At 42.5% G+C, this 54,964-nt stretch overlaps 1 protein-coding gene across 1 annotated transcript; it reads right to left on the bottom strand.

Moving 5' to 3' along the window:
* Positions 1-5,475: 5,475 nt before the first annotated feature.
* LOC130865138 (E3 ubiquitin-protein ligase HERC2-like) lies at positions 5,476-31,271 on the bottom strand. The gene is given in 24 exon segments (XM_057756013.1): positions 5,476-5,648; positions 5,736-5,817; positions 6,002-6,179; positions 6,449-6,521; positions 6,524-6,538; positions 7,610-7,753; positions 7,851-7,932; positions 11,153-11,264; positions 12,467-12,642; positions 17,038-17,127; positions 17,217-17,261; positions 18,129-18,319; positions 21,176-21,305; positions 21,538-21,636; positions 22,832-22,968; positions 23,061-23,328; positions 23,537-23,679; positions 23,954-24,085; positions 25,306-25,492; positions 26,643-26,873; positions 27,180-27,376; positions 27,449-27,596; positions 28,002-28,183; positions 31,127-31,271. Coding segments are annotated over 24 exon segments (3,360 nt in total).
* Between the last annotated feature and the right edge of the window lie 23,693 nt (positions 31,272-54,964).

The raw sequence follows: 54,964 nt of genomic DNA, 5'->3' as shown, positions 1-54,964 counted from the left end.
GTCACACGCCCATCACAGGGCAAAACCAGAGTTCAGGGAACACTGGAAAATAGAGACGGCAATGTCAGAGACCAGGGCATGTGCTACACGATATTATCGTCATGTGTCTAAAGTATGGTCACCTACACAGCACCAACATGACAACACCACCAGCTGGCACACCAACGTGAATGGGAGAAATCTCACAAGGCCACACAGATCAATGAAGTAAAGCTACAGTCAACTAATGGCTGCCAGGCAAGGCGGGGGGAGAATATGATTCAGTCTTCTCCAGGGACCAGTACCTGATAGGTTATCCAATCATAAATAGGGGCAACACTAAATGGATGCAGTAGTGTGTGTGTGTGTGTGTGTGTGTGTGTGTGTGATAACAACTAAAGAATGAGGAGTCATAAGTGGAGTGGGGGTGGGGACAGTTGAAGAGGGGAGTGAAGTGATGTAAACACAGTAGCCATGTAAATAAGTTAATAAACAGTCCTTTGGGACTTAGTAGCTTAGTAGCTGTGTGTGGCTGCCTGCAGAAGATCTGTCCAAGATCGATACTGGGTCAATATTCTGCCATGGAGTGGAAAAGGGCTCAAGAGCCCCCGTTCCTAAGGGAGGATCTATCGACAGCTGGAGAAGGAGTCAATGTTCCTCTTATAGCCCCACACCCAGAAGTTACGTAGACATAGCACACACTGGAGTCTGTGGATTATTAAACTTTTAAAAAAAAGAAAGTAAGAATGGGAGGAGACAGGGAAAGGGCAATTCTGGAAGGAGTTAAGGGGAGGAACTGAGGGTGAAGAGGAACAGAGAACACAGTAGGAAATGATAGGGGAAAATCAGATTATTCATCTATTGCTAACAAGAATACAAAAGAGTCCAGTTATTATAAAAACAATCTGACAGTTTCACATGGCATGCACTTGGAAAGACATTCTTGGGCATCATACCAAAGAATCAAAACTTGCTTCCACTCACCAAAAAACAAAACAAAACAAAACAAAACAAAACAAAACAAAACATTAATTTGTAACAACCAAAAATCACAAAGAACTTAAATGTCCTTCAATGACTGAATAAAGCACGAAACAGTATTCAGGAACAAAAAGGCATCCACTCTTGACACAAACAGCCATCTAAGTAGACAAAGCAATGTACAGGAAAATCTGCACAAGTAAGACAGGACAGAAGTTGCGCATTCAAGAGATGCAAGGGCCAGCCTGCAGGCCAGCAGAGCACAACCTTTGTCAGCAGGACCACACGCACCTAGGTGGCCATGCAGTCTACAGGAGAACATTACCTAAGTAGGAAGCACCCGGCGGGTCTCTTCCGTCTGGGAGAGGACAGGTTCGTGGACAGAGGGCGTGGCTACACTATGTGAGGACCCACAAGCCACTCGAGTGATCTTCTGGCCCTCCAGGCCCTGCACCAGGGTGGGCTTTCTGTTAACTGTGGTCGTGCCATTGCCCTGTTGGCCATGGTCATTGTCCCCCCAAGCATACACCTGTTAAAGGGGAAAAAATTATATTTTTCAACTTTACATTATTTCTAAAAACACTTGAAAATGCATAAAACATGTCATGGTCCTTGAAAGAACTGCACTCTTAAAGATAAAATGTATTTCACAATATAACAAAAGAGCATGCGTACATTCAGTTCTGAGGGAAAAAAGTCAACCATGAAAATGTTTAACAACTATAAATGCTATTTAATATTATTCTAATTAATTCGTCCTTCTTTGGGTGGAAGACAGAGGATGTACTGCTTTGGCTAAGTACAGTAAATCCACTATACTATAAAGGGTAACGAAAAAGAAAAATACCATGCTCATTTTTCAAGTAATTTGCTCTTAGGTTTTACAGTTATAAAGCATAATTCACTTTGAACTAAACAATGTTAATTTTGTTTTCATAAACCAAACTTAAAATATGGCTCCATGGGCTAGTCATGGCATACTCTTCTTAAAACAACAAAATCAATAATATCTACGAAATCCTGTATTTCCAAAGTAAAGTATGTGTAGCCTCTATCATGTAAGTACAGCCTCTATTACGTAACTACAGTCTCTCTTATTGTAAGGATATAGCAAAAAAAAAAAAAAAAAAAAAAAAAAAAAAAAGAAGAAGAAGAGGAAGAAGAAGCGGGATTAACTGGTTTTTTGGGATGATTGGTATCTGTGAATTACTGTTTATAGAAAATTGTATTGGTACTGTTTCTTGTATATTGATATGTTAAATATTGAATGTGAGTGTTCCTACCTCTATTTTTGTATGAGTATGCTTATAACTTTGTCTATATTGTATTGATACATCTACCATATTACATTGTACATTTCTACCTCTGATACTATGACATTGTTTACAGTTGAAGATCATTGTCTTCATATATTGCACAGTTGTTTATTCTTTTAGTCTTCAAAGTTAGATAGGTATTGAGAATTATATGTTTGTCATATTTATTTTTAAGTTAATCAGGTCTTTTAGTTACATAGAGATTATATTTAGTATAGATAGTATGATCTTCAGCCTCTTCGAAGAGCTGTAAAAAATGGCCTTTAATCTAACCTAAAATTTCTGTGCCAACGAGACACAATTACTCCTGGCAACACCACTCTACTCCTGAGAGAACGTTGAGCACCAAAGACACTCCACTGGGAGCTTGTCTTCTTGGCAGAACTGGTCTTTGGGTTAAGAAAAGCCCATACCTCAACTTCTAACAAAGATACAAAATATCCCTAAGTGGATAAAACAGGATTGTCTTATCTTGCCAAGACAGGGTAGGATAGTCCTAAAAAAGTTCCTTGCCTTTAATAATGGTATGCCAGTTATGTTAGGCCTTAGCCAAAGTTGGTTGACTCAACATTACAAACGAGACTTTGGGTGATTGCCCAGATAGTCAGTTGTCTCTGTCAATTGTTGCACATTTTGGATATCTCTCGATTGTTAAGTAATATTTATTCCCTTCTCAGATCTTTAACGGAGTTAAAGATTATATAATTGTAGTTACTCTCTATGTTATTTAGACTCCCTGAGATAAAATGTTTAACAAAAGTTTTGTTCTCAATATTGTTTGTTATATTTATTATTTGTTATTATTGTATATAGTTGTATTTGGTTTAGTTCTATCTTATTTAGACAAAAGGGGGAGATGTAGGGATATAGCCCCACCCATTGGGGGCGTGTTTGCCTCGGGCTAATGTTTACGGATAAATCTGCCGGGCGTGATCCCAGGAGCCCCTTTCTTTTGCTCCGCTTTTCCTGTGCTCCGTGGGAACCTGTGGTCCTGTAAGTCTATTTCCTTATTAAAGCTGTATATATCTATATAATCTGTCTGCATTCATTTGCGCCGCCACATCTTGTGTAGGTGTAGCCTATCATATAAGCACAGCATCTATTATGTATCTATAGCCTCTATCATATAGGTACAGTCTCTATTATGTAGGTATAGTCTCTATTATGTAAGCACAGTCTTTATCATGTAGCTACAACCTCTATCATATAAGTACAGCCTCTATTATGTAGGTGTAGCCTCAAACATGTAAGTACAGCCTCTCTTATGTAGCTATTGCCTCTATCATAAGTACAGTCTCTATTATGTAGGTATAGCCTCTATCATCTATGTACAGCCTCAGCCTCTCTTATATAGGTATAGCTTCTATCAAGCATCAGGTTCCCCCCCCCAAAATAAAAGCTGCTAATAGCTTAGGGGTGGGAGTATTTTCAATAATTTTTATATTCTAGCATGGACTTCACAATGTAAAGGATGGTTTGCCAAGAACCCCCCCAACCTGTGCTAACACTTAAGCAATACACCAGTAAACAAGATGAACTCTGCTCCACCTTAACAGCTCTCCAATATCAGGTTGGTGCAAAACAGATTACAGTTTTGAAGCATGAATTTTAAATTACTGTAAACAGGTTCAAAACAAGTATTTATTAATCAAAATGGAAACCATTACAGCCAAAAGACACATTTTTGCAAATGAAATGAGTAAGAAAATCACTAAAACTTGGTTTTGTCTAGTATCATTTCAATAGTATAAAATAAATGACAAGTGTAAGTCATCATATATATATATATATATATATATATATATATATATATACATATATGTATATGTGTATGGAGAGAGAGAGAGAGAGAGAGAGAGAGAGAGAGAGAGAGAGAGAGAGAGGTAAAATGATGTATGATAGGGATCGTTGAGATGGCTCAGCATTAAGTCCTTGTGGACAAGACTGACAACCTGAGCTCAATCTCCAATCCTCACATGGTGAGAGAACCAACTCTAGAAAGTTGCCCTCTGACTTATACATGTGTGCACACAGATAGACAGACAGACATAAACACCCACAGATAAAATGATTATAAAAAAGTAAGAATTATGTATAATAAACATAATAAACTTATTTAGAATATATTTCAGTATCAAATGGCAAATTTCAACACAAAAACCATGATTATTTTTGCACTAACCTAATATTAAACTCACCTAAGCATTTCAGGAGTCTAAGGGATATTTGTTTTTTTATTTTCTTGGTGTGGCATGCTGAAAATGTGACCCAGGCTGGCCCACCAGAACTCACTATGTAACGTAGGCTGGCCTGCAACTAGCTATTCTCCGGCTCCAGACTTCCGAAGGCTGGGTGTTAGCGCGTCCTCCAGTGTGGACAAGACAAGCACTAAACCCGCCGAGCACTCCTAGAGCCTTACCACAGGTCACTGAGCCTCACCTGTCCCGAGTCTGTGACCGCCAGGCAGTGCAGGGCTCCGACCGCCACATGCACGATCTTCTTCCCTCTCAGTCCCTCCACCACTTGTGGCTTCCGCACGTGCACATCTGAGCCGTGGCCCAGTCTGGAGTAGTCCCCTTTCCCCCTGGGGACAAAGCAGCAGTTCCGGATCACTACATGGTTACAGTCTGGCAATGCTACAGGAAAACTTTCACGACCGCACACCTTCTAGAGTGGAGTGATAACATCACACAGAATATATACCACATCCAAATTAGCGCAGACTAACTTGGCGGGGAAGACCTCTCGTGCTGTCATGTGTCACATAAGAACTCAGTTACTATGGATTATAAAGAGACGGAATAGAGTATACCGCCAACCCCCCTCCCAAGCGCTATCTGGAATGTCTTTTCAAGTTGCTAATTGCCTGACATGACATAAGGAAGTTAGAAGTCTGTTTCGTTGTCTTATTTCATGTAGCTTCCAGTATAATGTAATTCACAATTTTTTTAAAGCTATATAAACCTCACACAAACTGGGTGAAACTGTCTATAGATTTCTTTACAAGATGAACTGTAAGATATTCCTTTTTCATAATTTTATCAGTAATCTCAATTCAACATAGATTTTTTTTTTCACAAAAAGATGCCAAATGAGTAAGAAAGTAACAGTTTTACTAGCAGCCGAGGCTGGGCACAGGGCAAAGCCAGGGCTCTCCAAACAGTCTGCCTTTGGCAATGACACTGAGGAAGCTTACATACTATGTCCACACCACTCCTGACTTGGTGAGTGCCAAGGAAAAATGAGCTCCGCACTCAATCTGGCACACACCCTGGCCATTTAGTCTCTCGATGTTCTGGGGAATGTTACAGCCTTCACTTCCCCCTTGGCCCAATTTTCCAAAATCACCATCACCCCAGGAAAACACCAAACCTAGGTTTAAAAAGCAAACACCTCAGGTAAATTCTTAGTATTTACATCCCTATCCAGAGGACACTCAGCATCACAACCAGCTCCTACCTTCATCAGTGAGAGCCAGTGTCTGTGCATCTCGGCTTCCACACGCAACCTGGATAACTCTGTGACCAAGAAGGACTTTCACCTACTCGATTACAAACGCAAAAACAGAATGAAGCACGGGAACTGGGAAAGCAATGGGAATTTTTCCACAGACTGAAAGTCAGTATATTGTTCGTGTCTTTAAAAACCCAGACTTGAGGCTTATCTTCACTTGAAAAAAACAAAGTGAAAAAGCTTTTATAAGCAATGAAAATGTGTATAATCACCATTTTGGGCTTCAGCTGTGTGGTATTATCACCGTGTCCCAAGCGGCCATACTCGCCCAGGCCCCAGGTGTACAGCTCCCCGCTGGACGTCAGGGCTGCACTGTGAGAACTGCCCCAGGCTATGTCCCTGATGCGCTTGGTTTTCGGGGCCTCGATCAGCCTTGGCTTGTCACAGTTCCTAGGGCAAGAGTAAAGTACACTTTTTACCAAGCTGTTTTTCAGAGACGGCCCATCTTTGATCAACAAAAAATATACGTCACCCTAATTGTCAAACCTTAAAAAAGAGAGTGGATCAAACTACAGTGTATCCATCTACGGTTTTAAATATTAATATTTATATCAATAAATAACTTCTATCAATAATTTTCTGTAAACAACTGTGAAAATACCCTATTATTACTAGCTAACAGTTTCTTAGGAATGAGCAAGATTGAGGAAGAGTCTTACATTCTACTGAAGTGTCCAAGTTTCCCATCATCACCTTCACCCCGCGAGAACACTTTCCCATCCACTGTAAGGCTGTAGCGTGCCGGCCACCTGCAACATACACAGGGGAAGGTTGTCAACACGTAATGTCTAAAGAGTTTACCGTGTGCTACCTACTCTGCCTGGCATATGGAGGCACGTGCTCGATGTGTATGTGTTAGCTAAATGATTAACAGAACCATCACCACAGTTATCACAGAAAGCTTTCTGGGTGACATATATGTAAAATAAATGAACTTTTATTCCCCGACACTCTCCCATCCCAGCGCTCTGCCTCACGTTACAGGCGTGAGCTCTGGCTGCATAGTCAGGGAAGGATCTACAAACTACTGAGCTCCAAGGCAGAGCAGACGGGGCTCCCGGCAGCAGGGACTCAGCAACAGACAACTCCATATACTATCAGGGGCAACAACAAGTCCAGCTCTAGAGAAGGGCTGCACAGGCTAGAGTATTACAGCCACCTTCCCCAGCAACAGGCCAGAAGGGCCAGTGCTCTTCACAGGCAGATGCCTTACAGATGGGCTCAGACCCTACCAGGAGCTTAACAGAGGAGAAGAGTAAGTCCTTGTTTCGCACATAGGTCCTCTGGAATCCTAAACAGTACAAGTGTGAATTGAGTTTAGTATCCAGAGTCGGCTCCATCCCTCGGAACCTGGCACGGTGTACAGAACATTTCAGTAATGCCAAAGTGGAAGCTGAGGGGCAGCAATGAACTTGCTTGAAAACCACTTTTCTCACACTGAGATTCATTGATGCTCTGGGAAATTTCATGGGAGCCACTGAGTTTTCATAGTAAGATACCCTATTTAAGTGACAGAACTTTACAGTTTCATAGCTAAAAAGTGCAGGGCCTGACAGACACAAGCGCTCCAGGACTGAGCACAAATCCTCTGAGAGGTACAACACACACCTGAAATGCCAACAATGATGGCTTCCAAAAAGCTTTATTAAGTACTAATAACTAATCTTAGATTGAGTCACATCATCTACCTCTTTCTTCAGACTAGTTAACTAAAACTTAAAAAAGGACACAAGGATACTTCAGAGAGTTCCTGAAGGGCTTGAAACACTTGCAAAGCAAGAGGCACATCAGGCCCCTGTGCACTGGTGCTGGGCTCGTACCTGAGTGGACCGCTACCTTTTTGACCACGTAGCTGCTGAGGGCTGTGATCTGCCGAGGAATAGGGACCGTCCTGCTGGACATACCCAGCCCCAGCCGGCCGTTTGTGGCTTCTCCACAGGAGTACACCTTCCCTTCCACAGTCACTGCAAGGAGCAGTCAGAAGTCTCAGCTCTCACAACATAAAGGCCACACTGTTTAATGTGTGTTCAACATAATTTACCAATACTAAAATCATCATACCTGCAAACAAACTCTTAGATCCACCAGCCACCTGAACCACATTCAGAGCAGACAGAGTCTCAGAGAATGAAGGAGCCTTGATCTGAAAGGATTTTTTAAAGCAAAGGAAGAAAAAGAGAATGTTTATACTTTTTCACCCCTAAGTGATCTTAACAGATGATATACAGAATTGCTGTCAGTCTGTGATTACCTTAACCACAAGAGTCCTTAGCTCTTAGAAGTACAAACTAAAGTGTTTTAGAGATGAAAGAATACAATTAGATTTACTTATAGTGGGTCTACAGTACAGAAACACAATTAGATCAGGGGCTGGGGAGAAGACTCAGTCTAGGGTTCGCCATGCAAGGATGAGGATTTGAGTCCAATCCAAAGTTCAATAAAAGAACCAAGTGTGGTGTGATGCGGAATGTCCTTCTGTATGCTGCGAATATATGTTGCCTTTATTGGTTGATGAATAAAGCTGCTTTGGCCTATGGCAGGGAAGAATACAGATAGACGGGATAGCCAAACTGAATAGGCGAGAAGGCAGAGTCTGGAAGAGTAAGATGCCAGAGCATTACCAGTAAGCCATGGGGCACGTGGAGATACACAGATCAATGGAAATGGTTAATATAAATGTAAGAGCTAGCTAGTAAAAGCCTAAGCCATTGGTCGAACTTTTATAATTAATATTAAGCCTTGAACTGGCAGGCAGGAGAGAAACCTCCAGTTGTGGTGCTGTTCAGTGCTTATACTCTCAATGCTGGAAAGAAAGGCAGCTGTCCTGTGCTTACTCATTGTTGGGAAAGAAAGGTAGCTAGATCCTTTGGAGTTTGCTGGTCAGCCAACCTAGCCTAAGCAATGAGTTTGGGACTAATGAAAGCATATGGTGCCTAAGGAACTGCCATATGCATGAAAACATACAAAGAGCAGCCAGTTGTGGACAACACTTGGAGTCTGAAATGAGGACAAGAGAAGTCACAACTCTAAACCTGTCTACCTTGGTACCTGTGAACATTTTTGTACTGAAAGGTCTAAGAAGAAATAAGCATGCCGTGACCTGAGGACAACATGCCCCACCAGTTCATGTGTTTGAACATTTACTCTCCAGTCGTGGTCTATTCTGGAGAACTGGAGACTCTACAACAAGGGGGAGTTAGGTGGAAGAAATGAGATACTTGGGGGTTGTCCTGGAGGGTTACAGCACCACAGACTGCTTGTAGTCTTCTGTTTCCTGATCTGCTCAGATGCAGTAAGTAAGCTGCTGCCACCATGACAGACTGTGTTCCTCTCGAAATGTGGACCGAAGCACACCTGTCTTCATGGGAGTGCTTCTTTGAGGTGTTCTGTCACAGCCTTGCTCACTCTGACTGTGACTCACATACATAAGAAACTGTGCTAACCGGCATGGTGTGGCACATCCTTTATCTCAAAGTCTGGTAAGCAGAGGCAGATGAGGATCTCTGTGAGTATAGAGCAGCCCAGACTGCAGGCTTAGTGCCAGGCCATCCAGGGCGTGAAGGAAGGAAGGAAGGGAGGGAGGGAGGGAGGGAGGGAAGGGAAATAAGGAGAAGGAAGGAAGGAAGGAAGGAAGGAAGGAAGGAAGGAAGGAAGGAAGGAAGGCAGGCAGGCAGGCAGGCAGGAAGGAAGGAAGGAAGGAAGGAAGGAAGGAAGGAAGGAAATTACATGTTTCTGCTTTTTACTGTGATAGATGTGGTTAAAATTAAAAATCCTGCCTAAGAAACCCTGTATTATTATATGGTGATTTGTTTTGCATTATGAATGGACTGGACTATAACCTGGAAGTGTGAGGTAAAAAAGGCTCTGGTCCAGATAAGACCTATACCTAACCATCAACATACCTATACCTGACCTATACCTAACCATCAATATACCTATACCTGACCTATACCTAACCATCAATATACCTATACCTGACCTATACCTAACCATCGACATGCCTATACCTGACCTATACCTAACCATCAATATACCTATACCTGACCTATACATAACCATCAATATACCTATACCTGACCTATACATAACCATCAATATACCTATACCTGACCTATACCTAACCATCAATATACCTATACCTGACCTATACCTAACCATCAATATACCTATACCTATACCTAACCACTGCAAAATAGGGATCTGTGACCTCAGGACATAAATGTCATTTAAGGCTGCCTAAATAACAATATAAATTAGTTCAAGTAAGTGAGTTCCAGCAGTCTCTGCTTCCTAGTAATACCGGTGACAGAGGCACATGACTGATGTTGTCACCACAGAGACTAAAAAGAACAGATCTCATCAGGTGAAGTTGTCCCCCAATACTAAAAATTAGAGTAAGTTGGGTTTTTTGGACCTCATCAAACAAGATACAATGTACAATTAATTCAGTCCTAATTCAGATGCATTGTTTGTTAGAGTTACTCTATTTTTTTATTTGGAAAATGTCACCTTTTTTGTGAGTAAGCACTTCAAAAATTAGCCTTTAACTCAATTATTTGTGAAATCAAGTATAAGCATAGAAGCAAATGTTTGGTTTTTCAAGACACAGAAAACCTTTGGAGCCTGTCCTGGAACTCGCTCTGTAGACCAGGCTGGTCTGGAACTCACGGAGATTCACCTGCCTCCACCTCCTGAGTGCTGGGATTAAAGGCGTGTAGCACCACTGCCCAGTAGTCTCAGGATTAATCAACAGTGAAAGGAAGGACTGGGTGGAGAGGAGTGAGGGGAAACCATGATCAGGATGTAAAAATGAATGAATGAATAAATGAATGAATAAGTGAATGAATGAATGGGTAAAAGGGGGAAGAAGGGGAAACCATGATCAGGATACAAAAATGAATGAGTGAGGGCTGGAGAGATGGCTCAGTGGTTAAGAGCGCTGCTTGCTCTTCCAAAGGTCCTGAGTTCAATTCCCAGCAACCACATGGTGGCTCACAGCCATCTGTAGTGAGATCTGGTGCCCTCTTCTGGCCTGCAGGCATACATGCAGAATACTAAGAATACTGTATACATAATAAATAAATAAATAATTTTTAAAAAAATGAGTGTGTCAATGAGTGGAGGGGGGAGGGGGGCCTCTACCCACAGCCACTCCACAATGACAAGTGTGCACAGATCTACTGTCCCATTTCTCTGTGCTCACAAAGCATTCTCTCCATACAACTGTATATAAAGGAGAGAAGCAGCTCACAAAGTCTGAACTCAGAACTCACATCTAGAAAGAGGGTTAAAGAGCCTGCCTAGCTGAGCCTCAGGCAGAAGCCACAAGCACTGCCATCAGGCACAGGGAACGGGGTAGGTACCTTAGAGCCTTTGAGCCCACACAGCTGGTCCTTGTCATTCAGGCCCCACACAAACACTTTGGTTCTTATTGTAGCTGTTGACTCCAACCCAGCAGTCTTCTTTCTAATGAGACTAGACAGGAAACAAAGGTAGAAACAAAGCATTTAAAACATAAAGAGCTCCTCCAAGTAAGGAGTCCATCTCAAAGACTTGCTTTAGCACATGAAACCACCAGTCTGTATACAAGCAAGTGCTCCAGAGCTGTGGCACAGATGACAAGAGCATGTGTTGAGCAGCAGTACAGACGGAGCTGCTCTCTGTCTCCTTACATCACTGAAAGTCACTTACAGCAAAATGCGTTTGGTCACCTGAGTTGTGTCCACCGCCTATGGAAGGCTCTGGCCCTACTAGGAAGCCAGCACGGCAGGAGCAGTGTTGGAAACACTGAAATGTGTTTTGCACGTTTGTCTGAACAACCCCACACGCACTAACCCATCTACAAAAGCTCAACTGTGAGGAAAGTGATCAGCACAATGTTTCTGTCAGGACTCCAAAGGAAGCCTAAAGTAGTCCTTGTTACACACGACATGGAATAACACATAATGGAAGAATCTTCGTCACCCCGACACACCCTGTCTCATAGCACTGAGCTTTCCTGTCGGGGCAATGTTCCACTGCAGTCCCACACAACCCCTTTCTTCCCAGCTCCAACACCACGCTGATGCAGGGGAGTCTGTCCAGTGTCACCGTCCACCGCAGGACGGACCCACAGAAGCTGCTGCACACACACGTACAGAATGACAGCACAGCAGCAGGCATCCCCACCTACAGAGCCAGGTAAGAAGAAGTCCTAGGATTGCACAGGAATTATACACAAGAGCCTCGAGACAGCCCAGAGTCAGCAGTGTAACAACGTCCATGTCCTTAATGCCACCCAGCTGTAAGCTTAAAACTGCAGAAGTGGAAAATCAGGCTTAGTGTATTTTACCATAATAAAGAAAAGCTAAAACATTTAAGTTAACAGTAAAATAGCTAGCAATAGAATGTGCCGTACCGTGTCTACCGAAAATCATGATCTAGCACAGAAAACAAAAGGAAGCTACAGGGATTTAAACCAAAACAGGAACAGAACGTTTCAGATTAAAAACAAAAGTAAGCTTTTTTTCCCCAATCTTCTCTCTAATGGTCTTTTTTTTTTTTTAATGTGCATTTTTTATGTTTTATTTTCTTGCAAGATATTATTTTTGACAACTCGACTAAGCATCCTAGTAGGCACGATTCACAAACTGGGGATGGGACAGAAGGCAGCCAGTCCCAGAGGAAGAAGCTCTCACCTCCCAGTGCTGCCTTTGTCATCCTCCTCCTCCTCGTTATCTGAAGCCAGAAAAGGAACCGCTGCCAAATCCTCCTCCTCAGCCCGGATGCGTCCCAGCAGGATGAGACCGTGAATTTTGCAATCGATCCCTGAGCTCCTGCACTGCTTTATTGCGATCTCAATGTACCTGTGATACTGGATGAGAAAATGACAAGTTACAGACACCTCAGACTCAGAAGACAGACACTGACATTGACATTCTGGAAAGATTGTAGGTTACAAAATACATCTGTGATTTCACCAGTCTGGGTAGAAGAAGGCCAAGATAAAAGGAGAAATCAAAGAATAAAATGGAGAAATAACATAAAGAACTACAGAAAACAGGAAGAAGACAGAGTGGGATTTCATTTCCTGCCCCCAAAGAAGCCAGTTAGTTCATCTGACCACACCAAGGAGCATGGTCAGGGCTGAATCTTGCCAGCAAGTGCCCTGAAGGGACTCCTAGCTCCCAGGGAAAGCATGAGAGCTGCCAGGACAGACAAGTGTGAGCTGCTGGAAATTCAAACTGGAGTCAGAACATCAAGCTAACTAGACCTCGGGAAATTACACCCTAGAAAGAGGTGGAAGAACCTGAAACTGAACGCTTCCAATACTTAAAATCCTCCTTCCCCACCACTGCCTGGAGAAGTAACAGGTAATCTCACAGCCAGGCAGTGGAGAAGTATAAAGAATGCCAGAGACTGAGCCAAATCTGTGCCTGACCAGAAAAGAAGAGTAGGGATTGTGGATCACACACAAGTGAATCAGACCCAGGGAAGGAGCTGTAAAACCCGGAGCATGGTACAGCATCTGGCCAGAAGGACCAAATGCCAAGCTAGACGGTGTAGAGGGGCAGAAGCACAGGCGCGTGTACAAAGCTAAGATCTGTGACAGCCCCAGCCAGGTCACAGCAAGGAGGAGGTACAGGGGCTCCATGGAGTTGGTGGTAGACCCTGATGCACACAACACAGGGACAGACTCTCCCCTCCCAGGGTCCAGAAGCACTCCTGAGAACACAGTACCTCTTCTCTTTTATCCAGTATGGCTTTTTATCAGTAATCTTTTGATTTTAGCAACCTATTTTATACACATACATCTTTTTTCATTTTAAGAATTTAATTCTTCCATATTCATACTTTTGTACCTTAAGTAGTCGATTAATATGCTGTGGTTTATATCATGTTGGAAAAGGCTCTTAGATCCATGTCTCATTTCTCTAAATCTAATATACATTGTTTTCTACGGCTTTTTTTAAACCTCTAACCCACATACTTTCCTTCTTACTCTATTTTTCTCCACAGTTCCTTCACTGACTACTTAAAATACTGATACTCTTAATCCCTGTGAGTTTGCAACATTCTCCCCAACCAGGAGGCTAGTGTCCCTGTCTCCAAATCTTATAGGGACAAGTAAGGGACACAGAACTCACTCCTGCAGCTAATACTAGTACTACTGTCCAAACATCAGAAATGTTACTGCAGCCAGTTTCCCCCTGAATATAAACCCAAGTGAAGACAACCCTCATGGCTGAATTCATATGAAATAAAAGTGAGAAATCTATCAACCCAAACCCAAACCCACACACACGATGGATAGATAGATAGATAGATAGATAGATAGATAGATAGATAGATAGATGTAGATGATAGGATAGGTGTGATAAAGCACAGAGGGTCACTATATGCTAATAAAGAGAACAATTCAAGAGGACACAATTATTTAATTTTTTTAAGTAAAAATTTATAGGTAAGTATTTAATACCCAGAATTTTGGGCTCCAAATTCTATAAAATACTGAGAAAGTGGATTTAACAGGTATCCTGCCATTCTCTAAAAATTGATGTTACAGGCAGACAGAGAGCAGAAATAATCCCTGAATGCGATGGGAAAAACCCACCCCACAGTGACCCTTAGAAAACACACAAATACTTTAAGACTAAACAATACATTTTAAATGAACAGTGACTCACTGAAGAAATGGGGAAGGAAAATTTCAAGCTCCTACAACAAGTGTACAATGTTCCATCACCCATGGGATAACCTGAAAAAGAAATTACTAAAACAGGCACCAATGAAGCCCACAAGATCATTAGAGAATACTTTGAAAATGTGTGTTCCAAGTTTGAAAATCAAGAGATAAAATTTCTAAGTGCATATGACCTACAGGAATTAAATCTACAGGATGTTAACAATATAAACAAATTCATAACTTTAAAAGAGTGGAAGCAGTACATAAGTAACCCTTCACAATGAAAAGCCCAGAACTGGATGAGTTTACTGATGAATAATAGCAAATATGTAAAGGAAATCTGACACCCATCAGCATTTATGAACATTTCACAAAACAAAAGGGGAAGGTATAGTATCAATTTTATCTTACTAAATCACTATCACCTTGATATCAAACCAAAGGAACCATGATTAATTTATTTATCAACAGATATAAAAACGCCTTTGTAAACTAAAGTCGAAATCACATTAATAAGATTATATGCCTTGATCAAAGTGGTTTCCTTCCAGAGATGAAAGGTTGGTTCAATATATGCAAATCAATCAACATAATATAACATATTAATAGACTTAAAAACAGAAACCACATCGTCATCTCAATAAATACAGAGAAGGCAATTTACAGAGTTGAACTAAAGATAAAAGTCCCTGAAGAAATTAGGAATAAATGGAACAGACCCCAATATAGTAATATTGGCTATTAGATACGGCAAACTTAGAGTCAACACCGTACTAAATGGGGAAAACTGACATCTCCTCTACAATTGGAACAAGACAAGAGAACCTGCTTCCTCCATTCTTATAAAATATGATGTTCATCATCTCAGCTATAGCAACAAGATAGAAATAAAAAGGGATTAAAAACTGGAAATATTAGTGTGCAGATGGCAAGACTCTATACTTAAGACACAGTGAGTCTAATAGGAAACTAGAAGACCTGGTAAATGCAGTATACAAAATGATAACACAAATAGTAATAGCTTTTATTTATACAACAATAGTAAACTTGCTGAGAAAGGAACTCAAAAGAAAAAATCCTGTATACCATATTTTCTTAAAAGAGGGAGAGAATCTAGGAATGAACTCTCAGCAGAAGGTAAGTATACAAACGCTGAAGACAACACTAGGTGACTAAAACACGCCCAGGCTCCTGTCTTGGCAGAGCTAATGTCATAAAGACAGCTCTGTCACCAAGAATAATTAACAGGTTCAATATAAGCTTTTTCAAAACTGCAATGATGTATTAACTGAAGTAGAAATAAATCTTAAACTCATATGGAAATATAAAAACAAACTGGGTAGTCAAAGTAATTCTATGCAGAACGAACACTGCCAGATGCATCATAATATACAACCTCAAATTATTCTACTGAACGCTACAGTGACAAAAGCCACATGGTCCTGGTACAAAAACAAACACGCTGACAAACAGAACAGAATGGAGAACTCAGAAATAAATGCACACCGCTATTTTTCAAGAAATGATGTCAAAAACAAACACCGAAAAAAAAACTTAGTAAACAGAGGATTGACACAGCTATATGCCCACCTGTAGAAGAATGAGATCTTTATCTCTCACCCTACATGCAACTTAAAGTGAACAGGAGAGCAACTGGAAACACTGAAATGGCTAAAGGGAAATGCACAGAAAACACTTGGTATAGCTATACATGAGAACTTTCTACACAGAACACCAACAGTAGAGCTAAGAGCCCCAGAGCTAAGAAGCAGAATGACTAGAAGCTAAAGTCTCACACAGCAAAGAGACCATGTGCAGAGGGCACAACCGTCCTACATGTGTACAGAAAATCTGTCAGACGGACTTTTCAAGAGACACAACAAACCCAGATTCTTTCCGCAAGATATTTTATTATTACTTCACAGGTTCAGCAGTTGAAGCAAAGGCACATCAACAAAGAAGCAATTTCAATATCACAAATATTGTCAGAAAATCTACCTTAAGGAAAAGATATTAGGTGTTGACAAATATGTATGGATGTAAAGAGCAACTTCAGCCAGGGACGGTGGTCACACATGCATTTAATTCCAGCACTCTGGAGGCAGAGGCAGGCAGGTAGATCTCTGTATGTTTGAGGTCAGCCTGGTCTACAGATCCAGTTTTAGGACAACCAGGGCTATACAGAGAACCCTGTCTAGAAAAACCAAAACCATTCCAAAACCAAAAAGAAGAAAAAGAGAGAGAGAGAGAGAGAGAGAGAGAGAGAGAGAGAGAGAGAGAGAGAGAGAGAGAGAAAGAAGGAGGGAGGGAGGGAGGGAGGGGAGAAAGAAAGAAAGAAAGAAAAACTCCAATCAAAGCTTTTTTTAGAGAGCACTAGGAATATGAACATATGCTTATTACCAAAAATAGGGAAAAGTGAAGTTGGTTTTGTTTCTTTCCCAGAGGTAATTGTATAAAATAAGGTATTAAGGAACGTAAATCATTTAAGAAGAAAAAAACTCATCTAAGTGCGAACACATAGCTGCCATCCATGGGCTACACACAATCACACAGAAAGAAACAGGTCACTACAACTCAACTCACCTCGGCACAGTCATTCAGCAGGGGCACGGTGGTGTCAGTTTGGTTGATATTAATAGTCTTTAGTTCAATTAGGTTATAAGGAACTTCCACCTGGGGGGAAAGAAAGGTAAAGAAATCAAACAAGCAATCTTTATTAAACGTTAGGAGAGGCTTCTTTTAGAGGAAACGAATTCAATTACCTGACACCACGACCAGGGATGGCATGTAGCTACTGTCTGCAGGATCTACTATCATTTTTAATCTATGAACAAGAACATCTGGGAAAATCTCCAAACGAATCCAATGCTTTTTTTAAAGGGGGAAGAAAAAAAAAATAGATGCTCAGTTACCGAAATTTAAGTTATATTTAGCTGCTAAAGAGTCTTCACTAGGTGCTAGCATGATGGCTCGGAAGACAAAGGCTCTTGCTGCTAAGCCTGATGATCTGCGTTCAACCCCAAGGAACCTACATGGTAGAAAACCACGAGCTCTGACCTCCACGTGCGTACACACACACACACGCACACACACACACCAATAAACAAAGTAATATAAAACAATATCACTGAAGCCTGAACCTGAGTTTTAAATGTAAAATGTAGTGTGACGATTCACCCCTACTCTGGAAGAAAGAACATCCCTTCCCACCACTTGCTGATTTGAGCAGTCTCACTCCAAGTCACATAAATGGTACATTTACAGACTTCTGACCAGGATCTAGACTGGGTCACAGAAAACGTTTCCCTTCCCATCACATCTGCCCTGCTGGCACACAAGGTACAAACAGTGTTAGTGAAATCCCCAAAACTCATTTGTATGCCAGAAAAAATTGTAACCTGGAGTATAATAGGAATTAACATTTTACATATGAAAATATATAAAATAATTGGTTACTCAACTGGTCACTTAATAAAATCTGTATTCACAGTGTTTAAAAATCTAACAATAATACACAATATACTAGTCTGTATGTTTAAAATTATTTAATGACCTGAAATTTAAAATGAGCGCTGAGAGGGTATTTGCAAAGCTAAAAGTTCTCAGTTCAATGCAAAGGTCTAAAATCCACCTTCTAAATCAGAGTGTTTCCTGACACATCCCACAAACATTACCTTCCCTTGGGATCCAGATGATTGCCAACAGGGCTCACTGCCATCAATGAGACGAGAGGCCTGGTTCACAGAGGACGACACATTCAGACTCTTCACCATCCGCGACCAGCTGTCTAGCAGCATTCCAGGCTGACTGCTGTGACAGAGCTTCAGCTGCTTTCCGGAACGGCCACAGAAGACTGCAGACTGCCCTATTGCATGGTCAGACAGAGGACAGACACTATGGGACTGGACAGAGCCCCCATGTCTGAGAAACCAGAGGACTACACAGCAAAGTGCTTCTAACTATGCTAGTTTCAAATATCTTTAAATTTAAAAAGAGCCATTAGTTAATACCAAAAATGGATTTCAAAAAGCTATCCAATATTACTTTGTATCAATTTGAGAAATGAGGTCTGTATAATGCTGTAATTCATTCCACATAAATCTTCTCAGATAATAACAGGGCAATGTATTTCCAAACAACCTGTGTCAGTTCACAAAAAAATATTATTAGAATGACTTTTAGGATCTGAGAGAGTAGTTCAGTGGGAGAATGTGTGTGTGGTATACAGGATGCCCCAGAATCAGTCTCTTGACTACAAAAATAAGAATAATAATAATACTTTTATAAATGCAGCGCTAAAGATCAACTTTGTATTTACACATCCATTAATGGTGAATTCTGAAATTCAGTTAGCCTTTCCCAACTAAAAGAATAAGACAAAAGCGCCTTTAATCCCAGCACTTGGGAGGCAGAGGCTGGCGGATCTCTGTGAGTTCGAGACCAGCCTGGTCTACAAGAGCTAGTTCCAGGACAGGCTCCAAAACCACAGAGAAACCCTGTCTCGAAAAACCAAAAAAAAAAAAAAAAAAAAAAGAATAAGACAAAAGAAAAAAAAGTAAACAAACCTCTGTTTGAAAGTACCGAAATAATGAAATAGAAAAGAATTAAGGCCAGCAACTAAAGAAGGCTAGGGATAAATGGAAGTGTGCAGAGGAGACGCGGCCTGGATCTGACAGCTCCCTTTATTGCTATCAGAAAGGCCCAAGAGGGTTGTGAGCAGCTCCAGGAGCCGAGCTGCATTTGAAATCCCAGCAGGAAGTACAGACAAGAGTGAACTATGAAGTGACGTCACATTTGGGAGGTGTCTCTGTCCTCTGTTCACTAGATTACAGCTCAACATACACCTATGTCAATGACAGTTGATAAAAGTGAGCTCAAATAGGAATTGATCACTAACATCTGACAAACCAACCCTGCTCATTAAAGGCTCAGTTTACCCCACTGTCTTCAGGGTTCTTCTGTGCTGTAATGTTTCATCAGAATGTGTCTTACACAGTTGATAGTCACAACTTTCCACTGAATATGTATATCAAGTGTTTTTATCTGTGTATTTATTCATGGCCATTTAAGATTTGTTTTCCATGTTGGCTATTGTGAATGATGCAGCCATTAACATGGGTGGGCAAGCATCTGTTTGTGTCTTGGGATGGGAGCAAGCAAACAGACAGCACTCTTCTATGGCCTCTGATTTAGTTTCTGCCTTCAGGTTCCTGCTCAGTTTATAAATCTGTAAACTGCAAAATTAAATAAACCCTTTCTTCCCTAAACTTCTTTGATCATGGTGTTTTATCACAGCCACAGGAAGCCTAGCTAAGGCAGCAGGAATAGGAAAGACAAGATGAGGGAGTTAAATGCTAATGTCTGTTTGGATGGACAGATGGTTTTGGAAATACATAGTAGAGACAGCTAGCACAGGACAGAAACTACCTGAGACAACTTTACAGTCAACATAAACCTAAGCTCAACACTGCAGCTCTGTGGTAAGTGCTGTAGGCATTCCCATTCCTTAAAGAACGCTCCTTAGCAATGAGACGGCACTTAGTCATCAGCCAGCTCCAGCAGAGCAAGAGTGAGTTCTCTGTGGCTGCACCCATGAGAAGGTACAGATGCTCGTATCTTCTATTTGTGCTTATAATCTCCATACTAACGAGTTTTTAATTATAAAGGTCAAAAACTGAACTTAGTCCCTTCATATATTAGGAAATAAACCACATTAACAATGCTAAAACTTTCCATCCTTTAAGAACAATCTTCTGTCAAAACACTGATTTAGCAGCCATAAATGCTTTTTTAAACATATTTTTGTTTTGATACACAAGAATCTTTTAAGCAGCTGGGCAGTGGTGGTGTATGTCTTTAATCCCAACACTTGGGAGGCAGAGGAAGGTGGATTTCTATGAGTTCAAAGCCAGCCTGGTCTACAAGAGCTAGTTCCAGGACAGGCTCCAAAGCTACAGAGAAACCCTGTCTCAAAAAAACAAACAAACAAAACAAAACAACAAAAAAAAACTGATAGGGTTTCTCTGTAGCTTTGGAACCTGTTCTTGTTGACCAGGTTGGCCTCGAACTCACAGAGATCTGCCTGCCTCTGCCTCCCAAGTGCTGGGATTAAAGGTGTGCGCCACCACCGCCTGACTAAATAATCCTTTAAGTAAAGAAAAATACTTATAATAAAAATTAAAATATAAAAGAAGTCATTTGTTCTTGCGCGACCTGGGAAGTTCTAACGATGGCCAAGCCCTGGGAAAGCAACAATATTCCAAAATCCAAGTGCTGAAACATAAAGTAATGGTGGCACTCGTCTGTTTAACCTGGCTATTTTTATGTCTGTTTATTCCTGGCCTTTACTGTATTTCTCAGACACATTAATCAAACTCTTATAGCATGGTAAAAAGAAATGTTAATGCACACAGTAATAAGGGAAACTATAGTCTGTAACAAAGCATTCTGTTGGCTGTTACCTTTCACGAGCCCCACACTTTGATGAGTAACGGATCCCCACTTGTATTTTGGTGTGGTTACGGAAGCTTTGACCCGTATTTATCACCAATCTTGATGTGAGAAGAAGAACTCGGTGGGGGATAACCTAAGGAGTTCATTGGCAAACACACTATGATTAGTGCTAACTTTCTGGGAACCGTGTCTCTAAGAAATAAAATGTGTTAAAAAGGAGTGTGCTCACCTATGAGTTCAACATGAATATAGCTAACCCACTAAGTACCCCCTTTCTGCTGCCAATCACACTGCACATTGAGGTCATGCAATCCATCTCTGTCCAGCTTGATGACTTTGCCCACATCACCTTCACACACTTCTTCATATGCTCGACAGCATCGAACCATCATTCCCACCTGAAATTGAAATGCAAAGTGCAGTAAAGTACACCTAGACAGAAGATACAATGTAAAGATTTTATTTAGGACCCAGAAATAAGCTAAAAATATTGCGCTGGTTAGTTTGTCAACTTGACACAAATTAGAGTCACCAAAGAAGACAGAACGTTGAGGAGCTGCCTCCCTCAGGCTGGCCTGTGCGCCAGCATATGGGCGGTGCTCAAGCAGATGAAAGACGAACAAGGCCCACCTGAACGTTCTCCCTCACATACACAGCGTAGTCATCGTTACTCAGGAAGTCAGCACGCTTCTTGTAAGTCTGGCTCTCAGTCACAACAGCACCAGCAGCCTAAGTGACATAAACACATAAACAAATTGAAAAAGACACATAAGAAAGACTGTCAGCTGGGCATGGTGGCACACACCTTTAATCCCAGGAGGCAGAGACAGATGGATCTCTAGAAATTTGAGGTCATTCTGGCCTACATAGTAAATTCAAGGCCAGTTAGTTACACAATGAGACCCTATTGACAAAAACAAAAACAAACAAAAGTACTGAAATCCATAATATAAACAAATGCAGTAGACAATACTGTACTTTCATTATAAAAATCTTCCTACCTTATTAGCAATAGCACAGTATGTAAAATAAAGTTTTGTAAAAAATTTTAAATATATTATATTAGTGTTTTGGCTGCATAGATGTATGTACACTACAAGCATGCCTGGCATCACAGAGGACAGATGAAGTTACAGATGGTTGTAGGCCATCATGTGGGTGCTGAGAATTGAACACAGGTCTTCTGTAAAAGCAACAAGTGCTTTTAACCTCTTAGCCATAATTCTAGGCAAAATGAATCTTAACAGTTTGCAATAAACAAAACTTTCCAGAGCTTTTAAAAATGAATTTTATAAAACAATTGTTTCAAATAAAAAAATCACTATATCACACAAAATATGATTGCGTATTTAAATGATTGTCTTTACACGGGCTGTCAGTATGCATCCCAGGCTAGTTTCTGACTCCTGATCCTTCTGCCTCAGTTTCCAAAGTAGTATTACAAGCATGCAGCACTATGGCACGTATTTTTGACTTTTAAAAACAGAGTATTGGTATACTTCCAAGGCTAGTCTAAAACCATCCTTGAACTCATGATCCTCTTACTATGGAGGGTTCAGCATATTTATTTGTATTTTAGCCAATGTCTAATGATACTGCCAGGAACAGCTTTGAACTCTCAGCTCAATCAATCCTCCTTCTTTCAGTCTGCAGAGTAACTGTGACCACAACAGACACGGCTGTCCAGTGTCTTCTACCCAACAGCACTCAATTGTTCTCATTGGCTTCTAAAACTAAGAGGAATTTAATAGAGGAAAACCAATCATTATCTCAGCGGCAAAAGACAACTTTGTTCTCTACATAGCAGAGCTGTGGGTAAAGCTTGCACAACTGGCCACAGGGCATGCACTGGCTCTTTTGAGGGATGGAGAAAAGTAACACAGAATCATCGTGTAAGACTGGTAGGATACGTGGAACCACTGACCACAGGGTATGGGGTATCGTCCACATCTTCCACCACCTCCTCGTCTGAATACTCGTCAGATACTGTGTCCGCATCCGAGAACTCTGTAACCTGGACATCAGAGTGGTCTAGTAGCCACCCAACCAAGGCTTCCACACCTAAGAGCAAAAACACTCAGCTACCTTCAAGACCAATAGCACTGTACTTCAAACCCAGAAAACATGCAAGCATATACAGGAAAAAATTATACCAGGCAAACCAGATGCATTCCCAGATGTGCGGGAGAGCGACTTCAGAGCAAACTCTATATTCTTCCTAGGAAATCCCATTTCCATGAGCTGCACCACAATAGGCAGAGCAGGCGCTGGCGACTGCCTGCGCTTTTTCGCCCTGGCAAGATGGATGTGCTGTACAGAGACTGGGGTGGTGGCCTCACTGGAGCTGCAGTCTTCACAGCCTGCACTGGAAGGGGGTGTGGATTCCACAGCCAAGCACGGACAGAGGGCCAAGGCAGCAGCCTAGGCAAACAAGGAAGGTTAGGAGAAGGGCCCTCGACCATCTGAGCATCTTCCATGAGCTGCACTGCAGAGTACAGATTTACGAGTGCATCTCAAAATGAATTAATAAAGCACGTTAGGGAAGGGGACTGCTTCAGTTAGAGCTAGTCAGTCAGTCATTCACAGTTAACCATACTGAGTTAAAGCTATCAAGGTTAGACAAGTGTACCTCAAGTTCCTGTTTATCAAATATGGCTTTCACAGGAGATGGCTGGGTGGCTGAGGACAATAACTGCTGCCGGAGGATCATCGGAGGCTGTGGCCCTTCAGGTGACATGTCCCCGAGGTCAGGGGATGCAGCTGCTCCATCATCTGAATTTGAAAACAAAATCTGTATATCCTACTTCTCAACAGCCAACCCACCTCTACTGAAGGTAGTGTGCTGGCCCGCCTGCACTGTACACAGCCAGGCATCAGTCCTCAGACACACAGGTCTCATAGCTGACAACTGCATCTGCAGCGCAGCCAGCCCACACACCAGGCATGCGCTCTCCTTTTATCAACTGCTAATTCATGCTCCTTGTACATGTTTCCACTAGAGTATCTTTCTGTCACATCTACGTAAAACTCCCTGTTAAGAAGATACCTGCATGTAGAGTCCCGGGCTGAGACAGTAGATACTGTCTTAGTTTGTCTTGGTGGGAAAGCAGCGCCCGCCCTGCTTTCAGGATGTACAGCTTCAGCTGCTGGCTGCGTAGCAGGTCCAAGTCTACTTGTCCTATGGAACAAAAGAACCAGTCAGAACCAGATATCCAGCTCATGTTCACCATGCGTGCCATCGCTACAATGGGAAAGCAATGGTGTGGCTTTCAGGAATGAACTGATTACCAACAACTGTGACCTCTGACTCCTAGGTCTCCTTCCTTCGGCGCCCTAGGTATCTATCTTAATGCATTGAACTGAAGGCTAGAACCATGTAAGCATTTCCTGCTATCATTAAATGTTTCCCAAATTACTGAAATTTCAACCAGACACAAATAAAACATTTTCATATTTTCTTGCAATATTCCTAGGAGGAATTTTGTCAAAAGCATCTACTTTAACTGAAGTCATTTCCCTAGGATGAGCTCTCTGATGCAGTGATAGGAAGCCGTGCCACATGTGTCTGACAGCAGACCAAGGACCACAAAATAGCCTATGCAGGAGAGAAGCAACTTTCCTAAGCAGGGGATGTAGGAGGCCTTAGGGACAGCACGGCAAGTGTAGGTTGAGAAAATGAAATTAGATGAATCCTTGAGCACTAAACTTGGACCAGCGGGCAGACCAGTTTGTTCACTATGATGAACAAAAACGGAGACAATTGGGAGAACACAGACTGAATTTGAGACAAAGGGCTGCTATATTCACAGGCCGTCCACTCAGAGCTGTGAACTGCAGACTCAAAATTAAAGGTGTTTACCATCACAGACGTTGGAGCAACAACAAATACGGTGAGTAAACAGGGAGAGTATGTTCAAAGAGGAGACAGAATGAGATGGGGTTACGAGGGAAACCATAAGATTTCAATGGTATAAAGAGCAAGAGAAACAGAAACAAATTCCGAGCATAACCAAAGGGCAGGAAGAGGAAAATCCCAAGAGTGGTTACCCAGACCCAAAGGGAGGAAAGGTTTTAAGGAAGCTAGCTGCCCACCACAGTTAGAGACAAAGTCAAGAGAATCCAAAGACAAAGTTCTTTAGGGCTGACCCTGAGAATGTCATGAGCAGAGAAACAAACCCGATATCCTAAAAGTCTGCTAAGAATAGGTGCTGGCAGTTCAAAGTGATGGGGTTCCACATCTGAAGTCAACGGCAAACCTAAAAGGTACTTTATTTTCCTAACTATAGCCCACAAGTGCTACGTGAACTCCAAGGCTCCAACAGTCACACAAACCCACTCTGATAAAACGACAAGCAATGCCAGTTCAGATTATTTTACCGTGGAACACTATGCACTGACCTGCAAAGGCCTGTTTTGCTGATTTCTTTGTTTTGTGCTTTTCCAATTTGCTTCCAGCAAGGTTCACCAACTCAGCCCAGACAGAAAGCATAGGCTCCGTGAAAGGCAGGTTGTTTAGGCTAAAGGCCACAACAGGGAGCTGAAGAAAGGGCACAAAATCCTTCAAAGAGTTGCTGATGAAGAAACCCTGTCTCGAAAAACCAAAAAAAAAAAAAAATCTTTAGCCGGGCGGTGGTGGCGCACGCCTTTAATCCCAGCACTCGGGAGGCAGAGGCAGGCGGATCTCTGTGAGTTCGATACCAGCCTGGTCTACAAGAGCTAGTTCCAGGACAGGCTCCAAAAAACCACAGAGAAACCCTGTCTCGAAAAACCAAAAAAAAAAAAAAAAAAAAAAAAGAGTTGCTGATGAGATTAACAAAGTCTGAAATTTATTAAAGCATGAGACCTGAATTTAAATATGCATACTCCAAGTCATGTCCTGCCTGAGGATAATTCTGAAAGATACTCCAGAAAGATAAAAGTACACATACAACAGATATACTCTATATGAAGGTTTTCTTTACCAGTTCGTCAACACTAACCTATCAGGGTGGTAGTTATAATCTAAGACTTTTTCTGTACGTTCCAAATTTACTACATGTTCTTATTCCTATTATAATCAAAAATATTTTATTAAAAAATACATAGTCAAATTGCACTTGGGTTACATAGAATTATATAACCTTCTCTACTGTCCTAAGGCACGGGCACTTGGGTTATATAGAATTATATAACCTTTTCTACTATCCTAAGGAACGGGCACTTGGGTTATATAGAATTATATAACCTTTTCTACTATCCTAAGGCACGGACACTTAGGTTACATAGAATTATATAACCTTCTCTACTGTGCTAGGGCACTTGGGTTACATAGAATTATATAACCTTCTCTACTGTCCTAAGGCATGGGCACTTGGGTTACAGCAGCTAGCTAAGCTATGGCATTCCCCACGATTAAAATCAAGATTAAAAGCATTTTTCTAACTAAAGATTATTATTTTAAAAAATCATTTTTAGAAGCCAAATTATTCAATAAAAATACATTTTAGAAACTCTTATTTTAAATACTTAAAATTACCTTATAGAATGTCAATCTCTTTTTATGTCTAAAAGTCCCTGGCTGTATGCTCCCTGAGACGGGCCTTTCCTAGAAGCACAAGCTAGCGCAGAAAGAAAGCTACGTGAACTCCTGACTCACACAGACAGCTTCCTAGAAGACAACATAAAGTACAGGTTCTGACATACACACCAGTTTCAGTGCCACCCCTAACACTCGAGAGCTCCACCAAGCTACATACCGGTTTGAGCTGATTCAACGGGCAAACTCGGCACATGCGCATGTCACAGAACTGCACAGTGATTCTGCCCTTCGGGGTGATGCGAGTCACTGTGCCCTCTCCAAACTCATCATGCATGACCTGGCTTCCCAGGCGCAGCCGGCCATCGATCCCTCCAATCACAGCCAGCACTGCCCTGAGGCCCCCCACTTCCAGGTTCTCAGAGTCTGGGAAGTAGTCCTCCAGCAGGGCCTAGAAGGGAGACAGCGAGTGTGAAGTGTAGCTAAACTCAAGTCCTTTATCTCATTCACTATGTATAAATTCACTTTAGGAGCATCACTACATTGTCCCAGACTTGTGAGCTCAGGCAAACCATCTGCCTCAACCTTTCAAGCAGCTGGGACTACAGGCATACACCATGCCTATCTGAATTGTTAATTTCTTTAATAGTTATTTCCATCAAAATGCCCTTAAGTAAACATGAAATAAAAATGCTTCGTGTTTAAAGATAACTTGACCGCTAGGATCCCAGCACACTGCTGGAAACCTGGAACACACCCTTTCTGGAGTCTTCCCAGAGCAGCTGTGTGTGACGGAGCAGAGCTGGGAGTTAATGTATTTGTTGATGAGGCCGTTCCACTGGGTGAGCGAGTGCAGAGTGCGGAGCAGCCCCACCACCTCCTCAGCCAGAGTGCTGCTGTGAGTGGCAGTCAAGGAAGCCTGCGGCCGTGCCCTCCGCTTCCTCAATGTGGATTCTGAAGCAGAGAGAAAACCAAGTTGCACAGCACTCACTAAACAGGGCACCAAGGACACGCACCGCCACTCACCTCTAAGGAATGGGACATCAGAAGAACAAGTAGTGAGCAAGCTGCCCAGGAAGCCAAACAGCTTTTCCACCAGACACTTCATGTCCCGTGCCCTTTCCGTCTTGTCCCATGATGGAAGAACTGCTTGTAGTAAACGGACAGCTAAGATCTGCTCAAACACAACACAAAATGATATCAGACAGCGTTACCTTCTCTTTTCTTTATCCCTTAATGAAATTAACCATCTGCAACTTTGACATTCATGATTAATCAGACGGTTAACAGGAAAGACTACCAGGAATTCAAAATGCATGAATTGAAGTGAAACTGTTCTTTAAACTTAACTCCTGGCAACCGTGCTACTGTTTTCATGGGCGGACGAGAACAACTGAGAAAAGACGAAGAAGCTTATTTAGCAACTGAAGGGACTGAAGTAATCAAGACCCTCAGCAGCCAAGGCCAGGAGGTTCCTGTTGCACCTGTGGCTATTTTCTCCATGAAGAAGCATGGTTGCCAGGTCTAGCTTCACTCAGGACTGCCCTCAGTGAGCTGGGTTTGGCTAGCAGCACATTACCTGCCTCTGCAGGGAGGTGGCAGTGAAGGGCGCATGCCCCTCCACAATCTTCATGAGCAGCATGATCCACTTTGGGGAGCTGAGGGCCCCACAGGCCTGCGGGCTGAGTGCGATGCTCCGGACGAAGCCCAGTGTACACCAGCTCCGGTGCTGCTCCCTGCACACCAGTCTGTCTGGAGGAGCTGCCAGAGGAGACAGGGCACGCTTGAACCAAGAGTCCAGAAACCAAGCGTGAGCACAACCCTCACAGTTAAATTACCTACCAATTCATTTTGGGCAATAAGCTGCCTTACAAGGGGACTCAGACAGGAGTGGAGAAAGGCTTTAAGTTGGCTCAAAAAACATTTCATGGCATCATTTTAACCCTTTCAAATGCATGCGATCAGACTAGTTAACCTACTTACCCTGTTTCTACACTTCTAACAGCAGTAATTTACAGTGTGCAGCTATTATACTTCTTAATCTCATGTGCCTTAAATGTCCCCACAATTTTGACTGACATCATAAAATGCCCAATCCAAGTTTACTTTGTTTTTTTCTTATGTAGCCAGAACACATGATCCTACCTCTACTTCTCCAGTGACTGGATTAGAGGGACATTCTAATATGCCCACGAGAACGAGGTTTTCTACTCCTCCTGACTTCCCAGTGTCCAAAGAACATGTCCGCCTTTCTATTCTCTCAAGTTAGGATGTGAAGCCTGTGGTCTGAGTTCCCATGGCAACAGCAGCGGCAGCAGCAACTCACCTTCCCCCAGCCCATACTGCATTCCTGCCCTCCGAGCTCACTAAGACCCATGTCTTAGCTAAGACACAAGCTCACATACTAACATTCACATATATACTTAGACACTAACTCCAAATTTCTGAGACATATTCAAATATTGTCTGCCACAGTCACTCACACAAGCTCTCACCTTTACTACTACTGCAATCACTAGTAGACTCACAATCATACACTGCATACAGAAGCAAAGGACACACTTTGCACACATCCCTCTTATTTACACAGAAGACATATGCTTAGACAATCACTCATGCTAAAATACGCATACACATCCATTTGCACTCATCCACCTACGCACATATATGTGCTCACTTTCTCCCTCTATCAACAAACAAGCCTCCTCCCCGTGACACACTCAAAAGTCTGACCTTTGCTCTCCTATGTACGTTCACAACAGCAACACTGATAGCATGCATGTGCTCAGCTAACACTCAACACCTGCTCCCATATTATCACAGCCATCTGTGCCTATGTTTACCCCCCAGCCCACACCCACACGCCCTCACTCTCACTGGCACGGACACTCATGCATGCTCATTCCCGATACTTGGTTTTGCACTCACAGTCAGGAACAGACACTCTCACACACTTGCAACCACACAAGTGGGACACACACAAGCACATTCCCACTACATCTGACGCAGCTACTTGTCCACAGACCTTCCCGTACATACATACTCACACAACCACACTGAAACACTCAAATACACATAACTTCATGCTTCCAACACAAGATCACTCATTCAGTGTGATTCTATTATTGGTTGCTAACCGACGACCTGGAATTAACTAAAAGCAGAGATGCTAGGTACAGCTGTGAGGAATTTTTCTTTTCTTTTTTTTTTTTTTTTGTTTTTCGAGACAGGGTTTCTCTGTGGTTTTGGAGCCTGTCCTGGAACTAGCTCTTGTAGACCAGGCTGGTCTCGAACTCACAGAGATCCGCCTGCCTCTGCCTCCCGAGTGCTGGGATTAAAGGCGTGCGCCACCACCGCCCGGCAGGAATTTTTCTTGATGGAATTATTTGAAGTCGGAAGACACTTCGTAAATCTGGGCCACACCTTCTGGTGTGGAGCCTACTTACAGGACATGGAAGGAGGAAGCGTCTGTTCTTTCACGCTCCTCTCTCTCACTGAAGTTCTTGCCCTCATGGGCATTAGACCCTACTTCTTTGTGGTTCTGGCATACACTGAAGGCCAGTACAGACAGTCAGCCTTGTGAACCAAACAACCACTAGATGCTTGGTCTGTCTGTTGAAATAGCTGGACCATAGTCTGTAGGCCACTCTAATAACCCTGTTTTCACACTGATAGATTCATTTTGTCAGTTCTGTTTCTCTAGAGAATTCTGACTGACACGCTCAGCGGTGGCAAACAAACTCTGTCTCACACAAGCATTTACTCACAAAGAGCTAACGCACGCATCAGAAATGTATCCAAACATATCTGTGTGCATTCACACTCACAAGCATGCTAACAGCTACACATGCTCCAAATTCCTTTGACAGTCATACATACTTTCAGGCAACCAGAAACATCCACCCAAGTTCAAGTGATATTTGCTGTTTTTACACTGGTACTCAGTCAGAACACCAGCATTTGACCCTAGTTGAAAATAAGGTCTCTGAGGATTAATATTAAAGACTGAGATAACATGCAGGAAGGGGCTGGGCCCAAAGCAAATAAAGATTTCCACAAGAGAAGGACATAAGTAGTGCAGAGTGCACAGAAGACAAGGAGACCAGCAGTGAAGTCTGCAGCACAAGATGTCCAAAGAAAAGGCAAAGGGAAGGAGCAGGGCTCTGCTGAGAGCCTGCCGTGAGGATCCCTGGTCTCCAGAGCTCTAAGGGAGCAGCACTAGAGGCTGAGTAGTCCTCACACATACACCTCCCCCATCCCATGCCCGCCCTCATTCAGTGCTAGCCTTGACTCTAGCATCTCACAAGGGGAAGATGTAAATAGACCGGGTGAGGTCCACTGGTAGCCCTGTAAAGAGGAAATCTGAAGCACGTGCACACAAACACACACATGCAGAGGAGAGTGTAAACAAGAAGACAAAGACTATGTTCACATGCCTACAAGTCAAGAACTGTCAAGCAAACCAGTATTAGAGAAGCCTGGAACACATTCTCTCTGGTAGCCTCAGAAGGAAGCAGCCCTAGTGAAATTTTCTGTTGTTTGCTACATCATGTCTATAATGCTGAGGTCCAGCAGTCACAGGGGCCTCACTACACACACCTGACTCACAGTCTCACCCCCAGACTGGCCCCCAGACATACAGACACGAGAGGTTCACACACACGCATGCACACTGAGGCTTTCTCACACTGACTCATGTCATACATAGCTCATCTGTTGTTCTGCTTTCCACCTCCATTCTCAGCCGTCCACACAAAGTCTTGGTGACCTCGCTCTGCATGACATCAGCGTGGACACCGACTGACAGACACAGAGTCTGCAGTAAGTTAATAATGCTGGTCAGCATCATCGCTGTGGGGTGGATGCTCCTGTCTCCTGGTTCAGCTTCTGAAAAGGACAGTGGAAACAAGAAACAGCCGTCCTGAATAAAATCATCTGGAGGTGTCATTTAAGGTACTTAATACCACACTCTGTTTTTCTTTACAAAAACTGAACAAAGTTTAGAATAGTTTTAGGTTCACAGAAAAATTAAGAAGATACAGAGATCTAACAAACTTCTTTTTAATGCTAGAAAATGAAACAGACCTTCACAATAAAAAAGGAAACTTAAAATTTATTCTCTTTCTCCTTTCTTTTTTTTCCCCAAGAGACTCTCACAATATTACCCAGTCTAAGTCAAGTCCCTGGGTCCAAGAGATTCTCCTGTCTAAGCCTCCTGCCACTGCCACTGGCTACCTGACCATTTTTGCTACCATCTTCCTCAAAGAAAATGAGATTTAGGAGGAGGAGGTGCAGGTGCAGAGAGAGTGTGGAAGCTAGAGGAAAACCTCCAGTGTCTTTTTCTCAGGTAACATCCATTTTGTTTGTAAAGACAGGGCTTTCACAGAAACTTGTGACTTGCTGATTAAGTTTACAAGTCTGGCCAATAGATCTACACCAACCAGAGTTGGGATTACAAGCATGCATGTTACCATGCCAACCTTTTGCTGGAGATCAAATTCAGGTCCTCATGTTTACATAAGAATAATCACTTTACGAAGTGAGCTATCTACCCCACCCTAGAAAATGAGATTTCAGAGTAATATTGTGTTTAAGCAACCTTACTATATAAGCAATAAAATGATTCCAAAGTTTTGTATCTTGAAAAAGAAAACTTATCACCAGGCAGTGGTGGCGCACGCCTCTAACCCCAGCACTTGGGAGGCAGAGGCAGGTGGATCTCTGTGAGTTCGAGATCTACAGAGCAAGTTCCAAGACAGCCAATGCTGTTACACAGAGAAGGCCTGTCTCAAAAAATCAAAACCAACCAAACAAAAACGACAAGTTATCAAATGTCTAGGAACTACAATGGGAGCAAAGACAAAGCAGCAGCATCCCCTGAGCAGCCACGTGCATGGCCAGTCAGTCCAGCTGTGGGACAAGGAGGCCACGGCTCTGTCACACAGCCACCTCTTCCCTGGCTCACTCCACAATGACAAATACTCCCATACAGCTGGGAAGAAGAAGGGGCTACAAGTGGTCCACAGCCACACACTATAGCTCAGATGCTCTGACAGTATAGCCAACACCCACCCACAAGATAAGCACTTGTCATCTTAGACTAAATGTGCACGCTCTGAGCCCACTGCAGTTTATGGGACAGCTTCTCTCACATTCGACGCCAGGAGCTCTCTTCTTAGCACACCCTCCAACTATCAAGGAATAGGGAAGAACTTAAAGGAAGCAGGTGGGGCCATGGTGTAGGAGGTTCTTCTGTTCATGTGTTGCTTTCATTGGTTAATGAATAAAGAAACTGCTTTGGGCCTGATAGGGCAGAACTTAGGTAGGAGGAGAAGATAGAACTGAATGCTGGGAAGAAGGGCAGAGTGAGAGAAGTCATGGATTCTCTGCTTGAGATGGACGCTGGTTAGAATCTTGCCAGTAAGCCACAGTCATGTGGCAAAACACAGATTAATGGAGATGGGTTAAACTAATATGTAAGAGTTAGTCAATAAAAAGTTAGAGCTAATGGCCAAGCAATGTTTAAATTAATACGGTTTCTGTGTGGTTATTTCAGGTTAAGCTAGCCAGGTGGCCGGGACAAACAAGCGACCCACTCTCCTTACAACAGGGCCATACCTTGAAGCTGGTGGAGGAAGAAACAAAGCGTCCTCAAACAAAATAAGTACATAAATAGGTTTGTTGTTGTTACTGTTTCAAGGTTCAGCAGGCAGAGATACCTGCCACCAGTGACCCCAACAAATTGTCCCCTAACTTATCACATACAAGTAAGACACACAAACACACATATAAAAACAAATAAAAAGACGTTAAGATCCAATTTAACAAGCATGTTGCACTCTATCTTCCACCCCACTCTGGAAGGGCGTCAGGAAGCACAAAATAAAGGTGAAGATGCGTCAGTCTGTCCAGGCTACTGGACCGAGCCCCTTTACCCATCTATACCAGAATCATGTGTTTAAGGGGCAAGCAGAGCAATGTCTTCCAATGCATCCTGACCACTTCCAACTCTGCAGAGGGAAAGGACAGCCACCCAACTCATGAACAATCTGCCACGCTACCCTGACCTAAAGGATTCTGTGAGTCACCCACCTGAGTCATCTTCTATGTCTGAATCCTCTGCAGAGGGCTGTGATGACACTGGCAACTCCACCAGCTTGAGGTCATACTTTCCTTCTTTACCCATCCTGTATGAGTTAGTGCTGCCCGTGTCCCACTGGACCCTGATCCAGCCATCCTCTCCCAGCTCACCAATTACACGGCCTAAGCCTGGCGGAGGCCCATCCTGAAACAGCAAAACCAAAGACCAGGTAAGAAAGTGACTGTCCTGTTCTGGACCCACCATGGTTCCTGTATTGATTCTGTACAGAGATTTTCATTCAGCCTCCTCCTGACCCAAATATAACTAAAAAAATGTATAGATTCTATCATTGTTTTTACTTTGTGTGGGGTGGGGTGGGAGGATTAAGACAGGGTTTCTCTGTGTAACTGCCCTGGCTGTCCTGAAACTCACTCTGTAGACCAAGCTGGTCCTGAACACAGAGATTTGCCTGCCTCTCCCTCACAAGTGCTGGAATTAAAGGCATGCACCACAACTGCCTGGCAATCATATCATTTTTAAATGCCATGAAATCACAAGCTCATGTTCCTTTATTAAAGAAAAGAATTCTGTCAACTAAGGAATTCTCTGAGCAAAGCATAGTGAGTGTCCCAGCAATCAAAGTGGCCTTTCCAATGACCTCAATCACTAGGCCTTTTAGCAATATTCTGTCAAGTATCCCAAAAGAGAAAGGTATTGACAGGGTGCCATTACCTGATCTCAGACAATTTAATTTCTAAGAATACGGAGACCAAACCCATGCTTAGCAGTGTGTCTGAGAAAATCTATGTGACATCACGGGAAGGAAAATATTGTCCTCATGTCTTTTGCCTCTATTTTATTGCTCAGAAATCAATAAGTCACCTATTAATATTGTAAGTCCTGAGTTCAGATAGCCACCTATTCCAACTTCCACTGTTTGGTGTTAGATGTGCTAAGATGTTAATGAAAGCTCTGAGTACTTGGTCACCCCACTTCCAGTCCACGCCTCTCATGACCCTGGTTCAAATCTTCATCATAGCAGCCAGTTCTGGCCCTGAAACAGGGAGCTGAACAGGAGCGGTTTCCTTCCTTGTTTCCTCCAACACTGAAGCAGAGGCTCCCCGGGCAGAAGCACTCATGTCCTCCTCAACACTGTCACAAGTAGGACCTGTCAGAATGCCGAACAACAGCTGAGCCTGTAATTAGCCGCAATGTCCTACTTTTACTATTTTAAAAATTGCACTTATATGTAAGTTGCATGTCTGAGCATGGGTTTGCACATGTGGGTACAGTGGCAGCAGGTGTCATAGAGCTGGAGTTACAGGCAGTTGTAGAGCAGCAAACACGGGTGCTGGGAACTAACTAAACTCGGGTTCTCAGCATCAGGGGAAGTACTCCTTCAACAGCAGAGCCATCTTCCCAGCGTCCAATGTGCTATGTTTTTACAGACACACCAGAAAATGTGGTGACATCATATCATCCTAGCACTAAAGAGGATCATGAGCTCAAAGCAGACTGTTCTACACAGAAGGATCCTGACACACAGAGACACACATGATAGATAGACAGTCAGACAGACAGACAGACAGACACACACACACACACACACACACAGCACAAAGATCAAGAAGAACTGATCAGCACTAAGTTTAAAGAACTTATACTGGAGTCTCACCCCCAACCCTGCAGGAAACCATCTGCAAGTGTCTTTCCTCTCTCTCCATTCCCCGGGAACTCTGCAGATGCTGGCAGGACCCAGCCTTTCTCACCCAGCCTCATCCTTTGTGTCAGCCTCCAATACCCAAGGACACTCTCACCTGGGAACTCACTGGCCGCCATTGCCTGGGAACCCAGTAGGTGATCTTAACTTTCCCCCCATGGCAAGTTCGTCAGTCTCATCCCAGCCTGTAGCAGACCACATGAAGGGGCCTGGTCACCCTTTCTAACTCTATTCTATGTCAAACCTCATGGTAGACACAGCTTTTTTCCTTCTTGTGGACCCACTCATTCCCCTTTTAGCTCATCTCCAGGCATTCATATCAGGCCCCAATACCAAGAAACAGATCCTACCCAGGACTCCCAATGGCCACACCTGGCAGCAACTCAAAATCCCAAAAGAAAGTAAAACTAAAATTTAAAAAATTTAGGAAGTCACACAAAAACCTCAGAGGTAAGCCTCACCAACAGAGTGGATGAAAGATAGAATCTCAGGCATTGAAGACAAGATAAAAGAAATAAATACCCTGGCAAAAAGAAAAAGGAAAGAAAAAAGTTAAATTCAAAAAAATTCAGGCACAAAATATCTAGAAAGTCTGGAACACTATGTAAAGACAAAATCTACGAATAAACATAATAGAAAGAGAAGAAACTCAGATCAAAGGCAGAGAAAATATTTTCAACAAAATCACAGAAGAAACTTTTCCCAACCTAAAGACGGTGATCCCTATCAAGGTCCAATAAACATATAGAAAACCAAAGAGAATGGGCAAGAAAACAGACTGCCCTGACACATAATAACCAAAACACTAAACATATACAAAAAAGAAAGGACATTAAAAGCTGTAAGAGAAAAAGTCCAAGAAATATATAAAAGCAGACCCAATAGAATAATATCTGACTTCTCAATGAAGACTAAAATCCAGAAGGGTCTGGATCAATGAGTTTCCTAGATTAAAGTTATTTTAAATAAAGGTTATTATTACCAAAAAAGGGGTGGAGAGAAGCACCCCAACAGTCTACCAACTAGTGCAGAACATAATCAAAGTAGGCACACAAACACAAACAGTGAAATATTATTTAACATTTTAAAAGGTCACAACATGCACCCGGAAAGTAGAGGCAGGCAGATCTCTGACCTCAAAGCTAACCTGATCTACAGAATGAGTTCCAGGACAGCCAGGGCTACACAGAGAAATCCTGTCTTGAAAAACCAGAAAGGCTACATCATAGATAAATTTAAATACATACTAAGCAAAATAAACTAGATAAGAAGAATAAAGACTAAGCCTATTTATATGGAGTACTATTGAAGAATGAAGTGTAGCTGCCTGGAGGGCTAGAGGACAGTTTAATGGATATGGGTGGTAATACTTTTGTACCAGAATATGAACTGTGTGCTTAAAAATTAGTTATAATGGTTATATTTTTATCAGATACATTTTATTCTTATACTTTATATCAGACATTATTTTACTGTAATATGGGTTTTAATTTTAGAAAATTCCATTAACAAACAAAAACCTGATCCACTTATGTCAGAAAGTATAATACCTGGTTGCTTGCCCCACACCCAACTCTCCAGGATTGATTTAACTTTATACACGGGTGCAGGCATCTCTTCCTCCTCCTTCTTCTCTTTGTCAGTAAGATCTTCTTTCTTGGTTCCATTCTGAGTATCAGCACCATCATCTGGAGAATTAAAAATGTTTATGTCCATAATTGGTTTTCAAAATGCAACAGTCAATCTGGGCATGGTGGCTCATGCCTATAAACCCCAGCACATGAGTTCAGGACCATCTTGGGCCACACAGTAAGTTCCAGGCCAGCCTGGGCTACAGAGAGAGGCCCTGACTCAAAACAAGGATAGGAGGAAGGAAGGGAAGGAGAGAAGGAAAGAGAGGAGGCCAGGGGAGCATTTCTTGCCAATCTCTACAAACGTTCTACCCAAACATGGGAAGTTACAGCATACATCAGTAACTCGATATTTTATTTTTTTAAAAAAACTGCAAATGATTCAGTATAGTTTACTCAATAATGAAAGAATACAATATAAGGGATTTTCAAATTCTTTAAAGCATGAAATTCTTTCTTTAACATTTTTCAATGTCTTACTAGATTTCAATGTCTTTAGCATTTATCTATTTGGATTTCACACTAACTGCTTTAATGCAGTGGCTCAAAACTGCTGGACGACCACAGGAAGAACTAGGGAGATAACTCTAAAATCATTTTCTAACTGTCCGATGTTCTCCTCCACTGCCAGCTGAGAACCACTGCCATAAAGACCACTACCACTGAGATGACAATGTGAGTTCCATTCCAGAACCCACACAAAAGTGGTAACTGTCCTCTGATGTCCACATACCTGCCATGGCACGTGCACACGCACACACACACACACACCAATAATAAGTACATTCGAAGGACCATTATCATTGAAATATAATTCAGGAGCATTGAGGCACAAAAGAAAAGCTGAAAAAACTACCACCTTAAGCCACTGTAAAGTCTCAAACAGTAATACGTGCCTTGAAATCCCACACATGGCTGTGAAGAGAAGATGGGATGAATCTTAGCCCTAAAATGTCAACAAGTCCTGTCATAAAAGGCTCTAACTAAAATAATCACATAAATTACATATATATACATATATACTATATCTTAGAGTATATGTTTGTGTTTCACACCAACCAAATCACAAATTTTCTGTTAACTAAACTTTGTTTTTTAAAGTGTCTAGAATTCCTTTGCAAGCCCTCTCAGGTTTTAAGTGGACTTTAGTTGGCCACATGGGCGCCAATTTGTTGAAGGGCGTTTGTACCATATACCCAAGGCGTCTCTGTTCAAACCACTGAGCCTAGGTCCTAGACAGTTGCCAATGATTCAAAAAAGAAGGCCCAAGAGGAGTAAGTTGACCAATTTCAAAGAAAACAAAATTAAGAGTTCTGCAAAATCCTGTGTGCTGAACTTCAAATGCTGTTCTGCTAATGTTTTCTGTACATCAACCCTAACTGCTCCATATCCTAAATACTAAGAGGCCTTATTACTGAAAACAAGTTTTGTAGGCTAGTGTAGCACAGCCCAGAGTGTCTGCCCAGCATGACCACAGTGTTTGCTAGCAAGCTCAAATCCCTAGGCTTGATACAAAAAGTAAATTTTGCTTCGTATTTGTTTCTTTCAGCTTTGGGGCCAGTTAACCTGGGGCCACAGAGAAGCAGAAACAAGACCCTACCTCAAAAGTCAAGATGAAAGGAAAGAATTGATTCCTGCAGTTATTCTCTGACCTCCTCATGTGCACCTGCTTGCAAATATAAACACACACACACACACAAACACACACTAATAAAGGAAAACTTTTAAATTAAAAAACTCAAGGTAACAATATGCAGGAAGCATGTGAGGAAGGCAGATGAGAGACAACGGCGAACAGGCACAGTGCCAAAGACTGTGGGGATGAATTTGCATCCACTCACTGTATATACATTTAGGAGAGTCTGCATGTATATGGAAACTTCCACATAAACACAAGAAACAGAGCTCACTCTAATAGATGATGTAACCAAAAACATAACCTAGTAATAGTTTTCCTCCTACACTTTCCAGTCAGCTGTAACCAATTCATTCCACAGGGAGAAAAGTCATACATTCTAACAGTACCAATGCCTTTATACTGGGAATGACACTCAACAGACTCTGCAGTGAGTCTCAACCCAGGCTTTTCAGATAGACAATCTGGAGTAAGTGCTGGCATCCATGTCCTTTTTCAGTGTTGGTGCTGATTTCAATGGCCAGGCACAGCAAGAACACATGAGTCATGGTGAATTTTGAGCACTAGAGGCTTCAACAGGATTACTCCTCCCTGACAAAGGTTTACTCATGAATAATTTGCACCCAATCTCACAATAATCAACATCTATAGTTAGTAGGAAGATCTGTTTCAAAATTTAAAGGAGAAGCTATTCATGACTTCCTACAAGCTATACACTAGTTAATACAAACAAAAACTCCAGACAGCTTGGCATATTAACTAACATCTAGACAAAAATCATCAAAAGGAGAACAAAGTATCAAGATCAAAGTTCAAGTGCTTTTTCTAGCATATTACAGTCTCTGGAAAACGCAATTTACACACACAAATAAATAAGTGCAATTTTTAAAGGGGGAGGGGGAAATAGTCCAGCATGTAAAGGCACTTACCTCCAAACCAGACGATCTGAGTCCAATCCACAAGACTCACACAGCAGAGAAAACCAACTCCCAAGTTGTCCCGACATGCACACCATAGCACCTATGCACACACACAAACATGCGCACAGACACACACATGCACGCACACACAGGCACAAACACATTTTTAAAATATTACTTTAAAATGCAATTACAATGATATTTACAAAATAAAAAAGTATTCATTAAAAGCTCTTACCCTTCCTAGAAGGGAGTTCTTGATCCTGGGTTAACTCTGTCCCAGTGTACACAATTTCTCCATCTTTAACCATTTCATTCCACAGACCACAGAGTCCATCTCTTGTGAATGCGAGCTGGCAAATACAAAAAGATAAACTTAAAGAGAGATCCATATAAATCTTTTTTATTTTAATTTTTTTGTTTTTGAAAATGTTATGAGTACTCAATCTACTCCAACTCATGTGCCCCTCTCAATTCATGACCTCCTCTTCTGCAATTATTGCTATCTACATATATCATATATTGCACATATCTATACACACATATAAAATATACACTACTTACTAAGTCAATTTAATGTTGCTCATGTGTTTAGAACTGACCTTGGGAGCGGATAACCTATCAGGGGTTTCGGCACTGAAGAAAACTGATTCTCTCAGCAGGCATTGATTACCCATAGCTCTTGATGTGGGGTGGGGCCTTGTGAAATCTCCCCATCCACACTGTCATATCCACTGGTGCTAACACTGTGTAGAGACTTGTTTAGAGAACACCACTGCTGCATTGTTATGGATACAACATCCCTTCTGTATCTAGGAGACACTATCTCATAGGAGGCCCCTGGTCCTCTGGCTCTTACAACCTTTCCACCCCCTCTTCCATGATGTTCCTTTAGCCTTAGGTGAGGGTGTTCTGTTGTGTCAATCACGGTTATTTCTCTCTGTAGTCTGACCAGATGTGAATTTCTGTAATTGCCTCTGTCTGCTACCAAAGAAACTTCCTTGATAAGGGGTGAGAACTACACTCACCTGTAGATACAGGGATAGCACTGGAATACAGTTAAAAATTACATCAGTTTACTCCAGGCACAGGTAGTTGAGTAGGTTTACAGTACTGGGCACGAATGGCCTACTAAGCTGGTTGAAAATACAATTGGGCAGCTGGTAGCTACTCCAAAATCAAAGTTCAACTGTTGCACCACGGGGTATCTTAGTGGGCCTGTGATAGCTGTGTTTTGCAGGTCTCATGGCTGGGTAGGACTACTGATTCCTTTTGTCCCTTGGAAGCTTACAATATATCTTCAGATACAATAAGAGTAAGTCCTCACAGAGGGGCTTTCAAGTCAGTTCTAGCTCAATTTCTTCAAGTTCTGTGTGCAAAATGTATAGTGTCTTCAGCAACAGGGTCTTAAAGAATTATATATAGAGGGAGAAAAAACCCTGGTTCCCCTTATTTTATTCAATTATTCAATAACAAAACAATGGACTATTTACTTTACTTAAAACCAAGTAACATGTCAAAGATCAAAGAACAAAAACAGGACGGTGAAAGAGCACATTATGTCACTGTACACCATGTTGACTTTCATTAGTGGATCTGGGTTTTTGTTTGGTTTTTTTAAACAGGCTCTTACTAGGCATCCTAGTCCAGCCTCCAGCTCTAATCTTCCTTGTGTGATTACAGGAATGTGTCACAATGGCAGGTTTTATGTACAGGAATGGGTAACCACTGAGCCATCTCTCCAGCCCCACTGAGGTACTATTTTAAATAATAATCTCTATGTCTGTGTTTTCAAGTATTTCCACACTATTTCCCACTAGCAGTTTCAAAGTTTCTGGTGTCACAGTAAGGCCTTTGTCCATTTCACTGGTTTTCACACAGGATAAAAGGCAGAGGACAAGTTTCAGCCTTCTCCCCGTAGAGTCACAGCTTTCAGCATCGTTCTGGAAACCTGACGGCTCTAGCTATGTGTCTACCTGTGTGGCTCCTTGCTGCACTCTAACAGCCAGGCTTTGTGGCATTATCATGGTGTCTGTCTTACTATCACTATATAGTATAACTTGAACTAAGTATTGAAACTTCCAGAATTGCTCTTTTCTCTCAAGACTGCTTTGGATAATCACTATACTAAATTTCATGTGACATGCAAAAGGGGAGTAGGGGCATACATGCATACACATGCTCTGAAGAGATAAATCAAAAATAAGACATAGTGACTATGTATGAGGAGACACTCATGGAACATGGAGGAAGCAAAGAATATAAAAAGCAGTGAGTGTTCCTTCTAAGTGTGAAACATAAACTGTTTCAGGAGAATTGGCTCAGCACTTAGGAACACTGGCTGCTCTTCCAGAGGACCTGGGTTGGATTCCCAGCACCCACATGGTGGTTCACAGCCTTGCTGGTAATGCATAAATATACTTGCAGCCAAAACACCCATACAGATAAAATAAACATTTATCTTTAATTCAAGTTACAATATACAAAAACAAAACCTGTAACTGGAAACAAGCAAAATAACCCAGGTTTATTTTTTTAAAAATACCTTTTGAGCCAAACAAAAACAACAACAAACATGCTAACATGGAAGGAAAAAGCCCACAGGACATCGACCCTGTACAAGAGCTACAGGCAACTAAGGAGTGCTGAGGGTGGAACACAGTCTTCCTCAGGCAGAGCACACCAATTAGTTACCCAGTACCAAGTGGTCAGCCCTGAAAACAACACAGAAGTAACATTATATAGACTGAGCAGGCTAAATTTAGGAATGTGTGTGAGTGTGTGCACACACATGGTTACAGGCAAAGAGGCCAGGTACTGAGGCTCAGGTGGTGTGCTATGTTACAGGAGTTACATCCAACCTTCATGCTCGGATCTCAAGGGAACCCAGGAGCCTTTCAAGCCTCCATGTCTAAAGGGGGAGAAAGAGGAAGAAACTATGAAAACATAAAGTAAAAGAGTCAGAGCCAAGAGCCAATCAACCACGACAAGGAAAGTTCAGATCAGTGTTCAGATCGGGTGTGAGAAGTAAGGAAAGACAGACAATAAAAACAGGAATGGGAATTGGTTCACTTTTAACTCTAGAGATTTACGCAAATGCTACGGTTTAGGTAAGTGTCCCGCAAAGTTCAGTTGCAGCTTGGTCCTCAGAGGGCTACTATTACAGAAAGGGACTAGAGTGTTTGTTCACACTCAACTGACCTAGGCTGAAGTCATATGAGATGAAGGAACTCAATTGAGAAAATGCCTCCATAAGATCAGGATGCAGGCCGGCAAGCCTTTATTGATGATTGACGGGGAAGGCCCATTAAAGGTGATGACACCCCTTGGCTGGTGGTCCTGGGCTCTCTGAGAAAGCAACTAAGCAAGCCATGGGAAGCAGCTCTCCTCCACGGCCTCTGCAACAGCTCCTGCCTCAAGGTCTGCCCTGCCTGAATTAATGTCCTGACTTCCTTCATTGATGAACGGCAACATGAAAGTGAAAGCCAAATAAACCCTTCCCTCCCCAGTTTGCTTTTCCAGGTGCTTCATCACAGCAAAAGGAACCCTGACTAGGACAGTGATCCTACTTGGGGCATCTGGTTAGTTACTTAGGAAACTGTGGACCCCAAACTATGTGTCTTCCTTCTGCTTCTTGGCTGATATGATGATCAAATTTGCTATACATGCTACCCTATGATGTACAGAAAAAACAATCAAGTCAATCAGCCATGAAGTGGAATCTTTAAAGCTCCTAACAATCAAGTCAATCAGCCATGAAGTGGAATCTTCAAAGCTCCTAGTCAAAATGAACCTTTTCTCAATGAATAAATTACTCACCATCAACGGCTCTCCCACTAATATGCCATGAATATAAACCTAGATCTCAGCAGAGTGTTCCAGGAGAGAAGGCTAAATCTGGAAATCTCAGATAGATACAGGAAATGCCAACATCCCAATAGAGACAGTGGGCAATATGTTCAGCCCCAACTGCACTTTAGGACTGCCACAGACTGGCTATCAGTCTATCACCTATCAGTGCTGTAGAATACAGTCTAGATTGTTGAGACACTGGCATTCAAAAGTGAATTTGTAAAAATGTGGGCTAGGAGAACACTTGCTTAGTATTTAAGAGGCCCTAGGTTCAATCCCCAACACTGCATAAATCAGGTATGGTGATGCATGCCTGCAGTTCCAGCGCTCAGAAGGTACGACCAGGAAATCAGAAGTTCAAGATCAACCTCAGCTACACAGAAAGCTGACGGCTAGCTTCAAAAACAGAAAACAGCAAAAAAGATGAAACATTTCAATAGTTAAAGACTAAGCCAGAGCAGATGCTACATTCACAAGGAAGAAAGGAAGGAAAGAAAAGAGGGAGAGAGGAAGGAAGGAAGGAAGGAAGGGAAAGATGGAGGGAGGGAGGGAAGGAGAGGAAGGGAGGGAGGGAATAAATCCATTCTTTAATCACCGGGGTGGTGTAAGACCGTTATGTTACTTTTCTGTTGCTGTGACCCAAAAGTGACTTACAGAAGAGCTTATTTTGCCTTGGGAAAGAAGGTCTATAATGGGGCTGGAGAGATGGTTCAGCAGTTAAATAGCACTGACTGCTCTTCCAGAGGTCCTGAATTCGATTCCCAGCACCCACATGGTGACTCACAACTCCAGTTCCAGGGAACTTACACCCTCAAATAGACATACATTCAGGCAAACCACCAATGCACATAAAACAAAAATAAATAATTTTTTTTTAAAAAAAAGAGGAAGTCTATAATGGCAGGAGAAGCATGAGAGCAAGCCATGGGAGCAGGAAGCTGAGCAGGAAGACAGAGCTGAAGGAGGATGAGGCTGAACGTCACAAAGCCCACCCACAGCGCAGCGCTTCTCCAGCAAAGCTTCATCTCACACAGTGCAACCAACTGCGGACCAAGTAAGTGTTCAAATACGTACGCCTATGAAGGGCGTCGCTCATTCAGACCACCACCACAATTATGCAGCAGTTTTTCAGAACTGAAATCTTCCACCCAGAAAGGAAGAGGGGAAGCTCAGAAAACTGAGAAGTAATTAACTTACAAGTCTCAGAAGGTCCTTGAAACTACCGAGATTTACAAGGACCCTCCTCGAGACTATAGACATAGTGCACAGACACCAAGAGAGGGGACGGGCACATCTATCAGGCTCCAGGGTGAGTGTCCACGAGTCCCCAATGGGGAGATGGGCCTACAGCGACGCAGCAGCCTTTGAGTCAGCCCCAATCTATAGAGCCAGAGCTCCCACGTTGGACTTTGGCAGGAAGTTTTTTGTTCTGTCATCAGGTCCCTGTGTGTGATCGAAATGTGTTGGCATCGCCCCAGGAGAGCAAGGGACAGAAGCTGCGTACGTGGCAAGTCATCTTTTCTTGGAAGGCACGGGCTGGACGTCTTGAGGAACACAATGTGAAGGAACCGATAGCCAACAGATAGACATGAAGCATGTCCTCAAGCAGCACAACCCAAGTGCAACAGAGAGCATCCCCCAGCCAAGCATCACTAGTCTTAGGAAGGGCCCAGCCGCAATGGTTCAGACAAATTATCTAAGAGTAAAGGCTATATGGACCAACCTAACTAAGCACTAAGACAGAGCTTGGAACCAAAACTGATCTGAGGCAAATGACATATATGCCTAAGCAAAACTCATTCAGATTTTTTATTTTCATACACATACATATTGTACATTAACCATAACCCCATTCTCACCAACCTTTGTTTATCCCTTTTTCAAAAAATCTAAGCTAAAATTAAATCCACAGCCAGGTACTATAATGGATGCCTGTTGTCCCAGACATTCAGAAGGCTGAGGCAGTTGGATCAAAAATTTATAAAGTCAACTTAGGAAACATAAAATTAACCTCAAAAATAAAGATGTAAAACAAAATCTAGCATAACATTTATAATGCTCAACATTTAATCACATTTTAGCAAAAATACACCAACCTATAGCCAGAGTAACTGATTGATGCAAATGACAGAATCATTCAAGAGGTTGGTATCGGTGACTGATTCAGCAGAAAAAAGCATTAAAGGTTCTATAGAAAGAACCCAAGTAGGCTAGATGATGATGATGCCACACGCCTTTAATCCCAGCACTAGGGAGGCAGAAATAGGCAGATCTCTGTGAGTTCGAGGCCAGTCTGGCCTACAGAATGCGTTCCAGGACAGGTTCCAAAGTCACAGAGAAACCCTGTCTCAGAAGAAAGACCCGATAGAGTGATGTAAAATACGGCAGTGTGAACTTTATCTGTATGATGCTCTCCCAGTCTTTGCTCCTATCCCCTAAACACACAGGAGTCCAGGCAGAGCTTCCCATGACCACACCAGGCCACTATTTCTATGCAGGTCTATAGTCATATGATATCAAAGAACTTCCTTTTTCTACTCATTCCTCAGGAGCCAGGAGAAACCTTCCTGAGGTACTCACTCAAGTCCAGGCAGATCTCACGTGAGGCAAGCACTCCACCCTACCACTGAGATCTCCACCTCCAGTCTTCCCAGCCTTTCCTTTTCTCCCCACAGCGCTTGGATATTTCTGAGGTAGTGCCTTACTGAGGTGCCCAGGGAAAGGACTTGAACTTACAACCCTGCTACCTCAGCTTCCCAAGAAGCCGGGGCTATAAGCCTGTCCCACCAGTTTGTGTCCTTTTTCCCTGAGTTTGGTTCCCTACACCTATGTCAGATAGTGCACAACTGCCTGTAACTCCAGCCTGGGGATCAAATGCACTCTGGGAGAACCCATACACTCCTGAAATAAGCTCACTAGGACACATACATAAAAATAAAAATATTTTTTAATTTAAAAATGACTAACAAGATTTACAAAGTGCATATAATCAAAAGCATCAATAAAAAGCCACGCTATCTATAAAAGTTATTATAGCAAATCACTATCAACTACTTTACACTGCATAAAACTGAAGAATTTGGAGGTAGTTAACAGGAACTCACTGCAGGAGAGAGGAGCACAAGTTTGCATCTAGGTCCTGCAGAGAGAAAGGATGCACTCCTGTGTGGATGTGTGCAGTGTGAAGTCTAGGTCCTGTGTGAGAGAGAGGATGCACTCCTCTGTGGAAGTTGTGAGTGTGAAGTCTAGGTCCTGTGTGTGAGAGGATGCACTCCCCTGTAGATGTGCGCAGTGTGACATCTATGTCCTGCAGAGAGAGAGGATGCACTCCTCTGTGGAGGCTGTGAATGTCAAGTCTTGGTCCTGCAGAGAGAGAGGATGCACTCCTCTGTGGATGTGTGAGGTGTGAAGTCTAAGAGCCAGATAGTGAAGCCCTGTCTTTTGCATGTGTTCCTTAAACTGGAACAGCAGAGCCAAGTTTGTATTTGAAGATTCTTTTTAATAACAGCATAGGAACACCCAAGTCAATAACTCTGCTCAATGCTTCAAACCCAACAAAATGTCATACACAAAAACAGCAAACCCTAACTTTCATTATGGAGGTCTATTAACAATACTATTCTATTGAGGCGATTATACTTAGATACAGGGAAAGAGAATCCCAAAGACATCAGATTCCCTACATTCACCATACTCTTTTATGTCAGCATATCAGCAACCAGCCAGTTAGTCACAACCTAGGAGCAGCACTCATCAGATGTCCATGTGCATACACCTTTGGATCTACTGACATGTCTAAGCATAATATGACATCATTTATAGTCAACCTTCAATTCTTTGTTTTTAAATATTTATTTATTTATTTATTATGTATACAAGATTCTGTCTGTGTGTATGTCTGCAGGCCAGAAGAGAGCAACAGACCTCATTACAGATGGTTGTGAACCACCATGTGGTTGCTGGGAATTGAACTCAGGACCTTTGGAAGAGCAGGCAATGCTCTTAACCTCTGAGCCATCTCTCCAGCCCTCAACCTTCAATTCTTAAGTGCACTTTTGAGCTTAATCATTTTGAATTGATGACTATGTGCCAAATACAGATAAATAAGTGATCCAGAATTTAACTACAGGTTAACACAAAAACTCTAAAGGCATTATGCTAAGTTAACAAAGCTGACCTCAGAAAAACCACGCACCATACGATAATCTAAAGATAACTTGATAGACCAGATTTATTCTCAGTGCTGGAGCTCAGATTGTGAGGGAAGTGACACAGAGGGGTAGCACCAAGAACACCACTCGGGTGGTGACAGCTCCATGAACTGACACTAAGGCAGAAGGGCACAGAACTGTGCATATGAACGGGAAGGATGCAAACTACTGATTTTCATAGTATACCACAGTGAAACAAAATATAACGCTGGGAGCATCTGGTTAAAGGGAACACACTGATCTTACTATGTTGTTGGCAACTTTCTGAGTCTATCACTATTTTCAAAATGAAAAGGTTAAAAAAAGTGCTTCAGGCATATCCAATTTCATGTGCCATTTCAAAGAATCCTTAAATAGAAAATGTAAGTAGCTTATGTAAGAAAGAGCAACAAATTTCTATCTAGTCTCATGCTCAAAGACATAACCTTAGTCTTCCATCAAGAGTGACAAAAGAAAAAAGTTTTAAGAAACAAAAGTCTGAAAGTATAACGTACTACTATGTCCTGTAAGTAATTTTCTTTTTGGCTCACTGAAAAACTACCATCAGCTCAGATAAACAGTAATAAGGTCATACATTTCACTCTTTTATTATATTGCCTTTTCGAGAGTAATGAACACTAAATGCCCCAATAAATCTACATAAAAATTAGGAGTGCTAAACATTCAAGTGTGGAGAGTTTCTTGGCATGTATATGCATGCATGGGTGGACTGATGTGTGCAAATGCACATACAAATGTGTCTGGAGGCCAGAAGCTGAGATCAGCGATCCCTGTTTCCTGACACAGAAAGCCTCCCTTGAACCCAGCGCCTGTCATTCTGCTATTCCAGTTACTGAGCTTGTCTTGGGAACTCTGGCCTTGGCCTTTCAGCATTGAGATGACAAAAGGGTCATCACAGCCACCGTGTGTGGTGGATATCAGAGCTGGGTCCTCACAATTGCCCAGCAAGCTCTTCTCTGACTTTTCTGAGCCACTTCCCCAGCCCACAATGCTATAAGTGTGTGTGTGTATGTGTGTGTATGTGTGTGTGTGTGTGTGTGTGTATGTGAAAGCCAGGTGAGCTCTTGGCCTACAATGGACACTATATTAAAAACTGCTGGTTGTAATATCCAAAATAATGTATCTATGCCAAGATTCTATGTTATTATACACATGTTAAATTTTTCATACTTCAAAAGCATTTCCTTTCTAAAGTTATTAACATTTCTTGGGTATTTCAAACAAAACAAGCTTATAAAAATGAACTGGCTAAAATTTACACGTATAAATACATACGTATATCTTTCACAAATACTATTTATTAACTGTATGTCAATACAAAAGCCTAAGAGGAAATAAGGAAATTCCCAATCCAGGAAGACAACACATACTCCACCTTCCACACAAAAGGCAAAATCGGCCAGCGTAAGATGAGTATGTGCAATGTGGGTTTGCCAGGATCCCAAAAAGGGACACTGGGTCTAAGCCTTAGAGAAGAACAATTATTATTGTTCTTATTCCTTATATTTCTTTTCTTCAAAACAGGGTTTCTTTGTGTAGCTCTGGCTGTCCTGGAGCTCTGTAGACCAGGCTAACCTCGAACGCAAAGATCCACCTGTCTCTGCCCCCCACCCCCGAGTACTAGGATTAAAGGTTTGTGCCACCATTGCCCAGTCTGAATCCCTCATATTTAGTAAGCAATGATAGAGAAAGTGAACAAGCCATTTACATATCTGTATCACCAAACACATTTCCCTCTGACATGTAACCAAAACCTAGTCACTTGTTCTTGGGAGATATGGGAAGACTTTAAAAAAAATTTTTTTAATGTCTAAGAAGGGTCAAATACTAGTATGCCACTGAATAAATAAAGTGATATGTACTCTAAGAATGACTAGTGATTCATTTTATATATATCTGACTCTTCACAGACAATCAGTGCATTATTAAGCTAGTTCTGAATCAAAATACTAAACTCACATTTGGCAGTTATTCAGTTTGATTACTAAGGCGGGAAACACAACCCCATTAGGTAAAGGGAGTAGATTCTCTGTTTTTGTTTGATGTGGGTTTTTTGGGTATGGTTTCAGGTTTTTGGTTTTTCTGCATTGATAACAATCTAAACCAGGGCTTTGAACACACTGGGAATCCACTCTACCACGGAGCTATAAACCCCCAGCCCTTAAAACATTTTCTTGACCTCAACAAGTGTCTCAAAGTATACCAATCACAAAAAGCAAATTTGTCTTGGGGTGAGGAGTTGGTTGAGCAAGAAAAAGCAATTGTTAAGAAGCCTGACAACCTGAGTTTAGGTCTGTGGAACTTATATAAAAAGCCAAGCTCAGCAGAGCATGTGTGTAATCTCGGTATCCAATACTACAGGAAGACAGGAGGCAGAGAGAATTTCTGTGGAAGCACATGGGCCAGCTGGCCTGGACCACACAGAGCAGCAAATGAGAGTGACCCTGCCTCAAACACCATCGACGTTCAGGACCGACAGAGGTTGTCCTCTAACCTCTACACATGTGGGTGGCACATGTGTACCCTTGCACACGAGCACAATGACACCTGTCATATACACACAGGAGAAAATAAAATTTTAAAGTTTTTTAAAGTTTGTCTGACTCTCAATATTTCATAAGAAATCACTTATTTCTCACCTATCTAACCTGCTTATAAAAGACAAAAGAAAGCAGACACAAATAGTTAAACAAAAAAGAGGTATTTAAAGGGTAAGTAACAAACCACTTAAGTCTCCTTAGCTCAATCCTATCTATCTTCACACCATGAATAACACACCTGTCATCTGCAATAGTCCTCAACACACCTGTCATCTGCAACAGTCATCTACAACAGTCCTCAACACACCTGTCATCTGCAACAGTCCTCAACACACCTTTCATCCACAACAGTCCTCAACACACCTGTCATCTGCAACAGTCCTCAACACAGCTGTCATCTACAACAGTCATCTACAACAATCCCCAACACACCTGTCATCTGCAACAGTCATCTACAACAATCCTCAACACACCTGTCATCTGCAACAGTCCTCAACACACCTGTCACCTGCAACAGTCATGTACAATAGTCTTCAACACGTCTGTCGTCTGCAACACATATGTACAACAGTCATCAACACACCTGTCATCTACAACAGTCCTCAACATACCTGTCATCTGCAACAGTCCTCAACACACCTGTCATCTACAACAGTCATCTTCACCAGTCCTCAACACACCTGTCATCTACAACAGTCATCTGCAAAAGTCCTCAACATACCTGTCATCTCCACCAGTCCCCAATACACCTGTCACCTGCAACAGTCATGTACAACAGTCTTCAACACATCTGTCATCTGCAACAGTCATCTACAACAGTCCTCAACACACCTCTCATCTCCAATAGTCCTCAACACACCTATCATCTACATCAGTCATGTGCAACAGTCCTCAACACACTTGTGATATGCAACAGTCACCTACAATAGTCCTCAACACACCTGTCATCTACATCAGTCATCTCCAACAGTCCTCAACTCACCTGTCATCTACATCAGTCATCTCCAACAGTCCTCAACTCACCTGTCATCTGCAACAGTCACCTACAATAGTCCTCAACACACCTGTCATCTACATCAGTCATCTCCAACAGTCCTCAACACACCTGTCATCTGCATCAGTCCTCAACACACCTGTCATCTACATCAGTCCATCAGTCATCTCCAAAAGTCCTCAACACACCTGTCATCTCCAACAGTCCTCAACACACCTGTCATCTACAACAGTCACCTACAATAGTCCTCAACACCTCTTATCTACTGACATTCAGTGTTTGAAGGGACTAGGAAATCAATAAGAGGCAATAAACTTGATTACAAAACTCCATGATCAAAGGCTGCTCACACTACCTTACAGTCATGAATGCTACATAATCAACTCTAAGCAAAACTATTATAAAAATGAGTTGTCTGACAATTATTTAATGTGGTTAGCCCCCGAAGAAAAAAGGACACAGACACCTTTTTTTTTTTTTTTTTTTTTTTTTTTTTGGTTTTTCGAGACAGGGTTTCTCTGTGGTTTTGGAGCCTGTCCTGGAACTAGCTCTTGTAGACCAGGCTGGTCTCGAACTCACAGAGATCCAACCTGCCTCTGCCTCCCAAGTGCTGGGATTAAAGGCATGCGCCACCACCGCCCGGCTCTCAGACACGTTTTTATGTCTGTGGTAACGGAGGTCCAAAAGTACCCCTCTACACTATGTATAAACAGCAAGTAGCTCATAATCAGCCCCAAAATTCTTACTGTGATCATTTATCTCATAATCTCCTGACACTTGTAATTCCTTTACTAAACATTACAGACACAGGCCAGCATTCTGCTTCTCATATTCCTGGTGCAAAAATCTGAACATTCCTCTTCATTACAGCTGTAATCTATGTAAAACCAATAGCTCAACCAAACTTTCATCTCTCCAGAAGCAGAAACACAAAATCGCAGAAAATGATAACTTACTACACATCACTTCACTGCTTCCCCACACAGCTAACAATCTTCTCAAAAGTATCGGGAAGAAACAAACACTGGTGGGCAAGGTGGCACATGCCTTTAATCCCAGCACTCAGGAGGCAGGGGCCAGCCAGCCACGGTGAGGTGCATAGAAAGACCCTGTCTAAAAATAAGAGAGGAAAAATCAAACTGACAACAGCCACGTCTTGACTAAGAGTGTTGGCAAGAGCTGGGATGGCATTCAACTGGTCAAGCTCTTGCCTAACTGCACCACAGAAACCCAACAAGGTGGCACATGCCTGAAACGCTATCAGTCCAGAGGTGGAGGCAAAAGGATTGGATTTCAGGTCATCCTCACCTACATGGAGAGTTCAAGGCCAGCCTGGGAATATGAAACCCTATCTTAAGAAAAAAAAGACTCCCGATAAAAATTGAAAAATTGCATAACTAGCTCTCAAGTTTCTTGCACTTACAAATGACTTTAATTAAAACATAACCACATAGCATCTACCTCAACAGTCATAATAAACATTACATCGTAAGTTATAAGAAATAACCCTCCTCAGACCAGATCCATCTACCTCAACAGTCATAATAAACGTTACATTGTAAGTTATAAGAAATAACTCTCCTCAGACCAGATCCATCTACCTCAACAGTCATAATAAACGTTACATCGTAAGTTATAAGAAATAACCCTCCTCAGACCAGATCCATCTACCTCAACAGTCATAATAAACGTTACATTGTAAGTTATAAGAAATAACTCTCCTCAGACCAGATCCATCTACCTCAACAGTCATAATAAATGTTACATCGTAAGTTATAAGAAATAACCCTCCCTCGGCACCAGGAGAGACAGCAGTGCGGTGAGTTTGTGACCAGCGGCAGCGGAAGCAGCCCTGGACAGGGAACTCTGAAGTTCCTCATCCCCCAACCTATACTCCCCGGGCTCCCTGCAGGGGCTCTACCCCCCATACGGCCTCTCTCTTCTTGTCCCACCCAGCTTGCATCCAGAACCCTTCTTCCTTCTGTCCCCTTTCCTCTTTGGGCACATAACACCATCCAGCTCAGTCTGTCTGGCGCTGGGGGCAAATCCTCAGGGCAAGTAGGCAGGCGAGACCTCCTTTGTTTCACTGGCCCGCCTGCACCAACCAAGGTAGGCGCTTTGTTTACGAACTACCCAACCTGCACGGAGATCTGATCTAGGCACCAGGAGAGACAGCAGAGGGTGAGTTTGTGACCAGCAGCAGTGGAAGCAGCCCTGGACAGGGAACTCTGAAGTTCCTCATCCCCCACCCTATACTCCCTGGGCTCCCTGCAGGGGCACTACACCCCGCATACTGCCTCTCTCTTCTTGTCCCACCCAGCTTGCATCCGGAACCCTTCTTCCTTCTGCCCCCTTTCCTCTTTGGGCACATAACACCATCCAGCTCAGTCTGTCTGGCGCTGGGGGCAAATCCTCAGGGCAAGTAGGCAGGCGAGACTTCCTTTGTTTCACTGGCCCGCCTGCACCAACCAAGGGGGGCGCTTTGTTTACGAACTGCCCAGCCTGCACGGGGATCTGATCTCGGCACCAGGAGAGACAGCAGTGCGGTGAGTTTGTGACCAGCGGCAGCGGAAGCAGCCCTGGACAGGGAACTCTGAAGTTCCTCATCCCCCACCCTATACTCCCCGGGCTCCCTGCAGGGGCTCTACCCCCCATACTGCCTCTCTCTTCTTATCCCACCCAGCTTGCATCCAGAACCCTTCTTCCTTCTGTCCCCTTTCCTCTTTGGGCACATAACACCATCCAGCTCAGTCTGTCTGGCCCTGGGGGCAAATCCTCAGGGCAAGTAGGCAGGAGAGACCTCCTTTGTTTCACTGGCCCGCCTGCACCAACCAAGGTAGGCGCTTTGTTTACGAACTACCCAACCTGCAGGGAGATCTGATCTCGGCACCAGGAGAGACAGCAGTGGGGTGAGTTTGTGACCAGCGGCGGTGGAAGCAGCCCTGGAAAGGGAACTCTGAAGTTCCTCATCCCCCTCCCTATACTCCCTGGGCTCCCTGCAGGGGCTCTATACCCCACATACTGCCTCTCCTTGTCCCACCCAGCTTGCATCCGGAACCCTTCTTCCTTCTGCCCTCTTTCCTCTTTGGGCACATAACACCATCCATCTCAGTCTGTCTGGCGCTGGGGGCAAATCCTCAGGGCAAGTAGGCAGAGGAGACTTCCTTTGTTTCACTGGCCTGCCTGCAACAAGCAAGGAGAGACATCACTAGAGCACCAGGAGAGCTATCACTGCAGAGAGCCATCACTGGGAAGGTACATCAGTAGGCAAGGAGACCTGATCCGGTAAAAGAAGATCCATAGGGGAGCATTCGGAGAAAGAGATGGGCAGGCGCCAATGCAAGAATTCACCTAACAATCTGAAAAACTATATGAAACCACCAGAACCCAGCGACCTCCCAACAGGAGGACATGAACACCTTAATCACGAAGAAGTAGATAAAATTGACTTTATGAAAGTGATTGACGCCCTTAAACAACATGTAAAAAATGCCCTTATAGAAATGGATGAGAAGTATAACAGAAAGTTTGAAGAATTGAGTAAATCAGTAAATGATACCCTAGGAAACCAAGGAAAAACAATCAAACAGATAATGGAAACAGTTCAAGACTTAAAAACTGAAATGGAGGCAAAGAAGAAAACACAAACAGAAGGCCAGCTGGACAGGGAAAATCTAGGTAAACGAATAGAGACTACAGAAGCAAGCATAACCAACAGAATACAAGAGATAGAAGAAAGAATCTCAGATTCTGAAGATAACATAGAGAAAATAAACACGCTGATCAAAGAAAACAGCAAGGCCAACAAATTCTCATCACAAAACATTCAGGAAATATGGGACACAATAAAAAGACCAAACCTAAGAATAATAGGAATAGAAGAAGGAGAAGAAGCGCAACTCAACGGTCCAGAAAATATATTTAATAAAATTATAGAAGAAAACTTTCCCAACCTAA

The sequence above is a fragment of the Chionomys nivalis genome, chromosome 23 (assembly GCF_950005125.1).
Source record: "Chionomys nivalis chromosome 23, mChiNiv1.1, whole genome shotgun sequence".
Classification (NCBI taxonomy): domain Eukaryota; kingdom Metazoa; phylum Chordata; class Mammalia; order Rodentia; family Cricetidae; genus Chionomys; species Chionomys nivalis.
The sequence above is the reverse complement of the archived record's forward strand: the minus strand, read 5'-3'. Positions and strand labels throughout refer to the sequence as shown.